General features: G+C 38.8%; 4 protein-coding genes, 1 non-coding gene and 1 pseudogene across 5 annotated transcripts; 5 read left to right on the top strand and 1 right to left on the bottom strand.

Moving 5' to 3' along the window:
• The first annotated feature begins 2,465 nt into the window (after nt 1-2,465).
• On the top strand, nt 2,466-17,196 carry LOC140135646 (NFX1-type zinc finger-containing protein 1-like). The gene is given in 5 exon segments (XM_072157220.1): nt 2,466-2,767; nt 3,936-4,029; nt 5,454-5,597; nt 9,968-15,107; nt 15,941-17,196. Coding segments are annotated over 5 exon segments (5,751 nt in total). The 5' UTR covers nt 2,466-2,760; the 3' UTR covers nt 16,307-17,196.
• Nucleotides 17,197-28,489: 11,293 nt separating this feature from the next.
• On the top strand, nt 28,490-52,860 carry LOC140135647 (uncharacterized). The gene is made up of 2 exons (XM_072157221.1): nt 28,490-28,566; nt 49,963-52,860. Exon 2 carries the CDS (start codon nt 50,396-50,398, stop codon nt 51,332-51,334), a length of 939 nt encoding a protein of 312 aa, XP_072013322.1. The 5' UTR covers nt 28,490-28,566; nt 49,963-50,395; the 3' UTR covers nt 51,335-52,860.
• LOC140172452 (ribonucleoside-diphosphate reductase subunit M2 pseudogene) lies at nt 31,243-32,219 on the top strand (annotated as a pseudogene).
• On the top strand, nt 38,765-40,099 carry LOC140172453 (uncharacterized). Its single transcript, XM_072195600.1, has 3 exons — nt 38,765-39,050; nt 39,188-39,463; nt 39,660-40,099. Exons 1-3 carry the CDS (start codon nt 38,765-38,767, stop codon nt 40,097-40,099), a joined length of 1,002 nt encoding a protein of 333 aa, XP_072051701.1.
• Trnay-gua (transfer RNA tyrosine (anticodon GUA)) lies at nt 39,528-39,599 on the bottom strand. The gene has a single exon. It is a non-coding gene; the product is annotated as a tRNA-Tyr (tRNA).
• Nucleotides 45,354-46,265, top strand: LOC140172455 (uncharacterized protein F54H12.2-like). Its single transcript, XM_072195601.1, has one exon. It carries the CDS (start codon nt 45,354-45,356, stop codon nt 46,263-46,265), a length of 912 nt encoding a protein of 303 aa, XP_072051702.1.
• Nucleotides 52,861-72,089: the final 19,229 nt, after the last annotated feature.

A 72,089-nucleotide genomic window follows, 5' to 3' on the forward strand; every position in this document is an offset into this window, starting at 1 on the left:
TTCGGGTTTTTGTTTTGTTTTGCTTTGTATATTAATTGATTATGATAATGATTTTTTTTTGTATAGTCAATTAACATGTTTTAGAAATATATAACATATTATGTTTTCCTATGTTTGCAACCTTGATGATTGATGAGTAATAATCACGATGGTCAGTCAACTTTGGTTCTCATGACTTACCTGGCATAATTATGACATCGACATTCTTTTAGTTTAGGAATTTTTTAAGTGATTATGAACAACCACAATCTAGGCCATCGCCCTGATGACGTTCAGAGAACAAATGTTACTTTCATCATTTTCCGAGTACAAAATTGTATAGGCCTATTCATAATGTTGTTTTGCATGATTTCTTAAGGGTTCTAGAATGAGCGTTATGGCGTTTCGACAGTATTTTTTGTGGGACATGAGAGCACCTCAGACGTATCGAATTGCATTCTGAATACGCGATACGAAGCATGTCTCTGAAGTCAAATAATTTTCATTTTTTGAAATTCACGATATAATACAAATTTTATAACAAATTATTAAAATTTGATATTTTTCACATTTTTGATATATACGGTAACAGTCCTCGAAGTAAATTTGATAAATCTAATGATATATTCTTAAAGTTTATGTAGCTGGGAGGAAAAGCCGACGATCAATTGAAAATTTTGACCTATCATATTGAAGATATCGGGGTTTTTTTCCCAAAAAGACCTAATTTTTTTTGGTGTTTTGGGAAAAAAAATCCATATCTTCAATACGAAAGGTCAAAATTTTCAATTGATCGTCGGCTTTTTATCCCACCTACATACCGTACACTTTAAGTATAAATCATCAGATTTATAAAGCTAACTTCGAGTAGGCCTACTGTTAAATATCAAAAATATCAATTTTTAATCATTTTCCCTAAACGTTCATACCCACCCCTTAAGATTAATAGTACAAGCAAGGTCTAATGTATCATGGTAAATAAAACAACAGAGATGAGTTCTTCTAGGAAAGTGATGGTTTCCTATAATTATGATGATTGGATGGTTAAGTTGGATGTAAGTGATGTGGGTTAAGAAATGTGTTTTGAGAGGATAGTTAAGTTTTGGAAGTTGAAGAAGAAGGCCACTAAAATAACATACACAAATCAAGTAACATCAACTTTGTATTTTCATCGTAAATTCATCAAGTCTCTGTTAATTCCCCCAGATCATTATCAACACCAGTGGCGTACCGTGGCCGCTCCAACCCCGGGGGCTGAAGAAAATTCAATTTTGCCGCCCCTTCCGCAACAGCCCGAAAAGGTTGACCCAATTATTTTACGCGCTAACGACCTAAAAGCAACCCATTTTAATGTAATTTTTTTAAATTTTTTATACTACCATTTTTTCAACAAATTTTATACTTTTTCAAAAATTTTCAGCCATTTTTTCTTTACTAATTCTTGTGCCGCCCCATCATTTTTGCCGCCCCTGTTTTTTGCCGCCCCTTCGTCTTCCGCCACCCCTTCGTTTTGGCCGCCCCCTGCTTTTACCCCGGGGGGCTGGCGCCCCAAAGCCCCGCCCCCCCCAAAAAAATACGCGCATGAACACATGAACCTCACTTAGCCCGATCATCATGGTTATAAATAGCAATACCAAAATAAACTTTTCCTGGTCACACATTTCCAACCACACATTTGTCCCCTCACACCAAAGACCATTTTTCGGTTCTAATTGACGGAAAACTGATTATGTGGACTATCTCAGTATCTGACTATCTTCAGTAGACAGACAGCATGCAGGTTTTTCACAATAAAGTTGATATAAAGGTAAAATACAAACTTTCTTGATCATCCCCAATGAGAATTTGAAAAGATAGTATGCCTTTTCACTTCATTTTTGCTATATTGAGTAGATAGCAAGCTTCCTTTAGAGGTTTCCAAAACAGTTTGTATGAAAAGTAAGAAAATACCAAAATAAACTCTCTTTGGTCACGCACCATTTTATCAAAAATCGACTATGGCATAGTCTAGACAAAGACATGCAGCGCACAAATTGCTTATTTTATGTCTATAGTCTAACTTCGAGAAATCCTTTTATTATGAACTTATTTATTTGAAATTGAACTTTTCCCTTTTATATAAGGGAATCTTATTCATTTAAGAACAAACTAAAGTTTAAAATATTTTTATTACATACCGTTAAAAAAAGTTAATTTTTAATTCCGCAAAATTAAGGAGAACATTTCAACCACAGATTTAGAAGGTAATAATCTGTGTTTCAACAAATGAAATTACCCCGATGCCGACTTAGTATCCAGAAATAATCGGAGACGAGTCTTGTAACAAGACTAGTAATTGCAGCGTTGCGGTGCGGTGTCGACAGTGGCAGCTGCACTTTGAACCCAGGCAAACAATCCGAGTCTTGTGGCAAGACTAGTGACTAGACATTGAATTTCATGAGTTGGGGATTCCCGGTCTATGTTTATGCAGAATGCTATTTTTAGACATCGATGCCGCAATCGTCCATATTGTTTCACCGTTATCTGGCTAAATCCCAAGAATTTTCTTTTCCGCATTCATTGTTGCAATACCTTTTGAGAAACAAATTATTGAATACAGATCAGATTCAACTCGCTCTGTAAGAGAAACAGACTAGCAACGAGAAACGGTCTGGAGGGATCAGAACGGGTTCAAACTTCATGATATTTTGAGATAAGCTTTCATGAATCGTTCTTCATGTATGATGAGAGTAAATGGTTAGTTTTGTACTGAGCCAACGCATACATTTATAGTTCATCATAATGTCAGGTAAGCATTCATGAATTATATTCCATAATGCAATATATATCAAAACGTACGTTAGGGACCTAAAGCGCCATATTAATCATTTTTTTAAATTTCATTAGTTGTCGATAGAAATGTTTTGAGAACTGAATGTCTGATTTTTGTTGATGTTAAAATGTCAATGTCATGGAAGGTTAAATCATAGGCCATATCATATTGTTTATATCGGAAAAAAAACACACTGATGAAAATGTTCTGCAATTTACAATTGCATCAAAAATAGTGTATGATATAAATTACCGGTACTAGCCGGGGGTACTAGCAAATAATTTATTTCACCTTCACCTAGGCCTAGCTATGTATTAAGATTAGAATACTTTGTTCTGTGACTGAGATCCGCATTTTTCAGCTTTTCTATATTTTGACCATTTGCATACCTACTTCTAGAAATTGAAGCATGGGACAGTGGTCATATTGCGGAGGGGGGGCACTGAGCCATTTTTTGGAAAATTTCCTATGAGATTTTATAAATTTTGCAATCGATTAGGGGGCATGCTGCATGTGCCCCCTCTCCAGTATCGTAATTTTCTCTTGTTGACCACATAATTCATGTTATATTATTTTTCAACTTCAAAAACAAAAACTTAGGATATGATAATTTATTTCAAAACAGTGTGCCAAAAAATGCTTTTCCCCTCTCTTGCCCTGCCAAATATTGCTTGCCCCCCTTTCAGCCTGACAAAAATCTTTGCCCCCCCCCCCCTTTAAGCATGTACTGAAATCTGAAATCCCCTAATCTGTAGAATATACAGGTGGATGTTAAATTTCAAAATTTGACTTAAAGGGACAATTTGTGATCCACAGCAGCCTCATCCCATTTATTCCCCACTTTTCTCCAAAAAAGTTGAGATTTTCATATATATCACTAGAAACCTCTGGCTACATAATGTTTATGTACGTTACCGGTACAAATATTTCTTGCAGATAATTTGTAAAGCAAAGATGTTGTATAGTTTGAACTTTACGTTCTGGTATATCATAATGTAATTTAACACAGTGGCCATTTGGAGCAAGTTTATATACACATAATCATGCATAACTTGCAAACGCAAAATATTGGAATCTACTGAAATTTTGGGAATAAAACATTAGAAAATCAAATTATTTTTTATGAATTTTGTCCTGTACTCAGCAAACCAACCACATGGAGTGAATCGGGGACCAAGAGGAAGAGGACGTGGAGGAACCAGAGGAGGACGAAGACGGCAAAATCAAAACCAGTCAGGGTAAATTTATTTTTGTTTTTCAACTTTGATCAGTGGTGTAGCCAGGACTTTTTTCAGAAGGGGGGGCAAAGGGATGGGGGAGGGCAAGGCAACTTATAAGGGGGGAACGTTTGATGAAAATTGGGTTCTCACATGGGGAGATGGTTAGAGGTGAGGTGAAGTACTTTGGGGGGGGACAAGGGGGCATGGCAACTTTTAAGAGGGAAACATTTGACAAAATTGGGTTTTCACATGGGGGAAGCTGCCTCTTTGTGCAATTAATTTTTAATGGAAATGACTACATGTATGCAGAGAAAAGTTGTGAAAGAGACCCCATCAATTTTCAAGGAAAAGAAAGAAAGAAAAACAAAAAAGAAAGATGACAGTGGTTGCATGAAGTGGGCATTTTTCCCCTCAGTCCAAGGCTTTACCCCAGTTTCCCCCATCAGATATTTTTCCAGTTACCCATCTTCCTGTCAAAAAGGGCAACACAAAGGTGGCATCGGCAGAGATGGCAACCCTCTCTATTTTAGAGGGAGACTCCCTATTTTTGGAAACATTTTTGTCCATTTTTGACACCCAAATTTGGCAACCTCCCTATTTCTGACAAGTTATATGTCACTGAAGTTGCATGTAATTTTGGCAACCTTCCTTTTTTGTTTGAATCCTCCCTATTTTCTGGATGGTAATGTTGGCATCTCTGCATCTTTCCCCATTTCCCTCTTTCAAATAGGGGTGGTGCAAAGGGGGTATATGGGCATTTGCCCCACAGCTGCCCCTACCTTATCAAATAGTGGTGGCACAAAGGGGGCCCCTCAGTCTTGGGCTTTTCCCCAGTTCCCCTCCCCTGTCAAATAGGGGCAGTGCAAAGGGGACATCAGGGCATTCACACCACACTTAGCATTGATGTTTCACCCAGTTGCCCTTCACCCTAACAGCCGGGCAGTGTTGCCATTACATGTCTGTTTTAATTGCTTACGATATTGACTGTTGCTGCATGGAAATGACAACAGCGTCTGGGGCGGGGCACTGACTTTGGAAGTGACGGGATGTGCGGACAGCAGTTCGAAACTAGGGGTCTTTCGGTGAGAGCCTAGACACCGAAAAAGGGGGTCTTTCAGTGAGAAGGTTCTAAAAAAAGGGGTCATTCAGTGAGACTGGGAAAAAAATTTGGGTCAAGATATAAAAGTTGATAGAAAATGTTCAAAAATTTGGGTCAAGATATAAAAGTTGATAAAAAATGTTCAAAAATTTGAAAAAATGAAAACGTTGAGAGATTATCAGAATTTCCCCCAAAATTTTTGAAAAGAAAAGTCGTATCAATATGGGGTTATCAGTTTCTGAAAGCTCCAAATGTCCATTTTAGAAACATGTGTAAAACTCATTTTCGTCCAGGGCCGACATGTGACTCAATTCCCCTTGTTGCCAAATGTTTCTCATTTTAGAAATCCAGCAGATGGTGAAAATAGGAGTGGGAGTCCAAATCGACAGCCAGGAGATGCACATAGAGGAGGAAGAGGAGGAAGACCAGGTGGAAGAGGACGTAGTGGCAGGGGTGGGAGAGGGCAATCAAATCCAAACCAGCAAGGGTAAGTGGTCTGAATATTTACAGTCAGTCTACTCTGAAGTGCAAAGTACCGATCTTGAGACGTGCGCATTGTGCCGACATTGAAGGTACGCATACCTGCTGCAGAGACGCAGCACTACGCACTGTTTACACGCTGTATACGCGCGCGTTGTCACTATGTACTTCAGAGAGGACAAACTGTAGGTGTATATTCTCAGCAGCTTTCAGGCTTTATGCTTAACCAGCAGGTGCAAGCAGGGTGTTATCTATTAACCACCTGTCATTTTGGATGGACAGTTTGCTCCTGGGACAGGCAAAATTAATATCTTTGCAATAATTATGACCCCCAGGTAAAATTTCTGCCAAGAAATCTTTGCCCCCCCCCCCCTTGGGTTCTCAATTTGCAAACTTTAAATGGTCTATGTATTTAATTATGATGCGAGTGTAAGGAAAGAAGGGTTCAGGAAATTGTGCATATTTGAACATATCTGTAGTGTATTTCTAAACCTTTTTAGAGTGTGTTTTATAAGCTACAATCAAGGAATTTAATAGTTGGTACACCTTGACAATATGTTGGAACTCTTCATTGCCGCTCTGAGAGTTAAGTGAAATTAGTATAACTATGTTTGATGAGAAGTACATACCTTCCCTTTCCTCTTCCCTCCCCATTCCCCTCAATCAATGTTGGGGAGACTGGAGAGCCCAATGGAAAAGTGCTTTCATCAACATTGAACTGGGGGAGAGGGGTGGCGATTTACATTTAGTATGCCCGAGTGTACCAACATTAATTTCTTTGATTGTCCGAGGCGAATGTAAAATATTTCATATAAATTTCGCTTTTGTCTCATAACTCAAAACGGAATGTCGCATGCGCTTCATATTTCACACAATTTGGGAGTGGATTATAGGCCTTTGAATTATAATAAATTTGTAAATAAAGAAATTGGTTTATTTAGGGAGTGGTCATTGAAATCCTCCCCTATGCTAAATTAAACACATTTTGTGATGGGTGCAAACTGCATCTAAAATTGGTTTTTGGTCCATATCTTTAAAACAAAAGCACGTATTACTACCAAATTTGACACATTTTCTTATGATGATATGTTTCCACTTCTATCAAATGTACAGTACGATATTCACTCAATTACGAGAAACACAATGCAAATATGTAGCACACCATGTAAAGCTATGTGAAAACCGACGAAGGCCAAATAAGCTGCATAATGGTGAAATTATGCATTTTAGCTCAAAACAAGAGTTTGACAACACAGAAAAAATAACTACTGAACAAAATACTAAGGTTTTGTTAATGGTATTAATCATTGAGAGAATAGCGTTGAACTCTATCAAGAAGAGATAAAAAAAAAATCCCGGGGTTCGAACCCGGTACCTCCAGATCATGGGCCACATACCACACCATTGGACTATTACGCATAACTGTGATAAAGACTTGAATCTAATACGTTAAAGATGTTAAACCATGACGCGTATTGAATACTTTTTTCTGTAACTATTGTGTAAACTGAATAAATTATGCATTAAGTTTGCATGAAGTTTTGCAAATTGACTCGGTAATCCACGATATATATTCATATTGTGTACAGAAACAGCTCAAAATATAATGACGTTGCTCAGTAACTGACGATATGCCTCGATAATCCATCAAAAAAAAAAACTTGTCTATTCTTTTTTCTAATGATATAATGGATTACCGTGCAATTGCTATTGAATTCAATAGCGTTTGTTTTAGTATACCGTTTGCATGAATGACACAGCAACTTTATGATGACAATCATTATGACTTACAATGAAAGACCATTTTCACATCGATCCGTAGCTTAATGGTAGCAGAGGTCGCTTCAGTAATCGAGAGGTCCACGGTTCAAACCTTGGCGCGATTTGTTTTTGTTTCCCACTCAAAATGTTACTTGTTTTGGAATTGTTAATTTTTAATTTGGCCAAACTTATCTGAATGACAATGTTGTTATTTTTTTCTTTGATTTAATATATTTGTCTTTTGATTTATTTATATATTATATTTCGGTGTTTCCTTATTGATAACTTAAATTACCGGTTCATCATGTTTGAAATGAATGGAAACTGTACCTTTTATTCTTTCATCAATACAGTTATAATATATATATTTTTAAAGATAAAATGGTGAATGATATTAACAATCATTTATGGAAATAAATGAAGAAAGAACAAAACAAGATGAGGTCAACGATAATGCACATTTAACAGTTCAAGTTCTTATTACGCTGTTACGTATACGCATTGAATCATGCTGTCTACTGAAGATAACTAATACATAATTATGTAATGAATGATTTATGACCAATTCCTGACTTTGTTATATTATTTGTTATCAACAATAATTAGGCGTTGAATTAGGACAACCAAATATTCGTATACAGCAATTTGTGCTAAAATAATTATGATAATTAAGAAGAAATATGCAACAGCGTGTTAATATACGTGTATTGTTAGAAAACGTGTTTATTTGTCCTATATAAAACTCAGCATTGTGGATGTTTTCAATAACCACTCCCTAAACAAACAAATTTCTTTGCCGTCAAACTTTTTGTAACACATTTCAAAAGGAGAGTATCTACCAAAAACTTGTGAGTGACAACAGTTTGATATGACTTCCTGTTTTTAAGATATAGCACAAAAAACTAACTTTGCGCGCGACAGCTTAGAGAACTAATCATGAAATTCGTGTAGGTTAGGGTATGGGTTGTTTCACTGACCGCTCCCTAAAAATAGCCAATTTCTATATCAACAATTTTATTAAGATTCCAAAGCATATGGTATACTCCCATATCATGTGCAATATGAAGTTCATATGACATTCCGCTGTAGAATTATGAGTTCAAAAGCGAAATTTAGATGCATATTTTGCCGCTTAGAGCCTAATACTTAAATATGACGTAATTTAGCATAGGAGATGCTTTCAGTGACCACTTCCTAAATAAACCAATTTATTTATCAACAATTTTATACTCATTCTAAAGCACATGGTCCACTCCTACATCGTGTGCAATATGAAGTTCATACGATATTCTGTTGTTGAGTTATGAGACAAAAACGAATTTTAGATGTCATATTTTATGCTCGCCTCGGACAATCAAGGAATTTAATAGTTGGTACACCTTGACAATATGTTGGAACTCTTCATTGCCGCTCTGAGAGTTAAGTGAAATTAGTATAACTATGTTTGATGAGAAGTACATACCTTCCCTTTCCTCTTCCCTCCCCATTCCCCTCAATCAATGTTGGGGAGACTGGAGAGCCCAATGGAAAAAGTGCTTTCATCAACATTGAAATGGGAGAGAGGGGTGGCGATTTACATTTAGCCTACAAAAAATTGCACCCCTCTTGGCCTGCCAAAAAATTGTTGCCCCCCCCCCCCCATTTTACCCTCCCTCACGGTTCATCATTATTGCACAGCCCCTAAATAAACTTTATTTCTAGCAACTAGAAGCAACTCATGTCCATCACAAATTGATCAATTGGGAGAAGTTGCTGTGAATCACCACTTATATTTTTCTGCCTGCATTTTAACCTCAAAATGGTATGTCCATTTAACACCATGAATACTTCCTGCTGATTGGTTAAAACTATTGTATTATTATGTATTGAGCCAATCAGCAGCATGGTAAGAATGGTGGTAAAGTTGAAGAGGATTGAGCTTAAATATTTAGTAGCTGTATTTTCATTGGTCACTCGGATAAATATATCGTGCAATAGACATAGGGGTAAAAGTGAATTTTAGGGGGGTCAAAAATCTGCATAAAAATCTGAAAAATTCCGGTGATTGTTATATTTCTTGTTTTTTTATGGGGGGGCAAGATGTCTGGGGATTGTGAATTTCCCCATGCTACCTCCCCAGTGGAGCTGCCAGTTCGCCATGACAAGGTAGTATAGTTCACAGGGGTTAACATTTGGGTTTATACCATGAGGCATGTTATCCCGGGGGGGGGGGGGACTCAGTACAAATGACCATACGGGGACGTGCCGCAAATATGGGTAGCATTTTCAGCCTCTTGGTATATCAATGACCCCTTTTCCAAAGCCTATTTTGGTATATGAATGGGTCCTTTTTTCAAAATTTTCTCAATTTTTGCGGAAATTAGCCCAATTTTTCCTTAATCTAGCCAAAATTGTCAACATTTTGGGAAAATTTGTAAAAACTAAGACAATTTGGGATAAATTCGGCCGAAAATTTTGACTTTTGGTATATAAATGGGTCCAAATTTCTTGAAAAATTGGTATATTTATGGGTCCACTTTCAAATTCTCAGCGGCACGTCCCTACCAAAACCAAACTTGAGTACCCCCCCGGGCATGTTATTCAATATTTGTTGGCTGTTTTGTTCTATTTCTTCAGGAACCCAGACAATGGTGGAGATAGAAATGTTCCAAATCAATCAAGAGAGGCTCGCGGTCCTCCACAGCCTCGCCGCACCCGAAGACTTGGATACAAGAGTTTAGAGGCATTACTTGAAGATGAGGATCCTTCCGAATTAGTTTTTAAGCTTTCGTCAACGCAAAGTGGGTTCATGGAGCTTTTAAATGAGATGGATATCCGACGTGATTTGATGGCTTTAATCATTAACTTGTTAAGTAGGGTGTGTGAAAGCTCAGCATCATCATCTCAGAGTCTGAATACACTTCTTTTTAAGGTATATCAAGATTCGGAGTTCTTCACACGTCATCTGACACAATATGTCACCAAGATGATGAGCGAGACTGATCACAGGTATCTTCCTACTATAGCAACGCAAGTACAAAATATCATCACCATCCTTGTGACGATGCTCCAGCGTCTTCCAAGCTCTGTCAATCATGTGACTGTTGTGGTGATTCTGCTGCAGGCTGCAGTACCAGCTTTGGAAGGGAGAGGTATCCTCTTTGATCTGGAGATAAAGAACACACTACAAAGATTGGTGGAATATCAGGAAGAATTGAAACGTGAAGCTGAAGAGCAAAAGAGCAAGCCACAACAACGTCGGCAGCAACAGATTGGCAGCACTGGACCTCCACCAGATGACTTTCGTCAAATACCGATCTTTCCAACTATCGGTGACTTCAATACTGATGTCAAACCTTACTTGAGAAAGAATGTCGTAGATGGAGGATACACAGATGTGAATCACTACTTAGATGTGCAATTCAGATTGCTTAGAGAAGATTTTGTTGAGCCATTACGATCTGGCATCAGAGAATATCAAGATATGAAGAGGGCGCCTCAAGGTAAACAAAATAAACGTCCAAAAGATATACTGAATCTATGATGGCGCATACAGATAGAATATCCAATGTGTTCGTGGAATGGGATCATGTACCGTGTACACTTTGACCACACCAAATTCCAACGCCTTCGATGGCAATCTTCCAAGAGACTTATTTTTGGTTCACTTGTGTGTTTATCAAGTGATGATTTTCAAACATTCTTGTTTGCAACGGTAGCCAATCGCAAGCCAGAAGATTTGGAGCAAGGATTTGTGGATTTGAGGTTTGAGAACAGAGATATACTGGAAGAGATTAAAGATGAGGTTTTCGTCATGGCCGAGACATCTGCTTACTTTGAAGCTTATCGCCATGTTCTTGAAGGTCTGCAACAAATTACAAGACAGACATTGCCTCTTCAAAAGTACATCATTGAAGTTGCAAAACGTATTGATGCACCTGAATATTTGCGCCAAAATCCAGCAGTAAGATATGATTTGAGTCCTCTTGTGGCTGAAGCGACGCTGTCAGATAACGTTGAAGAAGATGATGAACAAGATGATGGAATGTTTGGAGGCCTTGTAAGAAGTATGAAAAGGTTGGGTGTGGCGAGTAGTCGAAATCGACGAGCAGCAACCCAGGCAAGCTCAGTAAGAATTTTGGGGAGTCACTGGCCATCAGAAGCAGAGCTACATCTGGACAGCTCTCAAATGGAAGCAGTTAAAATGGCCCTCACAAAGGAGCTCTCTGTCATTCAAGGGCCACCTGGAACAGGCAAGACATATATCGGCCTCAAGATCGTTCAAGCTTTGTTACATAATAGTCGAGTGTGGTGCAATGAAGACTATAATGTGGATGAAGAAGATGAAGAGAAAGCTAAAACACGCCCTCTACTTGTGGTGTGTTTTACCAATCATGCCCTGGATCAGTTTCTCGAAGGCATTCTGAAGTTTCAGAACAGAAGGATTGTCCGTATTGGTGGTCGTAGTGCAAGTGAGGCTTTGAAGTCATACAACCTGAATGTCTTAAAACAAGACGTACGAAAGAGGAGACAGGTCCATCGTCATATTCATGAAGGAACTCGTGATATCTTATCATCAATGGCAAAGTGTCGTCAACCTATGGAAGTGGCACAGACACGAATCGCCATGACAACACATGCTGTACTGAATGAAGATAATCTACGCCCATATATGATTGAGTCTCATTATGACAGCCTTATAGACTTCTGCCCGCCACCTAAGAACTTAAGGGAAGTTTCAGCACCCAAGATGTTGACCTGGCTTGGCCTCATAGGGAACTTCCATGTTGCAAAGGATGAGAGTGATCCATTGTTTGATATGGAAGAAGAAGGCAATTCTCCAGATTCATCAGAGGAGATTGAAATAGATGAGGAAGCAGATGTTCTTGAAGAGCAACGAATGCTTGATGATCAAGACTTCGCCGACAGAGATATTCATGTCAAAGGGTATGATGCCAGACAGGAGTTTGCTTTAGATGCAGATGCAATGGAAACAGGTGAAGAGGAAGCTCCTGGTAATGAATATGAATGGCAGCAAGCAACCAAACGAAAGTCACGCATCAAGCAGATCATAAAGCGTAATCTCCAATCAAAGGAAAGACTCACTGAATTCCAGGCGAGAAGAATCACAAATATTTGGACTGTTCCAGATATGATGACACGATGGCGGTTGTACCGATACTGGATGAGTAAATACCGTGAACGACAAGCAGGGATACTGTACGAAAAGCAGGAAACATATGAAAGATTAGCAGGGCAACTGAAAGAGATCAGAACTGAAGAAGATTTAGCCATCTTGAATGGAGCCAAGGTAATCGGTATGACAACAACTGGCGCCGCAAAGTATCGATCTCTGCTGCAGAGGATCAAACCCAGAATCATCGTAGTGGAAGAAGCTGCCGAAGTCCTTGAGTCTCATATTATCACAACACTAAGTAGTGACTGTCAACAGCTGATTCTGATAGGTGACCATCAACAACTGAGGCCCAATCCAACTGTCTACGAACTGGCGAAAGATTTCAAGCTTGATATCTCATTGTTTGAGAGGATGGTTAACAATGGCTTGCCATGTCAGAGGCTGACCCAGCAGCACCGTATGAGACCTGAAATATCTGGCATCATGAAGCTGAAGCATTTCTATCCTAACCTACTAGACCACAGCTCTGTCAGACTCCTTGAGAACATCAAAGGAGTAGGAACCAACGTGTTCTTTCTTGATCATGACAAATCAGAAGCCAGTGCAGATGACACCAAGAGTCACTCCAACAAACATGAAGCAGAGTTTCTGGTCTCTCTCTGTCGTTACTTCATGCAGCAAGGGTACGCACCTGGACAGATAACCATTCTTACAACCTACACTGCTCAGCTGTTCAACTTCAAGCACTTGATGCAGAAAGGTTTGTTCAAAGGTGTCCGTGTGAGTGCTGTTGATAACTACCAAGGAGAAGAGAATGATATCATACTTCTTTCCTTAGTCCGTAGCAATATGGAAGGCAGTATTGGTTTCTTGAAGGTGGCTAACCGAGTGTGTGTAGCACTGTCACGAGCTAAGAAAGGACTATTCTGCATCGGTAATTTCGGTCTTCTAGCAAGCAAAGGTGATTTGTGGAAGGATATTGTTGCTTTGATGAAAAACAATGGCAACTTTGGAACTCGACTAAAACTGGTGTGTCATAATCATCCAGAAACAGCTACAGATGTGAGCCTTCCGAAAGATTTTACAAAAGTTCCAGAAGGGGGATGCAGCAAACCATGCGAGGCAAGACTCCCATGTGGCCATGCCTGTTCTATGCCGTGCCATCCGAGGGATCCACAACATCTAGAGTACAGGTGTCTGAAGCCTTGCACAAAGGTGGTTTCTGGATGTCCATGGAAACATCCCTGTACCAAGTCTTGCTACCAAGATTGCTTAAAAAAGTGTACTAAACCAGTGGACAAACAACGGCCTTGTGGGCACCGAGCAATGGTTCCATGTCACCAAGACACAATGCTAGTCATCTGCCACCATCCATGTGAGAGAAGACTGACTAGATGTGGCCACCCTTGCAAGAATGAGTGTGGGGAAAAGTGTACTACTAAATGTCAAGAAATAGTCTTACGTTCTGACCTACCATGTGGACACAAGACGACAATGATGAAATGTTCAGCTGATGGGGAAGACTGCTCTTATCCATGTGGAGTAGATCTTCTCTGCGGGCACAAATGCATAGGAACCTGTGGGAAATGTCAGCGAGGGCGCTTTCACATGCAATGCAGACAGAAATGTGATCGCACATTGGTTTGTGGCCATGCATGTAAGGAGCCTTGTACAAAATCATGTCCTCCTTGCCAGAAACGATGCCAAAATAGATGCATCCACAGCAAGTGTCAAAATAAGTGTGGCGATCCGTGTCCTCCTTGTATGGAACCGTGTGAATGGCAATGTCTTCATCACCAATGCACTAATCCATGCAGTGAGCCATGTAACCGAAAGCCGTGCACAGAGCCATGTAAGAAGAAGCTGAAGAAATGTGGTCACCCTTGCATAGGGCTCTGTGGAGAAACATGTTCTACAAAATGTCGCAAATGTGACAAAGAGGAGGTTACAGATATACTATTCGGCAACGAAGATGAACCAAACGCTCGATTTGTTCAACTGGAAGACTGTGGCCATGTGATAGAGGCTGAGGCTTTGGACAGCTGGATGGAAATGGCTGACCAGACAGTCACAGGAGAGAAGATTGATATACAGCTCAAAGCGTGTCCCAAGTGCAAGACATTCATCCGAAGAAATCTTCGCTATGGTAACATCATCAAAAAGATGCTGACAGACATTGAAGGTGTGAAGAAACGGATGTTTGGAGATGAGGCTGAAATTAAATCCAGAAGTTCGAGGTTGATTTCAAAACTAAGCCGCGCCGAGTATCTTAATAAGTTAAGCTCAGCAGCAGTGTTCCACCTGAAGAACTTGATATCAGGTCTTCCAACACTGGAACAAGTCACTCTTGCTGAGAACCTACTCAATCTGCTGTCCATGATAGCAATCATCCGTGAGAAAGCTACTGATGGGATCACACATGAAGATCACCTGGCAAGCAGGAACAGCATACATCAGCAGCTGAAAGGCTTTGATGTTTGGCTGATACGACCTCGTATGCGGATGAGTGACCAGGAGTTGGAGGATGTGAGCTGTGAGTTGAAGAGACTGTCCCTGATGATGCAGATGGTGATCATTGAGTGCAGAGCCAAGGAGCAGAAACGGCAGGATGATTTGGAAGTTCGTGCAGATCTTACTAGGGTATGTACAAAAGAAAGTGTTAATAAAATAGTGTTAACAATTCACATAAAGCATGAATGGTTGAAGAAATAATCCACTGTATGATATAAACCTGTGATCTTTTGGATGGAGATTCAATCTCATCTGCTCATGAATACCAATAGACAATGGAAATGTTCCAGGATCAATTATTCAGGAGTTAAAATGTGGTTCTTTTTCTTGTGTGAGTGCAGCCTGTAAATCCTGAACATTTTTTTTTTTTTGAAGTGCATCAGATTTTCACCCCTTCCCCTTAACCAGGATTGGTTACAGGGCGTAGCAAGCGGGGGGACAGGGTGGACGAAGTCCATGGGCCCCAAGGATTCAGGGGCCCAAGCAAAAGAGAAAATGAAATAAGAGCTGATTAAGGAGATGCTAAAAGAGCTTAAAAGGCAGGACCGAATTTACCTGGGCCAGACCAAAATGTGGAGGCCTCAACTCACCGTGAGACATGTGCACCTAAGAGTCCAAGTTTGGTTTACAAATTGGGGGCCTAGTATATGATCGACAGTGGTGGCAGAAGCATTGCAAATCAGTAGAGGGAGATAAGCATATTTTGTTCAGTTCTTACTAGGACTTTGCGCGCGAAATAAATTTTTAATTTCAGACAATTTTAGCTCAAAATGAAGGTGAATTTTGCTATGTAAAGGGCTAGTATGATATGCGTAAAGCGCACAAATTTGGTAATTTTACCATATTTTGGTCCAAAACATGGTGTTGTCGGGCTAAGAGAAACATGCACAGGGCAATTTGGGGGACCCCTCTGGCCCAATGGTAAAACTTTTTATTTGAATTGTTCTTTTTCCCACTCACAGGTCAAACGAATGCTTACAAATGGCCTACCCTTGACTGATGACAAATCACAAGAAGTGCAGACATTACTGAAGCGCCTCGGCAAGCGTGTAGGTGGATTAAGCATTTCAGATGAAGAACGTGTTAACATCGTCAAAGCAATGGGTATGACCCAAGGTCACTGGTTCAAATGCCCTAACGGCCATATCTACGCAATAGGAGACTGCGGTGGCGCCACTGTAGAAAGCACATGTCCGGAATGCAAGGCACGTATCGGTGGGATGGGACATAGGCTTAGGGGTGATAATCAGTTTGCACCAGAAATGGATCAAGCTTCGCATCCTGCGTGGTCTGATCAGGCAAATATGGGAAATTATCAGTTTGATTAGATGGAACATTTTATGATAGTGTGACATATCAAAAAAACATTTAAAAACATATCGTCGGCTGAGTGCAACACTATCGTAAGTGCAGTAGAATGTAATAGCTGCCTTTTGTAAAATACCTATTGTTTGCAGCACAGTCCCCTCATCATGCTCATTGTAAAGTGTTCTGTATACTTTCCTGATAGCCACTATAACCCCAAGATGTCACCTGTACATGTAGTTGGGTGTTCTTTCTAGTGTTATTTGTTAATAAAAGTCAGTACATTTATTGAAATGTTGCAAATGGCAGCTATTACATTCTACAGCACTTACGATAGTGTTGCACTCTGCCAACGATATGTTTGTGATTTCATGTGTATTTCGCCTTGGTTAGCACACTGCAACAATTTATTCCGCTGCCACTAGGATACATCGGAATTATTTCACTTCAACAGGGTGCAACCAAAGCGCAGCTCCTCTCGCATTTAGATTGTAATTATCTACGAACAGCTCCCCATTGCATCTGGGAGGGGTGAGGCAAGTGACGAAAAGTGCCTTTTCCAAGTGCACAACATGTTGGCGCTGCAAGGATTCAAACCCATGCCTCAAGCAATGGGTGGTTATGAGCCAAAGTCTTTACCACTGCCGCTGTGCCACCGTGCCCTCTGGAGGAATGAGTCTAATATCACTAATGTTGGTTTTGAGTTTAATAGATAAAAACAAGTGATACATTCTTATGTTTGACCGTGTTTTAAAAGTTGAAGAATCACTTTATAACTAGGACCATACTCGGTATATTGCAAGTGTGAATAAATAGGGAACACAAATCATAATTGTTGATATTATTGACTCATTCCTCTTGATCGTGTCACATAAAGTGAACCAAAATGACGTCAAACATATCTTGTATATAATGATTATATTATTATGATTTTCAAAATTATTTAAAATCTTGTATTTCCTTCAAATATTGTATTTTCTTCAAAAAGATGAATATTATATCAACTCTTTACAGAAATATTTAATATACTTAGTATAAGATTATTGACTGGTTTATCCTACTGTACCCAGCAAACACAAAACGTTTTCGACATCATTGACAAAAGGTTATAAAAGGTTGTCAGAAAACATTTAAATGTCGGGTTATATAAAAGGTATATTAAGAGTATAAAACGGGTTCATAACCTTAAAAAACATTTTCTGATAATCTACTGCTCAGCAAACAAAAATGTTTTACAGAAAACGTTTAAATGTCGGGTTATATAAAGGGCATAAAAACGTTTTGATAACATTCCAAAAACATTCTTGAAAACTTGATACAAAACATTCTAAACAGAATGTTATTTTGGGGTTGATAAAATATTTTGTGAAAAATGTTTGCCCAAAATATTTGCAATAACGTTTTAAAAACGTTTTCATGACCTTTATATAACCCGACATTTAAATGTTATTAAAATGTTTTGAAAAAAAATTTTAAGAACATTTCTGTGTTTGCTGGGTTCAAATATTTTAACATGATGTTATTTAAGGGCTGGGGTATGAACGTTTGGACAGTATTTATTTTGGGACATTAGAGCACATCAGACATATCGAATTGCATTCTGAATACGAAGAATGTCATTCTGATATCAAATAATTTTGGTTTTTGAAATTAGCAATTTAATACACATTTTATGGCAAATCATTAAAAATTGATATTTTTGATATTTAACAGTACTTGAAGTAAACTTTATAAATCTGATGATTTATACTTAAAGTGTATGTAGGTGGGATAAAAAGTCGACGATCAATTCAAAATTTTGACCTTTCAGTATTGAAGATATGGATTTTTTTTCCCCCAAAACACCAAACAAAAATAAGGTCTTTTGGGAAAAAATCCATATCTTCAATATGAAAGGTCAAAATTTTCAATTGACCGTCGGCTTTTCCTCCTGCTACATACACTTTAAGAATATATCATTAGATTTATATAATTTACTTCGAGGACTGTTATATATCAAAATGTGAAAAATATCAAATTTTTATAATTTGTCATAAAATTTGTATTATATTGTGATTTTGAAAAAATGAAAATTATTTGATATCAGAAAGACATGCTTCGTATTCAGAATGCAATTCGATAGGTCTGAGGTGCTCTCATGTTCCACAAAAATACTGTCGAAAAGCGCAATAAACGCTCATTTTGGATCCTTAAGTATTGACAAAATATTTGGCAAAAATGTTTGCAAAAATAGTTTACAATAACATTTTTTGAAAACATTTAAAAATATTGTTGTAGTGTGTTTTCATACAAAAGCGTTTTAAAAGCGTTATCATGACCTTTATATAACCTGACATTTTAATGTTATTAAAACGTTTTTACCTAAACCAAAAGCCAAAATATAACTTATTTAAAACGTTTTTAAAACGTTTTCGTGTTTGCTGGGTATAACATAACCATGATATAAACTGTGATATGGTATGTCATAAACCATGTGTTCAAAGGTCAATATATTGTTAAAATGGAAAATCAGATTGGTCCTCAATTTCTTCATTTACACTAAGTGAACTTTTGGAGACCTTCATTCAAAAACACAGGTAAAAAGTGTTAGTTCCCAGCAAACACAAAAACGTTTTAAAAACGTTTTAAATAAGTTATATTTTGGCTTTTGGTTTAGGTAAAAACGTTTTAATAACATTAAAATGTCGGGTTGTATAAAGGCCATGATAACATTTTAAAACGTTTTGTATGAAAACACACTACAACAATATTTTTAAATGTTTTCAAAAAATGTTATTGTAAACTATTTTTACATACATTTTTGCCAAATATTGTGTCAATACTTAAATAACATTATGTTAAAATGTTTGAACCCAGCAAACACAGAAATGTTCTTAAAATGTTTTTTTCAAAACCTTTTAATAACATTTAAATGTCGGATTATAAAAAGGTCATGAAAACGTTTTTAAAACGTTATTGAAAATATTTTGGGCAAACATTGTTCGCAAAATATTTTTTCAACCCCAAAATAATATTTTGTTTAGAATGTTTTGTAGTGGTTTTGTATCATGTTTTCAAGAATGTTTTTGGAATGTTATAAAAACGTTTTATACCATTAATGTACCCTTTATATAACCCGACATTTAAACGTTTTCTGACAACCTTTTATAACCTTTTTGCGAATGATGTGGAAAACGTTTTGTGTTTGCTGGGTTACCCCCACCCAGGTATTATTGACCTTTGACTCCATTTTTAGGGGGGATTGTTTTATGGATGGTTACAAAAATATGAAAAATATATACTAATTATGTAGTTGGACCTAACTGGCAATAAAATTTAAATGTAGATATTTGGCCAATTTTTAGGGCTAGAAACCTGTGTTTTTAGGGTTTATTTTGTATAGTGTTACAATCAAGCTTTGAACTAAGTCTAATATCAGGATATGCACTTAACAAATGCATTTTCTATTTTATTTTATAACCAGTTATTGGAATTAATATAATAGTATTCTTAGCCTATACTTTGTATTTTATGTAATAATTATGTTGTAAAAATATAACTTTGTTAAAAGACTTATATTGACCATGTTCATCCTTTGCACACCCATCTCAAAATGAGGTTTTACCCTCAAAGGGTGTGTTTCATACGCTATGTAATTACTGTGTATGCTTTGCCGTTACTTGCAAAGCCTGACAATCACATTTTGCACCTCATTTTGGGAGCAAGATGGCAGATCGATGCAAAGGGTATTAGGGTATTATTTTTAGTGTATTATGTTTTGAATATAATTTGCTACCTATTCACTGTAAAGAAATAATTAGAACCATATGTAAAAAGTTTTTTAAAAAACCAAATCTAATGTTGTAATGAATAGTTAAAGGGTCGGGCCCGCCTAAATTACAACTCTGGCTTCATTAGCATATAACATTGAAAGAAGATGAGAAAATATGAAGAAAATAAAAAGAAATTTGATTTTGTTTTGCCTCATAAAACATTTTAACTGTATCTGATTTCAACAAGTTAGGTGTCATTTTAAAGCTAAAACACAGCAGTTTATCCTAGTGTTTAAATCTCCATTTTCATTTTTGCCATGAAGTGGTCTGTTTCGATGTGATGGGTCAAATATATATTGCAATGAATGCTTAAGGGCACGCCTTCCTGTAACACTGCCACTTCGCTTTTGATTGTGCTTTAAATATAGTGTACTACTTCTACTTTTCAGAGTAAAGAAATACAATTCAGTGTAAAAAAAAAAATTTAACTGATATTGAGTTAATTATTTAGCCAATGCAGCATACTCATTTGAGTAGGTGTAATAACATGAATAACTAAGCGTGTTATTTGTAGAGCACTATAGAAATGTTCTTTAATAACAATAACTATTATGTATATTGATGAAAAAACATTCATTTCTGTAATTATAGAAATATTGCATATTTTAGTGCTGTAGCCAGTAATTATCAGTGTCTGTTAGTCATGAAAATTTAGTCATGAAAGTATTTATTTTTAATAATTAATCTATAGATCTCTAAACTGGATATACTCTTCCAATGCAAAAAAAGTGCTGGTTTCCCAAGAGTTTCCAGGCTTAAATATGTGCAAACAAAAAATACATAGTATTACACATAACAGAATAAGAACCACATTGCAGATAATACACTGATACTCTACAAGTCCAAAAAATACCTTTTGTTCTTGAACTTGTACAAGGTATAGTATTAGTTTATTATATTTTACTTATTACTGTGCTACTTATTCACTAAAGAAATAAGTAGAATCTAGTGTAAATCTGAAAGGAAAGAAAATGTAATAATCGTCACTTATTACTGTGCCACTTATTCACTAAAGAAATAAGTAGAATCTAGTGTAAATCTGAAAGGAAAGAAAATGTTGCAATGGATAGTTAACCTGCCATTATAATGCTGCCACTGGTTATTAACAATTAAAGCCATATTATAACATTTCTGTAAAAATCGATTTGTATTTATTTTCCATAAAATGTTAGCTTTTACTGTCATATGTCCCCTTTTAATTTTTAGCCGAACAAGTGAGGTAAAGCAAAGAAAATTGGAATTTACTACTAGCGCCAATGCATGTTACTCCAGCGGTTGTAATACCGTACGACCTTCTGATATGTGTGTATGTACCCGCACGCCATGTATGTACACTGTTATTGCATACGTGTTCGACTAATATTTCCATCGTAATAATAAAACGACGGTTCTGGCGTTTTATTCAAAATCTCGGTTTTTGACAAAACTACAGCACATAAAGTCTTGATTTTTGCAGAGTATCTTTGTTTACTAAAGTACATCACAATCCTGTAAAAACCAGAATTTAAAATATTTTTGAGGGCGTTCTCCTCAGCAAATGTTATAATATGGCTTTAAGTATGCATGCAATGTATTGTATATTTAAAAAAAAAAAAGGTTTTTGTTTCTTTAAGGGCGTACTACACCCATATATTGGTTTGATTGGTCTAAATAAATATTTTTTCATTTATTTTTAGGCGATATATGCACGGATCATGTGAAATTAATAAAAATATGAAAAAAAGTAGAAAAAAAGTGCTTTTAAACAATTGTAGTAAGTCATTTTAGCCCTATATATATTTTGTTTACTGTATCCTAGTTACTCAGATGCGTGTTTCATAACAAACCATGATTTATTCTATTCAACATGTTCAAGTAGGGTACATGAATAGAATACATTAAATCCTTTGTTATACTCTCTATAGAAAATCTAGTGGTGCATGCAAAATATATAAACACTTACACAATGGATCTATAGTCATTAGTCAATAATACTATAATGTGTTGTTAGGAGAAGAAAAGGCTATTAGGTCACCATATGTCAGGTTATAGGTCAATTGGTTCAGGTCAAATTTAAGCATCAATTTTGAATACACATGTGAGAGTTTGTGATATCATAATGAGGAATAATGTTGATATTCTGTCTTTAACTGGATATATATCGAGAAGTGCAAGGTGGATATACTAATATAACTTGGGATGTAAATGGTGAGTACAATTTAGAATGCCTAGTTGAGATAGATTTCACAAATAAATATAAAATAGTTACCAAAATCACAAACGTTAAGCTTACGGAAAACTACCCAATATGGTGGTACAGGTGACAAGAAATACAATTTTTTCAACATTGCTGTAGTATGGTTGTGGTAACCTGTTACCTGTGGCTTAATTAAGTTTCAGTGAAATAATGTCGCAAGTTAAAAATACAAAATATAGCTCAACATTGAAAATAGAAGCATTTTAACCAGTTCCTTTTTTGATAGTTGTGGAGCACCAAGTTCATGAAGTCATAAAAGAAATCAGGAACCACTTATTCCCATTTTACATATCAACTTTATTTCCCTAACATGTTAGCAACACATATCCAAAATTTTAACGAAATCCGTTGATAGTAAGCTTTCCAAAATGAAGTGAATTTAAATCATCAGTGATGTACCACCTTTTGGCTTCTACTTTTAAAAGCATGTAAGCTACGTTGATACCGATGCCACCAATAAAACGAGAAGATTTGCCCTTCATTTTGCATACCACTTTGTCCAATTTTTTTTTGTAATTTCTTCACAAAATGCAAAAAAAATCAATGGGTGTAGTACCCCTTAACTTGTGTATATTGTTAGGGTATTATGTTTCGAATATGGTGTGCTTCTTTTCAATTTAACTTGTAAAGAAATACATTCTAGTGAACTCTGAAAGAAAAAACAATTTTTTGTTGCAATTATTCATATATTTTACATTTTAATGATGTAATCAGTGTCTGATACTGATAGTCATTAAAATTTGTTAATAACTTTGCAATCAATTACCTATTATTTATTTTTAATCTATCTTTAATCTGAATACTATTTCAATACAAAAGTACAGAGGTTCATGTTTGCACAAACAGAAAATATTACAAAATAAATACAGAGGTATAATAGTATTACATGAAAGAGAATAAGCACATTTCACATAATACTCTACAAGTCCAAGAAATACCTTTTGTTCTTGAACTTGTACAAGGTATAGTATTAGTTTATTATATTTCACTTATAATGTGCTACTTATTCACTAAAGAAATAAGTAGAATCTAGTGTAAATCTGAAAGGAAAGAAAATGTAATAATCGTCACTTATAGTGTACCACTTATTCACTAAAGAAATAAGTAGAATCTAGTGTAAACCTGAAAGGAAAGAAAATGTAATAATCGTCACTTATAGTGTACCACTTATTCACTAAAGAAATAAGTAGAATCTAGTGTAAACCTGAAAGGAAAGAAAATGTAATAATCGTCACTTATAGTGTACCACTTATTCACTAAAGAAATAAGTAGAATCTAGTGTAAACCTGAAAGGAAAGAAAATGTAATAATCGTCACTTATAGTGTACCACTTATTCACTAAAGAAATAAGTAGAATCTAGTGTAAACCTGAAAGGAAAGAAAATGTAATAATCGTCACTTATAGTGTACCACTTATTCACTAAAGAAATAAGTAGAATCTAGTGTAAACCTGAAAGGAAAGAAAATGTAATAATCGTCACTTATAGTGTACCACTTATTCACTAAAGAAATAAGTAGAATCTAGTGTAAACCTGAAAGGAAAGAAAATGTAATAATCGTCACTTATAGTGTACCACTTATTCACTAAAGAAATAAGTAGAATCTAGTGTAAACCTGAAAGGAAAGAAAATGTAATAATCGTCACTTATAGTGTACCACTTATTCACTAAAGAAATAAGTAGAATCTAGTGTAAACCTGAAAGGAAAGAAAATGTAATAATCGTCACTTATAGTGTACCACTTATTCACTAAAGAAATAAGTAGAATCTAGTGTAAACCTGAAAGGAAAGAAAATGTAATAATCGTCACTTATAGTGTACCACTTATTCACTAAAGAAATAAGTAGAATCTAGTGTAAACCTGAAAGGAAAGAAAATGTAATAATCGTCACTTATAGTGTACCACTTATTCACTAAAGAATTAAGTAGAATCTAGTGTAAATCTGAAAGGAAAGAAAATGTTGCAATGGACAGTTAACCTGCCTTTATTATAATGCTGCCACTAGTTATTAACAATTAAAGCCATATTATAACATTTCTGTAAAAATCGATTAGTATTTATTTTCCATAAAATGTTAGCTTTTACTGTCAGATATGTCCCCTTTTAATAAAACCGAACAAGTGAGGTAAAGCAAAGAAAATTGGAATTTACTACTAGCGCCAATGCATGTTAAAAATTTCCATCGTAATAATAAAACGACGGTTCTGGCGTTTTATTAAAAATCTCGGATTTTGACAAAACTACAGCACCTAAAGTCTTGATTTATTTACTAAAGAACATCACAATCCTGTAAAAACCAGAATTAAAAAATGTTTTGAGGGCGTTCTCCTCAGCAAATGTTATAATATGGCTTTAAGTACCGCATGCAATGTATTGTATATTGAAAAAAAAAGTGGTTTTTGTTTCTTTAACTTGTGTATATTGTTAGTGTATTATGTTTCGAATATGGTGTGCTTCTTTTCAATTTAACTTGTAAAGAAATACATTCTAGTGAACTCTGAAAGAAAAAAACTTTTATTTTTGTTGCAATTTGTTGCAATTATTCATATATTTTACATTTTAATGATGTAATCAGTGTCTGATAGTCATTAAAATTTGGTAAGAACTTTACAATCAAGTACCTATTATTTATTTTTAATCAATCTTTAATCTGAATACTATTTCAATACAAAAGTACAGAGGTTCATGTTTGCACAAACAGAAAATATTACAAAATAAATACAGAGGTATAATAGTAATACATGAAAGAGAATAAGCACATTTCACATAATACTCTACAAGTCCAAGAAATACCTTTTGTTCTTGAACTTGTATAAGGTATAGTATTAGTTTATTATTTTTTACTTATAATGTGCTACTTATTCACTAAAGAAATAAGTAGAATCTAGTGTATATCTGAAAGGAAAGGAAAGAAAACGTTGCAATTGGAAACCTGCTTTATTATAATGCTGCCACTAGTTATCAAGTATGCATGCAATGTATTGTATATTGGGAAAAAAAAGACTTGTTTCTTTAACTTGTGTATATTACTAGTATTAGATTATTAGTGAATTTGCTTTGAATATGTGCTTCTTTTCAATGTAAACTTGTAAAGAAGTACAATCGAGTGTAAATCTGATAGAAAAAACAAATTTCATGTTGCAGCTAAATTTAAGAAATAATATGAGTTAATTATTTAGCCAATACAGCCTACTCATCCGAGTAGGTGTAATAACTACATGTACTATATTCAAAAACCATTCATTTCTGTATCAGTGTCTGTTAGTCATGAACATTTGGTAAGAACTTTGCAATCAAGTATGAAGTATTTTTATTTTTAATATTGAATTTGTTTAATATGGATTTTCTTTCAATACAAAGTATTTAAGGTTTAATATGTGCAAACAGAAAATGTATACCGTAAATGTTTGCCTAATGGCGCTATGGGATCCCTTAACTTAAATTTTAGACACAAACTAAAAGTGCCCTCCCATAAAATTCCCACCAGCAACTATTAAGGGCACATACACTTAATTCTTGTTGGAATTTTTAGAGGAGGGAGCTCTCTATTTGTGCATGAAATTTACCCCAATGCAAAGGAGCCCAGGTGCGCCATTAGGCGAACGTTTACGGTATTACCAGATATGTACAAAGGTACATACACATGATGGTGATATTAAAATGACATTGTACATATACATAATATATAAAAGAAAATATGCACTGAAAATATTAATACATAAATTAGATAAATCAAATTTATCATCAGTTAATAATTAGCTTCAGCAATGAGTGCTGGCTCATAGAATAAAATATGAGCACAGAGCTCCTGAGGCAGCTCAGTATTTTAAATGAAATATGTCTTTTTACGACATTATTTAACTTCCAAGATGGTACAATAATCTATTCTATACCATTTTCACCCTGATTTGGCAGTGATGTTAATGCATTAAGGCATCTTTTTCGCTCCCCCATCTATGTGGTGTCTTTAAGCAAGTGCGTGTGTGTATGCCAGTGCTTTGAGTGAATGCTAACTATTTGAAGCTACGCCCAATGAAATGCGCATTGACGTCACTGCCATGGCAATGATGGTATAGTCAGCATTGAATGTTATTTGGACTCATATAGTGTACAGACTCATAGAGTGATTATTTCACATGTAATGTAACTAAATGTATTAAAATCAGTAAGAATAAAGAATTGTATGTAGTGACTATAACAGATTTATCCCAAATGTGACCAATCAAGCAAAATGACAGTGAAAAGTTCGATTTTTGTGTCATTCATAATGAAGAACTTTTAATCCATGGGTGACGGGATTTTTCAATCTCCTCTCACCCCATTTTTTGTTTTACTGTCACCAAAAGACCCCTTTTTTTTTCAGAATTAAAAAAAAATAGGGCATACCACTAATTTTGGTTATAATGAAGTTGAACATCGGTCTTAAATAAATTTGATATTTCAAATGGTTTTGTGCTGAAATGCGCGCGAAATGCGCACAATTTTTTGTAGGGGCGCAGAATCGATGCTGAATTGGTCAATTTGGTGCCTTCAGGCATGCCAGGGCACATGCCCCCTTCCCGCTCCCCCTCTATAAAAAAAAAAAATTATTATTTCATTACAATAAAATGTTACCTTTTACTGTCATATCATGATATATGCCCCCTTTTAATTTTGAGCCGAACAACTGAGATAAAGCAAAGAAAATTGGAATTTAGTACCAGTGCCGATGTTGCCAGTGTTCCTTTTATAATTTGTGATGTCACTCCGTTGGTTGTGCTCGGCACGATCCTTTGATGTGTATCACGCACAATATGTAGGGCTACGTATTGTGACTATGTGTTATGAATATCGTGTATGCGTTCGACCCCCCAAATGGGGATGGAGAAGTGACAAATGGGGACGAGAAAGAAGGGGAAGGAGAGGAAGAAAGAGAAGGGAAACTTAGAAGAGGAGAAGTGAAAAGGATCATTAAAGGGAGAGAAGAAAAAATAGGGAGGATCATCAGGGAGAGAAAGAAGAAAAATAGGGACGATAGGCCTACTGACGTTTGCCTTCCCCCGGACTGACAGTGCTGGCTACGCGCCTGCTAAATTTGTTCAGTACACTTCACTCAGGCATGCCGAAAACACTTTCATACCTTTGTTTTAAGATCTGTCTTCTACAAAGTGTAGGACCGCGAGTCTACCGCGCACTTGGAGTCTGAGCTGCTGAAAGTGCCGATAATCTCGTCCCTTTTCGCAGCTTTTCGCGTTTCATCATCTAATTCGGCGTACAAATTCTAGGGACCCGCCTAGGGACGAGACTGAAAAGGACAGATGGACCAGTCTTTTTCACAGCCGTTTTCTATCGTGATGTACTTTGTTATTTATGGGCGCACACCACCAAACATGTGGATGAGTTCCGTTAAAAACAAAATCTTTTTAGAGGTATATTTTGGGCCTGGAACTTGTAAGCAAAAAGAGAAGCATGTTATAGCTTAAATAATAAAATGACCTGTTTGCGGCTCGAGCAGACTAACATATGAACATTTTGAGAGAGAAAAAATCAGGACTCAGTGGGGATTGAACCCCGGTCGCTGGATTACCGGCCCGGAGTCTAACCACTGTACTACCTGAGTTCACAGTCGGTACTAGTATACTCGGGCAATTTCAACCTAAGTCCCCATGATAACTCTCTCATTGTGTCTCAGCGGCCAATTTAATATTGATTAATGAAAAAGGAGGCAGCTAGGCCTATTATGCTTAAATGATAGTTTGGGACCTATAGGCCCCCTACATAAACTTGGATCGCATAACACAATTTTTGAGTAAAGTATTGAAAAATGGTCAGAAACGGTTTTTCATTGAGGGTAGAGAACGGGTCGAAAATGGTGATGGCACTGTTTAAACGCCCATATCTGGAAATTTAATCGGAAGACTACTTCTACTGCAATACTTGGCATAGTCCATCAGCTTGGATTTCCTGCCAAGGAATAAAGTACATTCCGTACCCGTACATTGAAACATATATTAAATTTTCATCGATTTGCAATCGATTGGTGGTATTTTTATATTCAATTTGTTGCGGCCAAAATGTCTATTAAAATCGCGCAAAGAAAAGACGTGTTTTTACGTGTTTCAATGAGACGCTGCATTGGTGGTGTGCGCCCGTAATTTCCCGAGATCGTTAACGCCACGGAGCTATTGTATCTTGCATTGTGATTTAATTGTGTGTACCACGAGTGGATCATCACATCGAAGAGTGAAAGAGAAAGGTAAGTTTTTCTTGATAGATTTTTCAGCCGTGTAATTGACTTTATAAACTTAATTGGGTTCTATATAGGCTTACCGTAATAGCAGAATGTAGCCCGAAACATCATGGCCCGTATGTTGAATTTGACACCATAGTGCTTTTTTTTTAGTATACCCGATAGTATTGTGGTATAAACTAGTATATAATAGTAGGCCTACTTGCTGGCTAGGGGCTTAAAATCAATGACCTTGTCCTCTTAGCATGCTTTAATACGTGTACCATTTTGTGTGTAAGCTTGTGTACAAGCTCCTGGGTTTGAATAGGCCTACAGTGATGTAAAAAGGATTTGCATATTTTAGTGTAGTGTATGAAGAGAATATTTTTGATGTTATTGTGTAAGTTACTTTTGACAGACACATAAAAAGAGAAATCAGTTGATGTTCACATCATGCAGAATAAGTTTGCATCATGGTAGTTCAAGGTTTAATATTGAAGGAGGATTTCGTGATCCTAGCATCCTCTTTTTATACTTTTCAGTAGATATCCACGAAAAAAGCTTATTCCCAAAATTTCAGTTGATTCCGATTTTGCGTTTGCCACTGTTGTAATTTCGTTCTGGTATTTATACCAGAACGAAATTCAAATTTGACGATATTTTTGTTGATTCAATTAATCTGCAAGAAATGTTTGGTACATAAACATTATGTAGCCAGAGGTTTCCAGTGGTATAAAAATCTCAACTTTTTTTGATAAAAGTGGGGGGATAAGTAGGCCTAAAATATAAATTCCATAATTTTACTGGTTCCCGTAAAAGTACGGGGAAACGGAAACCACTGGCAGCAAATTTTCCGGTTATCCCGTAAAAACCGGGCGTAAAAACAACAAATTACGATCTGATTTACAAACATGTCAACAAACTGAGTCTAAATTTAAGTGTGGGAGACTGACATGACAAAATCCTGGTTTATACGGCGGCAAGAGCTTATCTAAAATCTGTTGAAAACTATTTCAAAAGGGGCCATTTGGGTGACAGCAACACAAAAAAAGAGCGAGTTGAAAAATGGGGGTAACGTAGTAGAGCGGTCCGAGAGTTAAGACAATTAATCTCTACTTATTGGGAATATAAAATCTTTCAAATTATCGACATAATCACATATCATGATATACCCAAAAATTTTACAAGTTAGGCCTATATTTTGGAAAATATGTGTAGAGTTAGAAAATCATCATAACAATTTTATTTAGTGAGCATTGAGCAATCTCTTATGCAGTGGCGTGCGCAAAGGGGGGGGGGGGGCAGGGGCCCCCACTTTTGTTGGTCATTCGGGGGAAAAACGTTAAAAACGTCAAAATGTGCTCCTAATCAGATTCCATTCGGGGGAACTGAACAACCTGGCCCCCCACTTTCAATGTGCTGCGCACGCCACTGCTTTTATGTAACATATTCACCTAATATGAGGAGAGCGTGGCCTAGCGGTTAAGGCATAGGACTGTGAACCCAAGGGTCAAGGGTTCGAATCCCAGGTCCGGCTCTTTGTGTCCTTGAGCAAGACACTTCACTCTACTTGCTTAGTGCTTCGGAGGGCACTTAAGCTGTCGGTCCCGTGTACATGCATATTTTCTCACATTAATGTAGTGTGCACGTTAAAGAACGTCACAGGCTATTCGAAAAGAGCAGGGGATCATCCCGATCATGTTGACTGTACTTCAAAATACACTCATCTACTCTAGGTTCCAGAGTAAAAAATAAGTACAGCTTGTCTGTACGCAGTGCGACAATACTCATACATATGAGGGAGGCACTTATAAGGAAGAAGAAGAAGAATATGAAATTAATTATTAGAATTATTTATTAAACATGCAAAAAGAATCATAAAATGTGTGAAAACATCTAGGAATGTGTACTGAGTCACATGTCAACTTCAGGGATGTGCACCGCAGCACCTCTTCAATTTTTTTTTTTTTTTTTGTGGTGGTAGATATTGATGAGAAAGTAAAATTCTGAAAATTTGAGCTTCACACTCTATTTCGTTTTCCCGTGGCATCAATTTGAAATTTGGGGGGGGAGTAGTAATATGGCCTGTAGGGACGTTTTTTAGGGTCAAAGGTCACCCGGAAGTGCCGCCATTTTGAAAGGTCAACCGGAAGTGCCGCCATTTTGAAAGTTCAACCGGAAGTGTCAAAGGTCAACCGGAAGTGCCGCCATTTTGAAAGGTCAACCGGAAGTGCCGCCATTTTGAAAGGTCAACCGGAAGTGTCAAAGGTCAACCGGAAGTACCGCCATTTTGAAAGGTCAACCGGAAATACCGCCATTTTAAAAGGTCAGCCGGAAGTGGTCAAAGGTCAACCGGAAGTGATCAAAGGTCAACCGGAAATACCGCCATTTTGAATCGCCGTTAATATTTAGGGACGTTAGTATTTAGGGACGTTAATATTTAGAATCGTTGCTGATAAAAAAAAAAAAAAAATAATTAAAAGTTTCCCGACTTACCGAAACAGTACCGCTGTATCGTATATTCCATGATTATAAAATCTTTGATATATTCCAAAAGCGTAATATAGTTCATGAGCGAATATAATTCACGGTTATATATTCCAGAGTACAATCCCAAAGCGTGATAATATTTATATAGTTATCGTGATCGTAAACTCTATATAAAGCACTGCACATAGCGCACTTTCCACATAAGAGCTGAAAATGTCCCGTAACGAGGAAGTATTACTACGAGTCGATCCATCTCGGTTCGTTATTTTCCCGATTCAGTACAGCGACATATGGAAGATGTACAAGCGAGCGGAGGCGTCATTCTGGACGGTGACGGAGGTAGATCTCGCTAAAGATAAACCGCATTGGGAAAGTCTCAACGATGGGGAGAAGTATTTCATTTCTCACATCCTAGCTTTCTTCGCGGGTAGCGATGGAATAGTCGTCGAGAATCTAGCGACTCGATTCTGTAGCGAGGTACAAATTCCCGAAGCGAGGTTCTTCTACGGATTTCAGATCATGATGGAAAACATTCACTCGGAAATGTATAGCTTGCTTATAGATACCTACATCGAAGACAAACGCGAAAAAACGTATTTACTCAACGCCGTGGAAACTATACCGGTCGTGAAAAAGAAAGCCGAATGGGCTCTTCGTTGGATCAAAGACGACGATGCCACTTTCGCCACGAGACTCATTGCGTTCGCCGTCGTCGAAGGGATTTTCTTCTCCGGGTCGTTCGCCGCGATATTCTGGTTGAAAAAAAGAGGTTTGATGCCCGGTCTGACTTTTTCCAACGAGCTCATCAGTCGTGACGAGGCGTTGCACTGCGATTTCGCTTGTTTATTATTCTCGTACATCGACCAAAACCATCGGTCGAAACGACGCTGAAAATCGTACGAGAAGCGGTAGCGATTGAACGTGAATTTATGACGGAGGCTTTAAAATGTTCACTGATAGGGATGAACGAACGTCTAATGGTTCAATACATAGAATTCATCGCCGATCGTTTACTGGTCGAACTGGGTTACGAAAAATTCTATCGCGTGAACAACCCTTTCGATTTTATGGAAAATATTTCTCTCGAAGGTAAGACGAATTTCTTCGAAAAACGCGTCGGTGAATACCAAAAGACAGGCGTTATGGCGACGGAAGAGGAACAACGGTTTACTCTCACGGCTGAATTTTAACGAGTTACGTTCCAATGTAACGCCGATATTATTTGCGAGGCAAGTTTTTAACTACGTTAAAAACGCGATTAATGTATCGGATGAAATATCCATCAAGTTGAGAGCATTCAACAAACATTTACGACCGTTAAAAACATTTGCGAACGTGACGTCATTACAAAACACGACCGGAGGAAAATACACAACAAATCGAGAGTATTTAATAACGTTTTTTAATCAACGAGTCGCGCTCCAATTTACCGGCGTTTAAATTGTAACAGTTTACGAGGCGTGACAATTTGTTGTTGAAGCGATTTTAAGCACCGGTTTCAACGTCGTTCAAAAATACGATTCATTCATCGGAGTAAAATATCCAACAAAGCGAGAGTATTCAACAAACATTTGTGGCTGTGTCGCCGCTAAAAACACGTTAAGAAGCGCTGATTGTAACGTCACGCGGTGGGTAATTTAACGAGTCAAGAAACACCCAACCAAACGAGACAAACCGTTAAAAAACACGACCCATTAATCAATGGCTAATGTTGGTGGATAACGATAGGTGGACAATGTTTGTTTTTTAAACGAGTCTAGCTCCAATTTACCGCTGCTAATATTTGTGACTAGGCGTTACAACGTGCTTTCGTTCGTTAAAAACACGGTCGGTGGTTGATTTGGCGTGTCAGCTAATCAACAAGTTAACAACTAGTCTCGCTCCAATTTACCGCCGCTAATATTTGTGACTAGGCGTTGCAACGTGTTTTCTCTCGTTAAAAACACGATCGGTGGTTGGTTTGGCGTGTCAAGAAGCAGTCATTAACAACGCATCTCGCTCCAATTTAACGCCGATAATATTTGGTACCGTTGACGAGGCGTTACAACGTGATTCCCTCGTTAAAAACACGATCGGTGGATGATTCGACGTATCAATTAGCCACGCGTCTCGCTCAAATTCACCGCCGCTAATATTTACGACTAGGTGTTGCAACGTGTTTTCTCTCGTTAAAAACACGATCGGTGGTTGGTTTGGCGTGTCAATTAGCAACGCGTCTCGCTCTAATTTGTGTTTACGCTCGTTAAAACATGTTCGGTGGATATTTGGGCAAGTAACCAAATAACCAACTAATATCGCGTCGTAACGACGTTCAAATTGACCGTTTTATTCTCATACATCGCGCAAATTTACGGACGCCAACAGGTTTGAATCGTAACGATCGTTTTTTTAACGTGCTTTTCGTTTCAATCGCCGGAAAAAACAAATTGTTGAACATTTACGACGTATCGCTTAAAAAAAAACGGGACACGTTGGACAGAGTGTATAAATAGAGGAGTGAGCAGCATTAACTTCAGTCCTTGACAAGATTTCAATCCGATCAGTATGGAGAGCAATCAACAGCAGAGTGGATCTTTTGCTACGGGAAAAGGGGTATCCAGCAATACTTTTAAGGAAACGAAAGTTTTTGGCGAATGGAACGATGACGATGATCTCTCTTATTATAACGATCAATTAGCGAAGATAGCGGAGGATACCGATTATGAAAATTCGGCCCTTCGTAAGAAAGAACCGTTCCGTCCATCCTCTAACCATGGTCTTGGAAAGGATAAAAGCGCTTGGGCAAAAAGAGCGAGATCAACTCCATACGAGAAGATACACGCCATGGAACAACGGCCCGAAACGAGTTGGAAATTACCGGCTTTTCCATCGGATCGTGAAATGCTTCGCGTTCCTATTAGGGAAGACCGACACGTCGTGATTCAAACGTTTAGAGATCAAATTTATATCAACATCCGAGAATATTACCGGCATAATGTTACCCAGAAATGGATGGCGAGTCAGAAAGGTATCAATTTGAGTCTACAAGATTGGAACGTTTTGAAAGAAGTCTCACCCAAGATAGATAGCGCCGTACAAGCATTGCGTCAGAAAAAACAAATTCGTGCCGGAGAGATGAGATGAACGTCGTAATACAGCGCCCTGCGATATTTTAACGATCATTAAAAAATAATAAATCAATCCAGAATTTGTTCTTACCTGCACGTAGATTATAAATCCAACAAAGTATAGAATACGATAAAGTAAATCCAACAAAGATATGTTCTGGTATTATTCCATTAATATATTTCCAAGATCGTTGTAAGTTTAGTAATAAAGCACAACGCTTAATAAAATCACGTAGCTAAAAAAGGAAATTGTTGTATTGTCTATTTTATCTCTCTTCTTTTCATCCATTATTCCGTTAATATATTTCCGATATCGCTGTAAGTTTGGTAAAAAAGCACAACACTTAATAAAATCACAAAGCTAAAAAAAGCAATCGTTGCTTTGTTTAGTCTTTTTAATCTCTCTCTTCTTTTCGGCCATTATTCCATTAAAATATTTCCAATATCGTTGTAGGTTTGGTAAAGAACACAACATGTAATAAAATAACGAAGATAGCGACGGGTACATGATCGAGTCTAATAACTTAACGCTACGTGATATAACGATGTCATCTCTCCAAAGTCTTACGGTCTAGTGATGACGTCCACGCTGGTTTTTAATGACTATGAAATTTTGGCAGAAATCACGTCCAAAAACAAGTCACAAGATATCAATTTAGCGTGAACGCTGATTTTAGTGTATATGCAGTAATGGAAGAAAACACGCCGAAAAGAAATCAAGTCCCGGCAATAAAAGTCATGAAGTTAGCGATGGGTATATGATCGAGTATAAATAATTTAACACTACGTGATACAACGATGTTACCTCTCTGAAATCTTACGGTCGAGTGATGACGTCAAACACTTCGAGCGATGATATAGTGCAGCACGTCGAACTCCTTCACGTGTACATACAACGTGAGAGCGTGTCACTCGCTACAATAGTCATCGAGCGATGACGTCAAACATTTCGAGCGATTATATAGTACAACACATCGAACCGCTTCACGTGTAGACACCACGTGAGAGCGTTTCATACAAACATATATAAAACGCTGGTGTCTACGAATAAATTTTCATTTCTGGAATGAGCGGCCCAGCATACGGAATAAAATGGACCGTTTAATCAACAATTGCCAGTCTATAGAAGAATTGGATTTTCTCATCGGTCAGGGGTTGGATGACGACTTGTACCAGTTGGCATTAAACAAACTATTTGAGTTGACGACGCAAGTAGAGAGAAACTATAACGGTAATATCGCGCCTGATGAAATTGTGGAAGAAATTAGATCTTCATGCGATATTGAACGGTTGAACGAAATCATTAATTCCGATGGATGGCAGACGGATATTTCAACTCTCGCTTTCCAGAGAATATTGGATCTTACACCTGACGTAACGCATATTGAACTGATCATGGATGATGATGGGGATCCGTTATCTGATATGGTTGGTGGTGAAAATCCTGCAACTACCGATGAAAGCGTAAGTGCAATTTTTTAAACATTCTTTTTTCTAATCTTTGAACGAGATGTGAGTTTAACATCTTAATTTTTCTCGGATTTGCATAAAACGAACTATGTTAACAGAGTAACAACGTTCTTTTTCTAATTAAATATTATAATTAAACACATTCAAAATGACTATATAATTATACATTCTTCTACCAAATTCTATACAGTTTGTGACGGGTGATACTCCTACAAGGCGTAAACGAACGGCCGATACACCAGTGGTAGACTTAATAAATGAAACAGAAGTAGAGGAGGAGGTGCCTGAGGAAACGAATGAAATACGGGCCGAAGCGCCGGAACCCAGCGTGTCGGATAACGTCTCTCAATACTACGTCATCGAGACCCTTAATGCCAAACACGTCAAGAAATTTAAAGCTACGTCAACAGATTACGGGTTGCGATTGAGAAATTTAGACGATCGGTTCGCCGTCGATAGCATCCCGTTACTGTCGAATATTATAGACGATGTATTGGACCGCGTCACCGATGGTGTTCGACCTAGGGACATGATCAGAATTGTCATGCAAGCTCCGAGTTTGGAAAACCGATTAACTTACCCTTTATCAAAAAAGATGACCTAACCATCGACCGATTTATGGCTCGCATAGAACACGTCCTGCAGTCTAAAAAAGACCTCAAGTTGAATAGCGACATGGAAATCAACGTCGTACGTATGGAAATGCCCGAAGGAGGTAAGCCAGATAATAGGAAGATGTTCAAAATGTGGAATGAGAAGAAGAAACATTTGAGATGTATCATCGATATTACCAACCAGAGCGACAACATGTGTCTCGCACGAGCTATAGTGACGGGTATCGCTAAACACGAATTGAATGCTAGAGAGTGGATTTGGAGAAGTATACGAGATGGGGAAAAACATCAGACAGCTCGAGCTAGGGATCTTCATGATAAAGCGGACGTCCCGTTTGACGCCTGCGGATTGGAACAAGTGGAAAAATTCCAGAAAATGATTACCGAGTATCAACTCTGCGTCGTCTCCAAAGACCAGTTTGATAAGATTATATACAAGGGTCCTCCGAAAGATAAAGGCATATATCTCCTGTATAATAACAATCATTTCGATTTAATAACGTCCATGTCCGCCTATCTTAATCGAAGTTATTGGTGCCAACAGTGCAAGAAGGGATATAATGACAGAGGAGTACATCGCTGCGAAAACTCTTGCAAGATCTGCCATTCGGGAAGTTGTAGGACTAGCGACGATGTTACCGCCTGGACCTACTGTTCGGACTGCAAACGGTACTTCAAAACACCCGCGTGTTTCGAGAACCATAAGAAAAACGGTTCCACTATAAAACAGTACAGCACGATATGTAATCAATACTACAAGTGCGAAAAGTGCGATAGAGTTATCAATAGACAGTTCTTGAGAAAAGGAGTGAAACACAACTGTACGGATCTGTGGTGTCACATTTGTCAAGGTAACTTTCCCGCCGGACATAAATGTTACATCAAACCCTGCGAAGTAAAGGAAAACGGTAAAGAAGACGACACGCCGTTCTGCTACATTTTCTTTGATGTTGAAAGCCAGCAAGATACGGGAATCCATAAGCCGAACCTTTGCGTCGCCCATAAAGTGTGTGAATCGTGCGCCGACCAACCCCTCCTAGAACCCTGCGACGTTTGCGGGGAAGATAAAGAGATGATTTTCAAGGGAGAGAGATGTATGGAAGAGTTTTGTTTATGGCTTTTCAAGGGTGAGAGTCACAAACACGCCCGATGTATGGCCCATAATCTGAAAGGGTACGACGGGTATTTTATTCTGCAATTCCTCTACGATAACGCCATAAAGCCGAAAGTGATCATGAACGGCGCGAAGATCATGTCCATCACCGTACCGGGACCCGACATCGTGTTCAAGGACAGTTTAAACTTCTTTCCGATGCCTCTTTCCAAACTTCCCAAGAGTTTCGGCATCAAAGAATTAAGCAAGGGCTACTTTCCGCACTTCTTCAACACGAAGCAGAACGAAAATTACGTGGGAGATATACCCACGGCCGAGTTTTTCGACCCCGAGGGAATGTCCGAAGCCGGTAAAGATCAGTTCTTGGCCTGGCATACGGCCGAAAAAGAGAAGGGATTGACGTGGGATCTGCAAGAGGAACTCTTGAAATATTGCGTCAGCGACGTCGATATCCTTCGTCGGTGTTGCATGAAATTTCGCGACATGTTTATGAGGGTGACGAAAAAGGAAGGAGACGATCCCGGGGTAGACCCGTTAGATAAACCCCTCACTATCGCCGCCGCGTGTAACCTCGTATTACGACGCAACTTTCTTCAACCAAACACCATCGCGATCATTCCACCTCACGCGTACGGTCCGAACCAGAATTTTCCGCCGACTCCATACGATGGTTGACCTACGTGTCTCTCGAGGAAGACATTGAAATACAACACGCCATGAACGGGGAGAAGTCCGGACACAAGGAAGAGTGACGGTCGATGGCTTTTGTTCGGAAAAGCAAAAAATCTACTCTTATCACGGGTGTCTATACCACGGATGTCCCGACTGCTACGATGGGGATACCCTCAACCCGATTTCCAAGAAACCCATGGCCGAACTTTACAGGATAACTCTGTTCCGAAAGCAGCAGTTGGAGATCAATTACCCCGGGTACGAGATTATAGAAATGTGGGAACACGAATGGAAGGGGATTTGGAAAAAATTTACCCGCCGACGTGAAACGGAAGATCGAGGTTCCCGCTCATTTCGAACCCTTGAAACCGAGGGAGAGCCTGTACGGAGGCCGCACCGAAGCCACCAAACTCTTCCACCAGGTCAAAGACGGAGAGGTCATCCGATACCTGGATTATTGCAGTCTCTATCCCTGGTGTAATAAATACCGCCCCTATATCGTAGGCGACATCCGAGATCTACACGAATAACTTCATGGATATCTCTTCTTATTTTGGATTGATACGGTGTACGGTCTTACCCCCTAGATGGCTCTATCACCCCGTCTTACCTGCGAGATGTCACGGCAAGTTGATGTTCGCCCTGTGTGGAACCTGCATGGAAGAAAAACGGCAAGCCTACTGTCCTCATTCGGATAAAGCCCGAACGATCAGGGGTAAATTTCGTGGGTGACGCTCGAAGTAGAGAAAGCCGTGGAGATGGGATATGTCATCGAGAATATCGAAGTAGTGTGGGATTGGGAGCAACGCGCGGAGTACAATAAAGAGACAAAGACGGGCGGATTATTCACCGAGTATATAGATCGTTTTCTGCAATTGAAACAGGAAGCTAGCGACTACCCCGACTGGTGCGAGACCCCCGAAGATCAACGACGGTACATAGACGAATACTTTGAAAACGAAGGGATACGTCTGGACCCCGAGAGCATCGAGAAGAATCCGGGCATGAGGTCGCTCGCCAAGCTGTGCCTGAACAGCATGTGGGGTAAGTTTTATTACGTTTTTACGCCGTATAACCTAGTATTAAATAGCAGTAAATACTGAAATAAGTAAACTAATACGCAACAGCTTCTAATTCACATTCCGTTACTAATGATAATTAATTTACTATTATTTTTACAGGTAAATTTGCGCAAAGATCCAACATGAGTCAAACGGTGATACTGGATGACCCCTCCGAAGTATACAAGTTATTGACGAGCGATAGCGTCACAGTCGACAATATTCGGCTCATCAACGACGAAGTCATCGAAGTAACTTACCGGGAAGAAGGGGACTTTGCCCGCATTAATCCGAACACCAACGTCGTCATCGCGGCGTTCACGACTTGCCACGCCAGACTCAAACTGTACGAAGTCCTGGAAAAGTTGGGAGATCGCGCCATGTACCAAGATACGGGTAAGACACTTCTTCCAATAATAAAATTATTGTTTTAAGTAAATGAATCAAATAAAATATAAAATCCCCCGCCCGGGTTCGAACCGGGGACGTTTCGAACTACGGTCGAACGCTCTACCAACTGAGCTACGCGGGGCAGCCAGTTACTCGTACGACTAATTTATACTTATACCTCCTTTTTTGTTTTTATTTACAGATAGCGTCATTTTCCTTAGTCGTAAGAAAGATTGGGAACCCCCTACCGGGGATTATCTGGGCCTTTTGTCGTACGTGGTCGACCCCAAAGACGGTAATCACATTTCTACTTTCGTCACGGGAGGCTGCAAGACTTATGTTTACAAATTGTATACTGGAAAGACGGTGATGAAAGTGCGCGGGATCACCTTGAACGTCCGTAATTCCGAACTGGTGAATTACTCCACCCTGGAACGCATGGTACGAGGATTGAAGTCGGGCGAACAAGAAGAAAGGGTAACGGTAACCGATCCTCATCGAATCGTGCGTAACGTTAAAACCAAAAATATCGAGAGCCGGGTATCGAAGAAAGATTACCGAGTGGTCTTCGATAAGAGATGGATCGTGAATGGTTTCGAAACGCTACCTTACGGGTACGGCGTCTATAAAGGGGTCGTTTAACGCGATCTCGATTCATTACCTATCGAGATGGAACAGTTGGAACACGTACGCGAAGATCCTCCTACCCCGTGTCTCTGTAAAGACAATTTGAAAAAATATTCGACTTTTCCTATATTAGGGCTGGCTCTTCTTCTCTCCTCACTAACACGGCTTTGACCATCACGCGACATCAAGGTGAGACGAGCGTCAATCTTTGTCACAATTTCACTTTGCCCTCCGACCTTCCTTCCCTGCATCTAGCTCGGACGAACGTCACCAACGTCATGTTTAGGGAAGACTCGACGCACTGTCTCCCTCAAAACACTCTTCACTTGGGAAAGGATATATACCTGAGCGTCTGCGACTATCGCGACAGTATTCGCGTGGACATCAGACGGTTCACGGGTGACGTAACGAGCGAAGGAATTCTACCTACGATACGCGGTATTTACCTCTCTAGGGAACAGTGGCGAGTGCTAAAAGTTAACGTCAATTTCGTGGATTTTGTTATCGGAAAACTCGACGAAGGTTAAATCATGGATGCTAGACTCATTCATCCTTACACGGCCATTGTTTCGGGACCTACGGGTTCGGGGAAAACGCAGTTCGTCAAACGAATGATATCGACCGGCGAAACGGTCGTAGACGGTCCTCCCGACAAGATCATTTGGTTGTACGGAGAATACCAGTCGGCGTACGACGAGATGCGTGAATCCATGGATAATATACGTTTTATAGAAGGATTTCCTCAGGATATGGAATCTCTGATCGATCCTTCGAAACGAAACCTCGTCGTCATCGACGATCTCATGGCGGAATTATCCGGAGATACCAGGGTGATGAACATGTTTACGAAAGGATCTCACCATCGTAACATGTCCGTCATTTTCATCGTGCAGAATCTCTTTTTGGCGTCCAAACAATTTCGCACCATCTCGTTGAACGCTCACTACATGGTTCTCTTCAAAAACCCGAGAGATAATTCGCAGATTGTGCATCTAGCCAAACAGATCTTTCCCGGAGGCGTCAAGTTCGTGCAAGAGAGCTTCGTGGACGCTACACAACACCGATACGGATACTTATTGGTGGATCTGAAACCAACGACCCCCGAAGATTTACGATTACGTACCGATATCTTCGACGGGTTGCGACAAACCGTCTACGTGCCGAGAGTATAAATGTCGTCGCGCGCGTCGCTCACGTTCATTCTTCCACAAACATGTCAAAGAGACTGAAGCAGAACGCCGACGCTCTCCGCTACTTGGTTAAATGTAATCCTCGTCAGAGGAAAGCCATCATACATCACGCCGACAATGGTCTGGTAGATTCGTTGTGCGAATGCGCGCTCAACGTACTCAAGGGACACGTTCCGCTAAACGTTAAACAGAAGAAGAAACTTTCGATTCACAAACAACGTTTACGATCCTTAAGTAATAAAAAGGTGGCGCGCAAACGAAAGAGAGCCATTCTTAACCAGAAGGGTGGATTAGTCGGAGCTCTTCTAGCCCCCGTCCTAGGCACCATCGTTAGTCTATTGCTCAAGAAAAGAAAATGAAACACGCTAAAAAAATGATCCTCATTGACCCTCGTGAATTGGACCGGATAAACACCATGGTCGCCGATCGGGCTAGAACGAACGATGCGTCGGGTGGAACCGAAAACGATACGAAACGCGTTCTGGACCGTACTGATCTTTCGTTGCACGACATGATGCAACTGTACCATCAAACTCTCCAACGATATCTGAAGAAAGATAAACGTAACAGAAAGGAACCGTTGAACATTTTGTTGAAACGCGAGGATCGCAAACTAGATAATTCCGAAACGCCAGTGGAAAGTATCGACGACGATGAAACGGAGGCTGCTAAAATCGAACCAGTCGCCTCCCCGCAACAAGTTGACGACACCGTAGAATCGGAATTATTGGAAACTTTACCCGCCTCTTTCGAAGCCAAAGCCAAGGCGTTCTTGAAGAATCTAAAACGTAATAGATCGAAAGGCATCCTAGATTGGTCCCCCGAAGGAGAAATCATCGTGTCGGGTACGAGAGTACAAGGGTCCAATCTGGTAGACCTTGTACACGACGCGTTGAGAAACCGAAAAGGATACAAGAAACCGTTTGCCTGGGAATTGTTTAACGAAGCGCTAGCTCGCAACAACACTCCGGAATCTCTCATCACCAATACGGCTAGACGTAACGCTTTACGAGATCGTAAAAATAAAGAACCGGGAGGAAAATCTGACGATTCCGAAGGGATATCGAGCGTTACCCTAAACGAAGACGTAGCGCGAGAACCCGGAAGCGTCGTAAATCCTCCCTGAATAGAAACATGTGGGAGATTTATTAACCTTTCCCAAAATAGGGCAAATAAAATAAAATAAAAAATGAATAAAATGTCGTTGTTTCCTCTTTATTCGTCATAGCGCCGCTAGACTAACCATGGATAGGGACGTGGACGATTACTTGAAGAGTTTATATTACGACGTATCGGGACCGGGTAGTTTCGGAGGTATAGAAAGATTGTACAGAAAGGTTAAACGAGAAGACGAGTTTCGTCTGACTAGACGCGATATCGAGAATTGGCTCCTTACCCAAGACGCGTACACTCTGCATAAACCGAGTAGGAGGCGATTTCCCAGGAATATTTATTTCTCGGACGGTATCGACCAAACGTGGCAGATCGATCTCGTAGAATTTCAGAAATTGGCCAGATATAATCGAGGATATAAATTCGTCCTCACCTGCATCGACGTGTTTTCGAAGTTTGCCTGGGCGCGACCCTTGAAGGACAAGAAAGGACCTACCGTCGCAGCGGCGTTGAAAAATATTTTCGGGGAAGGAAGACAGCCTACCCAGTTACAGAGCGATAAAGGGAAAGAGTTTCTAAATAAAGACGTGCAAAAACTCTTGAAAGATAAAAATATCCATTTCTTTACCACTCAGAACCCCGATACCAAAGCGGCTATCGTGGAAAGGTTTAATAGAACTTTAAAAGATCGCATTTTCAGATACTTTACGAGAACGAATAGTTCCGAGTACCATCGCATCTTGCGAGACGCCGTCCACGGTTACAACGCCAGCTACCATCGCTCCATCAAACGAAGTCCCGCCAGCGTGACTAAAGACAACGAAAGCGCCGTATGGAAGACTTTGTACGGAAAATATAAACGTTCGAGAAAACCGAAAAAGCAGAATCTCTTCGAGGCCGGCGACCTGGTCCGCATATCCGTCGAAAAACTTCCTTTCAGAAAAGGGTATTTACCCCAATGGTCCGAGGAACTGTTCGTGGTGGCGAAAAGGATCGACAGACGAGTACCGGTGTACGTGTTGAAAGATTTCAACGACGAAGAAATCGAAGGCACTTTCTACGGCCGGGAGATTCAAAAAGTCACCAAGGACAAAGACGATCTGTTTAAAGTGGAGAAAGTCATCAGAAAGAGAAAACGTCAAGGCGTTACCGAATATTTCGTCAAATGGTTAGGTTGGCCCGACAAGTTTAACAGTTGGGTCGTGGATCTAGAAGATTCCGTATAATACACGCGCGTAACTGCCTCCGATCATCACTCTTAGTTCGACATCCGATCATGGCGGTCGACGCGGGAGAATTTTACGTTACGTTACCTAGTAATAGTTCCTTCGATTATTACCCCGACAATACTCTGAACGATTTCACCACCAAGTTATTCAAGCCTATCGACCTCTACGGTGATTGGGAAGTCGCTTTGACCGAAATATCGTTCCCTCACTCGTTCTACAATATCGTCGAACCTTTCAATAACGTAGTCTACAGCGGAGATGGGACGGAAGTAACCTCAAAATGTTTACCATCCCGCAGGGTTATTACCAAAACCTGGAAGAGTTATCCCTGACCATACACGAGCTCATGGACGATCTCGGAAAACAGAACGTGAAAATAACCTTGAATAAAAACACTCAAAAGGTCAAGGTGAGACTTCAAAACAACGCCTTTATCGAATTACATCGCCAGTTCCTGTCCATCCTAGGATTTACGAAAAGGGACACCCTGATCGACGAAACTACCGAGGCGGATTTACCCATGGATCTAAACGGAGGATTGTACTCTCTGTACCTCTACACCGATATCGTCGAAGATCAGATCGTGGGGACGCGTTCGTGCCCTCTTACGTTACGTTCACATCGATAAACGTGACGGCGGGAAGTCGTTACTCGTACTTACCAATCCCCTCATTTCGTCAAGGTAAAGATGAAACGTTTCGATACCATCACCATGAGCGTCAGGCAAGACACGGGCGAGAAGATTCTATTTCAACGCGGCAAGATTATCGTCAAGTTATGTTTCAGAGCCGTCAAAACGGGATTCTTTAAAAGGTAAAACGTTACGATATACGCGTCATTATCATCATGGTTGGCAGACAACAAGGAGGTTACGTCCAGACGGGTCGCGGAGAGTTCCCCGTTTTTAGGGGATCCCGAATGCAAAGGGGTACGGATTAGGAAGTATTCTTTCCGGAATGTTCAGAGCGGCCGTTCCTTTACTCAAACGTGGCGCTCAAAAGTTGGGTAAAGAAGCCCTTAGAACGGGAATCAACGTGGGTCAAGACGTATTGAGCGGTCAAAATCTAAGAACCGCCGCTCGACAACGCGGTCTGGAATCGGTACGCAACGTTCTTTCATCCAAGAAAACGACCGTAAAGAAGAAGAGGAATCAGCGTCGATCGTCTAAACAACCCGCTCGAAAAGGTATAAAGCGAAAGACTACCGGAAAATCGGTCATTTCATCGCGAGCTAAGCGAGCGAAAAGACCTCTGGATATCTTCGACCGTTAAGTCTACGTTACGCCAAAATGTCTCTCGTCAGTAACCACTCCTGCCCCTGTTCTAAAACCGAAACGGATCTATTCAGCGTTCCACCGACTCAGACCGATATACTCAGCAGTCAATTTCTCGAATATAAACCGTTGAACGCCGTGACGTCGGATGGACCGTTGGAATTTACGGTACCGGGATCTCCGGATGGTTACTTGGATCTGTCGCAAACTCAACTGTACATCAGGGCAAAAATCACGTTACCCGATGGAGCCGATATACCGCAAGACGCCCCGGTCGGACCTACGAACCTGTTTTTGCATTCGATGTTCAACCAGGTGGACGTCCACTTGAACGATAGAATGGTCAGCGTCGCTTCCAACACTTACGCCTATCGCGCCATGATAGAAACTCTGCTCACTTACGGATCGGACGCTACAAAATCGCACTTGACATCGTCGCTCTTCTACAAAGATACCCCTACAAAATGGACATCTGCGACCCCGCGCTAATAGACGATGAAGCTAACGTCGGACTGAAGAAACGTTCCCAGTTTACCCATAATAGTCGCGTGGTGGATATGGTCGGAATGATTCATTCGGACATTTTCTGTCAGGAAAAGTTTCTATTGGGAGGCGTAGACCTCAAACTCAAACTTCACCGGAGCAAAAACGAATTCTGTCTACTGAGGGGTATCAGACCTCAAATCCAACAACCCGCGTACAGAGTGCAGATTATGGACGCCACTCTCTTCGTAAGGAGCGCTAAACTGAATCCGACATTGACCATGTCTCACGCCAAAGAGTTGGAACGCGGAGTCACTGCCAAGTACCCTATTCGTCGCGTAGACGTCAAGAGTTTCTCGATCCCGCAAGGCAATCTCTCCTTCGTCCGCGAAAGCTTGTTTACGGGACAGATACCCAGACGTATCATCTTTGGACTCGTGGATAATACTGCCTACAACGGAGCGTACGCCAAGAACCCGTATTTCTTCAAACATTTCAACTTAAACTACCTCGCCCTACACTGTAACGGAGAAACCATTCCGTGGAAACCCCTCAGACCGCGTTTCGAAGAAGCCGACGCTCAGCCTAACCTTCAAGGACATATAATGGCGTATCAGACGTTGTTTCAAGGCACAAGCAACCTGCACAAGGACCGAGGCGTACAGATAGCCAGGGAAGATTACGCTGGCGGATACACTCTGTTCGCCTTTGATCTATCGCCGGATGCGTCTGACGACGCTCATCTCAACCTTTTACGCAACGGATCGGTTCGTCTCGAATTGCAGTTCCAAGTACCCCTTCCTAACACGGTCAATTTGGTCGTTTACGCCGAGTGGGATTCCATGCTGGAAATTACCAAATCTCGCAGCATCGTCATCGATTACGATCATTAAGATGGATACGGTCGATCTGCTTCGATGCGTCAAATCCGATCCTATCGTACGCGACATATTCGGAAATGTTTTACCGCGGGATAAACTTCCTATCAAGATCGAAAACCGTTTCCTCGAGCGTACATCGTTAACACGGATACCAGTAAGGAACCCGGGAAACATTGGGTCGCTTTTTACTTCGAAAACGAACTTTACGCCGATTTTTTCGATTCTTACGGAAACGCTCCCAAAAATTTAGCCGTTGAATTTGAGACTTTTCTAAAACGCAACGTCGAGAATCACGAACATAACGTCAAAAGACTTCAAGGAGATTACAGTACCGTCTGCGGACAGTTTTGCCTATTTTACCTTTATCATCGTTGTCGCGGTTACGATACGCGAGAAATTGCTCGAATGTTTTACAAAGACCCCGAACTCAACGATATACTGGCTAATGAATTTATCAACGAAAAGTACGACGCTGATTTCGAAGTGACGGATTTAGAGTATTTAGTAAACCAGATCGCTCGACCCTTTATGGAGTCGAGTCGTAAAAATAGTTATTAGATTATAATAAAGAATAGCTTAATTATTAGTATTATTTCTTCAATGTTCTTAATAAAGGTGAAAGAATAAGAAACCATTCTCGTGTATCTCGTTTTTTTTCATCGTTTGTCAAACGTCCCTAAATACTAACGTCCCTAAATATTAACGTCCCTAAATATTAACGTCTCTAAATATTAACGGCGATTCAAAATGGCGGTATTTCCGGTTGACCTTTGATCACTTCCGGTTGACCTTTGACCACTTCCGGTTGACCTTTTAAAATGGCGGTATTTCCGGTTGACCTTTCAAAATGGCGGTACTTCCGGTTGACCTTTGACACTTCCGGTTGACCTTTCAAAATGGCGGCACTTCCGGTTGACCTTTCAAAATGGCGGCACTTCCGGTTGACCTTTGATCACTTCCGGTTGACCTTTGACCACTTCCGGCTGACCTTTTAAAATGGCGGTATTTCCGGTTGACCTTTCAAAATGGCGGTACTTCCGGTTGACCTTTGACACTTCCGGTTGAACTTTCAAAATGGCGGCACTTCCGGTTGACCTTTCAAAATGGCGGCACTTCCGGGTGACCTTTGACCCTAAAAAACGTCCCTACAGGCCATATTACTACTGGGGGTCAGCGTAAAAATGTGTCGCAACGCGAAAGACGATATTGGAGGTCCATAAATGTATAAAGGGAAACCACTACAACTTTGAAAATAATGTAACCTGTGGTACTTTTTGTGTAGAATTCAAATCTGACATCAGAAAACTTGTAACTCCTTTACTTTAAAAGATATGCCTTTAAAATGTAACTTCGTCCATCCAGGACCAACTTCGGGGGGTCAGAACTCCAAAAGTAAAAATAATTTTTTGTCCATTTTTTTGCCAGTCAGAGCCCTTTGGTAGGACATTACTCTTATCCCATATTGAGCCTATTAGAATATTTTTAGCTGAGATATTACCCATGCAAAACTCCAATTGTACATTTTTTGTACATTTTGACCCCCCTGAAAACCAATGTCAGACATTTTGCCCCACCGTCAACTTCAGGTATGTTGAAAATGTGTTCTTGGACAACATTTCTGAGAAATATTGGCTTGGGGTCTTGATGACTTTGCTTTAAAAACATTAGTTAGGTTTACCTACTCACATATGAGTCATTCCAGCCACATCAACAAAATGGGTTGGTTGGTCACTGGTCATCCCCTCAAATTTTGCTCAAAATCATTTCTAGCATACTTCTATGAGCATAATGAAGACATGCAAAAAATGAATGCTCAAATCCAAGCGGTTTTGGAGATATGGCTTGTCAAAATTTGGCCCAGATCCCCACTTTTTGCTCTCTCGAGTCGCGTCGTTGAATTAGTAGCGTTTTGGGACATTCATATTTTGACTTTGCCAAAAAAATATTATACTGAAAAGTACTAACTGGGGTGACCTTTACCCAGAAAAACAGAATCTGGCCTCAGAAACATTGTATCTTATCTACTGAAGAAGTTATGGGTCGTATTTGTACGTCATATAGTTACCTGTGATAGACCCATTTATAGTCATGATTAGCAGGTTGTTTATCGAGATAGATGTTGACTACTCTCTCAAATTGCCCGATTGAATATTCAATCAAAAAGGAGTGATTCTCAATCTTTTACAATCTTTAGCGATTAAAGTTAGGGGCAAATCTTTTTCGATTTAATTTTCAGTAGGAAGGATTGATTTTCATTGTTTTTCAAACTTTTGCCATCCCAAATTAGGGACAAGTCCTTTCCTGTTGAGAAAAAGATTGAAAATGTTCACTCTAAAACAGTTTGAAATCTCATTCCTAACATCTGCAACACATGTCATTTGGCAGTAGATTAGGAGTAACACTTGATTAAATAGTGAAATCAGTCTACCAAGAGAGTTAGAGTGAAAACAAAAAACATTTCAATCTGTTTTTCAATCTATTCAGATTGATTCCTATCATCAATCGTTAAAAAATTGACATATTTCAATCTGCCAATTTAGAGTGTATGCTTCTGTGGGGGATACCCCCCTCAGACACCCCCCTGTGTAGTGGATAGGGGCCTAAATAAGTGGCCGTTTTCGCTTCTGCTTTTGACACCCGGCACAATTTAGAGGCCTACAATAATATGGAAATCTTGTCCACGAAAGGCGTCAAGGGCCGTCGTTTCAGAAATTTTCGGCTTTTTCAAACTAAACTGTTTTGTTTTAAACAATAATATTGCCCAAATGGTCCACCAAATGGCTTCAATTAGGTTTTCATTTTGCAAAAGTTTCTCAATTCTGAGGGGGGCACATCCCCCTCACACAACCCGCTGCGTCTCGATGCCCGCTTCGCGGCCATTTTGTATTATAATTATATGAGCCCCCGTCAAAAACAAATCCTGCGTGCGCGACTGGTAATGCAATTGAAAATTTTGGGGAAAATCCATATTTTCAATACGAAAGGTCAAAATTTATCGTCGGCTTTTCATCCCAGCTACATATATATCATCAGATTTATAAAGTTTTACTTCGAGGACTGTTAAATATCAAAAGTATCAATTTTTAATCATTTGCCATAAAATGTGTATTATGTTGCGAATTAAAAAAAAAATCAAAATTATTTGATATCATCAGGACATTTTTCGTATTCAGAATGCAATTCGATCATGTCTGAATGTACTCTCATTTCCCACAAAAATACTGTCCAAACGCTCATACCCCAACCCTTAAATGATTGTTTCCTTGTAATGTATAAACTATGAATTGTTTTGCCTCTGGGCCACCGTTCTCGTCATGTCGTGTTTGTATGTTTGAGGTTTCATTTATATCATTGTCAAGGCCAGGGGCGAATCCAGGAATTTTCAATAGAGGGGCGCCGAGCCACCGCCGCGGCTCGACACCCACACAAAGTCAGGCGCTGCCCTGCAAAAATACACATAGTCAGACGCCGATCTACAAAAAATAGAGGGGGCGCGCCGGGTGCGCCCCTCTAAATCCGCCCCTGAAGGGGGTGAAACGTTTTTACCAGGCTCTTGTTTTTTATTCCTCCTTCTTATCTTGCTTTTGTGATGGAACTATACATATATACTATTCAGTGTTTCAAAAGAGTGATTATTTTCATATAATTTCAACTTATCATTAATGTTTAATTTGTTTTTCTTTATTCGTTTTTTTTTGTTTGCATTCAGATGGCAAGTAACCAGAAAGCAGCTCGTCTGTCTTTGTCTGAAGACTCTAACCCTGATCTTACATGTCAAATGTCGGATCACAATCAACGTACTGGTAAATCATCCAGCTTCGCAATGTTAAGAAACGACGCAGCCCATGCGGCTGATCTTACCCTGGTAGTTGGGTCGAAACCCTACACTACCCACAAGTTGATATTGACCACTGTTAGTCCTGTTTTCCGTCAGATGTTTAGCGGAGATTGGAAAGAAAAAAGCAAAATCGTTGCCACTGAAAGAGTCAACTGAATGTGCAGCAGTGTTTGACATCTTCCTGGATTTTCTTTACAAATGCAATGACGGAATAAAACAGCTGAATAAAGACACTGTGATTCCTTTGGTAACATTGGCTGATAAGTATGAGGTTCTTGAGTTGAAAAATCTGTGCATCAGATTCATGCAGACATTGATTGAGGGAGACATAGATATGGCATTGTCGTGGCTCCCAGTTGCCGAACACCTCCAGCTTGACCCAGTTCTTAAGCGATGTTACGACGTCATTTGCTGGAATTTGACAAAGGTGGCGGAAAGTTCTGGCTGGGAGAAACTTACTTTTGAACAACTACTGGTTGTCTTAAGACGGGAAGATGTGGTTGTTGATTCTGAATACAAGGTTTTTAATGCAGTACTTGCATGGATGAAATCACAGAGTGATTTAGAGTCATGTGTTGAACAGGTTTGGCCTCTCATCGAGTTCATGAACATGAAGTGGGATGAACTTTGTTTTATCTCAAGAGCGGCTGTTGAAGCAAAGCTTTGGGATTCAACAATTCAAGAAAGCATTAATCAGGCTCTGGGGTTTCGCACTTTAGAGGACAACTCTTCATTTGGGTCTGATTCTTCTCTTGCCATAAAACGAAGACGACAGTATTTTCAAAGTGACGGAACGGCTGACCGAGATCTAAAAACCGCCACAGCGTCAAATTTTGAATCCATTACATTGACATGTGATTGGCCAATGTGTGAGAACGATGTTAAGATAGAATGCCAACTCACCTATACCTATAATCATATTGACATGGCAAAGGTTTACAAAATTGTTGTGTTCATTCGAAGTCAGAGTTCGTATGCTCTTAATACTGGGGAAGAAGCCACGACGATCCGACTATCCGGCGTTTTCTTGATGAAGAATAAAGAAACAGGGACCATACACCATCTTTTGCATTGTAACGTTGTAACACCTCAATTGGTTTCTCTCACTGATGGCGATGTGATCGCAGAGTTCCCAGCAATCCCGTGTGTTGACATAGGACAATTTGACAAACATTATCTGGGCCAGTTTGAAATTATTTACAAAGTTGCTGTCATGCCACATAACTATACTGAACTATTATAGGGGTTCACAACAGTAAAGCAAACGTTAATGGTCCACATTATTAGTAGGCCTACTGAATGTCCGGGAGGTCACTTTTATTTCAAATTACAAATGTAATATCACCCACTGCACGTACATGGAATTTCAAAAAGTACCCAAAGTAAGTTTAAAATGGGCAATTCCCACTTGGTCCAATCCCATTTAGTCCAATCCCACTTAGGCCAATCCCATTTGGTCCAAATCCCACTTGATCCAGTCCCAGTTAGGCCATGTCACACTTAGTCCATGTTCCACTTAGGCCATTTCCCACTATGGCCATGTCCCACTTAGCCATGTCCCACTAGGGCCATGTCCCACTAGGGCCATGTCCCGCTAGATCCATGTCCCACTAGGGCCATGTCCCGCTAGGTCCATATCCCACTAGGGCCAAGTCCCACTACAGGGCCATGTCCCACTAGGTCCATGTCCCACTAGGGCCATGTCCCACTAGGGCCATGTCCCACTAGGTCCATGTCCCACTGGGGCCATGTCCCACTTAGGCCATTGCCCACTAGGTCCATGTCCCACTTAGACCATTGCCCACTATGGACATGTCCTCACTTAGGCCATTGCCCACTAGCGCCATGTCCTCACTTAGGCCATTGCCCACTAGGGACATGTCCTCACTTAGGCCATTGTCCACTAGCGCCATGTCCTCACTTAGGCCATTGCCCACTAGGGACATGTCCTCACTTAGGCCATTGTCCACTAGCACCATGTCCTCACTTAGGCCATTGCCCACTAGCGCCATGTCCTCACTTAGGCCATTGCCCACTAGGGACATGTCCTCACTTAGGTCATTGCCCACTAGGGACATGTCCTCACTTAGGCCATTGCCCACTAGCGCCATGTCCTCACTTAGGCCATTGCCCACTAGGGACATGTCCTCACTTAGGTCGTGTTTTCTCTCACTCTATACTTCTTTGTGCCATACAAATTGAATTTCAAGTAATTTTGTATGTCTTCATTTTATATTATTATAAATTTTTCTTCTTAAATGTGATAATTGATTCTATTTGGTCATTTTTGGAAATTAATTCTTTGTTTGGCTAAATATCACAACAGTTTATCTACATGTAGTGTGCATGAAGGTCATTTGAATTATCCAAGAAAAGACCCCAATAAAAATTGCATGTAAAATGTGGACCCTCTCCATACCCACTAGCATGCAACAAAATTGTTTACTTCACCTCTCTAAAAATATGCTTTTGTGGGTTATTTTGAACAGTTTAACATGAAAAAGTGGTCTCTTTGTAATTATTCTATGGAGGGGGATATCTTAAAAGTGACAGGTATGTGCCTACCGGAGTCGGGAAGTAGGGCCTTATTATGTTGTTATAAAAATGGGACCTTACATGGTAAGGGTTGCCGTTGTAATTTACGTTGTAAGTAATTGGATATTATAGGCTTGTGCTGATTACCTGATTGTTGGGTGACTTAATTTGTTGCTTTGTGCAACAACTTAAAAATGCCTGAGTTCCCTGTACTTAAAATTGTAAATCGTTTGAGTGTGCCTTTAGCAACTTAATGATATGCATTGCCTTCGTAATTTAAGTTGTCTTCAGTAGATAGCAACATAATCATGATAATGATATGCGTTATATTTGTAATTTAAACTTTGCTGCATCATGCTGTACTGAAGATAGCTTAAATTACAAATGTTACTCTTATTATTAATTATGCTGATATATATTCAGTAGATAGAAGCATAATGATAAGCGTTACCATTGTAATTTAAACTGTCTTTGGTAGATAGCAGCATAATAATTATAGGTATTATCTTTATACTTAAGGGTAGACGAGGTTTTGTTGGTCGAAGCAACCAAAAAATCAATTTTCATTATCTAGATCCATATATTATCAAAAACTAACACCTTGATGTTTTGCAAAAGTTCATTCTACAAATCCTATACCTTGAAAACTTGCTTAATTTTTTGTTGTTAATGAGTTATGTACGTTTTACAAAAGTGTTGTTGTTTCAGCCCTCTTTACAACATAACTCAAGAACCACGGACCTACCAAATATATCTGTGATATTTGAATTCTTCTACACGTTCGCTATGAATTGAGCAATGCAGTTTTTGCCAAAGCTCACTACCATTCGCAAGATGCTGTGAACGACCAAATCGCAACAGTTTAAAATAGTTAATAACCTTAAGGGATGGGGTATGAACGTTTGGACAGTATTTATTGTGGGACATTAGAGCACGTCAGACATATCGAATTGCATTCTGAATACAAAGAATGTCCTTCTGATATCAAATAATTTTGATTTTTTGAAATTCACAATGTAATACACATTTTATGGCAAATGAATAAAAATTGATATTTTTGATATTTAACAGTACTCGAAGTAAACTTTATAAATCTGATGATTTATACTTCAAGTGTATGTAGGTGGGATGAAAAGCCGACGATCAATTGAAAATTTTGACCTTTCGTATTGAAGACCTTTCATATTGGGAAAAAAAATCCATATCTTCAATATGAAAGGTCAAAATTTTCAATTGATCGTCGGCTTTTCCTCCCAGCTACATACACTTTAAGAATATATCATTAGATTTATAAAATTTACTTCGAGGACTGTTATATATCAAAAATGTGAAAAATATCAACTTTTAATAATTTGTCATAAATTTTGAATTATATCGTGAATTTCAAAAATGAAAATTATTTGATATCAGAAAGACATTCTTCGTATTCAGAATGCAATTCGATATGTCTGATGTGCTCTCATGTTCCACAAAAAATACTGTCAAAACGCTCATTCCAGATCCCTTAAGCAGCAGATATTCAGCACATAACAGCATTATACATACAGGTGTTACTTTTGTAATTCAGAAATCATCTGCAGATATTTGAATTTCATTGGACAGTTTAAGAATCATCTTGTGATTATGCTCAAACGCTAGCTATTTCAGTGCATATCAGCATAATCAGTTACCATAGGGTATTAAATAAAAGGCACTAAATTTAATGCCCACGTGACCCATGGGCGCCGCCATACCAAGACCACCAAGTGATCAGTAGATGTGCTACAGTGCTAAGAGATATAGAAAAATACCATCAAAATTGCAAAATAATTATACATGGGGGGATTCTGTTTTTATAGTATGTTTTCAAGAACTAAATTTTGAAAGTTTTGGTCGACGGAAAAAAAGTTATCGCCGGAAACTCTTACAATAATACTACAAAGATGCAAAAAAATGACAAATTTGCTAGAAAATGTGGACATGCATCCCGCGTTTCCAATTGAAATATACAGGAAGACAACCCTCTGTGCCAAAGGGCACTTTTCCAGACATCCTGTCTAGACGCAATAATGTCAGCGCCCATCTGGTCACGTGGGCATTAAATTAAGTGCCTTTATTTAAATGCCCTATTAAAGACGACTGATAATAATAGTGTTACCTTAGTTTGTAATTAAGCTATCTCCACTAGATAGCAGCGTAGTAATATAATGTTACCTTTGTAATTTAAGATATAGCATTACAGCAGTATGGACCAAAATTATTATTGTATTGGTATCTATTGTAAGCAGCTGAAATTACAACTGGCAATGTGTGTCGTTATTTTGCTATCTACAGAAGATCTAACTTACAAAGAGCTACAAATGTTATAACAACTCATTACACTGCTATCTACTGAAGATGTAGATGCACAAATCCATTAGAGTGCGAAATTGGTTATTTGCACATGAATACTCAGATTACCTCATACCAAAAATAAGGCGTTTAAACTGCGTGGCATGGACAGGTAATGAGTGCAACCAGCTTGTAGCGCAGGGCGATATATTCCAAATTGTTTTCACCTATTGCTAAGGTAGTTAATCCGATTTATTACGTATTATCGCCCTCCTATTATATCAAGTTAAAATATTGTTGCTTGCCTGCTGTTATTAAAAGTACAACGAAAGGTATTCCAACAAACACATGTTTTAAAACGTTATAAGCATGTTATATACTCGCTTTGGCTTTGGTGAAAACGTTTTAATAAGAAATAAATGTTGGGTTATGTAAAAGTCATAAAAACATTCTTAAAACGTTTTACATGAAAAAACACTACAGCAACATTTGTTGTCAAAATGTTGTCGCAAAATAATTTTGATAATGTTACGTTTTCTGTAAAACGTTTTGTGTTTGCTGGGCATAGTCAATATTTTAATATTAAAATATGCAACAGCAATAATGTTTCATACCAGCTGTTATTCACAGTACAATGAAAGATATACAGTCCATAGATATACAACGGCAATAAAATATGATGCAAGCAGAGCATCAACTTGATATACTCATTATGTTCTCTGTTGGATATATAAAAAAAAAACCAATTGCATAATTTTGAATAGGGAATTGTAAAAAAGTACAACAAAATGAGCTACATAACAGCAATAAATAATATTGTATTATGAAGCAAGCAACAGAGCATTAATTTTCTTTGCCTATTTCTTCCCTGTTGGATTTTTTTTAATCGCCACAATTTTGAATAGGGAATTTATATAAGCAGCTGCTTTCCAAAAACGGTAATTTCAAATTCTTATACATAGCCAAGTCAAATTATTGGAAAACCTGGTTTAGTCCACCACAAAGTGCAACATAATCCATTCACATGCATATAGGCCTATCTCCCAAATGCTGAGACAAAAACTTATCAAAAGTCTAGAAAAGCCTAAGTAGAAGAACAGTTGAAGAACAAATCTGGTCAAAATCCATGCCAATGTATTCCTCTTATCACAAGGATTCAGAAAAAGTATAGTTTGATCTGTCTCCGACGTACAGTTCTTGGGTTATAGGCAAAATGTCAAATTTGGGATTAGATCCCGGAATTAGATTAGACTTCGAATCTCTCTTGTGAATAGGGATGGCAGTCTTCCATTGGTTTGGGGAAACTCCCTTGGAGTAGCAAAGCTCAAACAGCAGGCTGAGTGGTCTTGCAAGTTCTGCGCTGCTTTCCTTCAGGACTTTTGCAGGGTTTTCATCAGGACCAGTGGGCTTTATTTGGTTATAGATTCCTGTGAAGCTTCCTAACAGCTTTGACCTTGAAGGCTATCTTTTCCAATGAGCACATTGAATGTTGAACTTCAGGAGCATATTCTTCCGCGCTGGCAAGCTGACATTTAGCGGCAAAAGTCTGGCAGAATTTTTCAGCTTTGTCTTTCGATGTAGTGTAGACTTGACGCCGTCCTTCAGCACTGGTATATCAACTCTGGTGGACTTACCAGACAGGGTGTTAACAGTGTTCCACCATTTCTTGCTGCTGTGGCTGCCATCTGAGAGTTCTTTCCTCAACGTGTTATTATCGCTCCTTCTGGCTACCTTCTCTGCACGATTATATTCCTTTCTAGCATTTGTAAACTCCTTGTTTTCTTTGGTGTTTTTTCTTTTTTAGCTTCCTGAATAAGCGGTGCTTCTTGGTTGCTGCGCGCTCGTTTGTAGTGGTCATCAAACCATACCTTGTCTCCAGTCTTCTTGAAAACGAGCTTTACTGGTATGAAAATTACCATTGCATCACTGATGACAGTGGTGATGTTGCTGCAAGATTCTTCTGGGTCATCATATTGGAGTGCAAGAAACCAGTCTGCGGATGCCAGAAAACCTCTTATCCCCCATATCAGCCTCGTCGAACTGCCGCCACACTTTGCGCTTGTAGGGTTTTCCTCTGTACAGCGGCACGTTCAGTTTAAAATGAACTGGACCATTGTCTGAAGTACCTACAATCCACGAAAAAAGGTTGGCACACTTTGCCTGTCTTTTGGTATATATCTGCCCCCGCTCCCCCAATTCAATGTTGGACCAAGCCATGTTGTCAACAGGTCCGTGAGACCCTCCAACATTCAAAGATGGGGAGTGGGGAAGGGTGAGATATAGGGGGAGTCTGTACTTCACATATATTGCATGCATGTTTCTCTCGCCTCCCCAATTTTAATAGGGCACGCATTTCCATTGTTTAGTGCAAGTGTGCCAACTATTAATTTCGCGGATTGTAGTCTTGCATGTACTGTGCAGGTGGTATCTGGTCTTCACAAATTGTGTTATTCCAAGAGCACTACACATCTCAAGTGTGCGGCTGCCAAGCCATTCCTTGTGGTGGACATTGAAGTCGCCAAGAAGAACTAACTGTTTGTGCATTGAATTCAGAAAGCTTTGACAAGGTGATGGAGTTCAGATAGCTGATGATATCACTGTTTAGTGCTAGGTGGTCTTAGACAGCAACAAAGAGTATTTTCTTCATTGTTACTGAGAATCACATCAGCTCCGTGTCCTCTGGATCAAGAGCACTGTCATGATATATGGCGATACCCTCCAGGCAATAGATGGAGATCCCTGCTTTATACCACAGCTGAGAGAGTATCCTGGTATAACAATGCAGTCAGCACCATCATTCACAGTAGCATCCAAGAAGGTTTCCACGATGAAAATAATGGATGGCTTTAGTTCGTAGCACAGATTGGACAACTCACCTATGTTTAAACGTAGTCCTCTGATGTTCACTTCTAGTAAAGTCAGGTCCGTTTGACGTTGTCGTTGGGCAGGCATGAGTCGCTTCCGTTTTGATCCGTCCATTCGAGGCTTCTTTAATTTACTTGCAGCGAGAGAAGTTGAAGAGTGGGGATTGCTGGCCAGAGATTCAGAACAGTTCGGTTTTCCAGATGGCAGACGATGAGGTGGTCAGTTTACACCCCACACTACCCGTTCATCCATGTATAAACAAAAACAAAACACATGAGATATGGCAAACTTTTCTTTATTTGACAAAATCGGAGAATGTTTCATTTGCGGACTCAAATTGTGATCTTTTTGTCTAATTTTTCCCTCTATTGTCTTTCCTTAGGAATGATTTAAAATCGCTATTTCACTCTTTCTTACTTTAAACAAGAAATGTCTTTAAAAAGGACAACGCAGTGATTAAAGGAAACATGCTGGATTTGCCTCGGTTCCGGAGCCACTACGGATTTAAAGGACCATTCGGTGATTTGCTCAAAAAGTCACACGGACTTACACATTTGGATCATTCTCAATAAAATATTGTTGCCTCCCATTGTTTAGTCTCAGGTACAGAATGCTGTTGATATTTCCGATCCCGCCAGTAATGTCGCAGAGACTGCAATCATTGCGCCCATTGTAAAGAATGCCGCCGAGAAGCTATCTGTCGCATCAAAAATGTAGCCTGTAAAGACGGACAAGTTAGAAAAGAAACTGTGAAGAAAATATAAGTGTGCACTTCATTTTTCATGACCTGTGTAATAATAACCTTTACCTTTAACGCACTTCTATTCATTATTATGTTTTGATGAATCCAAGTGTGAGAAAATATTGGATCCAACACATAATAATGATAAAATTGGATGCTTTCCAATGTGCGCCCAATATTTATTGGTCTCGCTATGAATATTTATTGGTTTCGCTATAAGTTTTGGACTCGAGTACGTATCGTCCAATATTTTAAAACTCATAGCTCGACCAATAAATATGGGCTCAATTGATGCAATTTTATATAAAAATCGGATTGTTATAACACTTGTTGCACGTGTAGGCTAAACTGAAATATCATATAATTGAAGACCGAATTAACAAGACTAGTTTGCGTCTGACGTCAGTGCAAAGGCGCGGCGTGATTGGTTGCTGACCTGCGCAGTACGGCAATTTTGGTCTGGTTGACAGGACGTCATACGCAAACTAGTCTTTTTTTTAATTCGGACTTCAATTATATGATATTTCAGTTTAGCCTACACAGGGTGAATCAAAACTCGACCGGCGGTTGACCGCCGTTTCCATCCGGTTCCGTCCGGTTTCTATTGTTCTAAACAATGAAAACTTCACATTCTGCTGTAACAGTATACATAACAGTCTATAGATTAGATGAATTTGGATTACTTAAAACATGCGACTTATTTGATTTGTTGAGGTTGATCTTCTGCTTTAAATTGGTTAATGGAATTTTGCCAATTTTTCAAGCCTTCTAAGGTTAAGGAGTTTAGGTGTCTCCATCACTGTAATTATCATACCAATGCCTTTTTCAACTCTGTTTTTGTTTCCTTTCCACGTTTGTGGAATGAACCTCCCACTGATGTCCGCTCTCGCCCTCCCTTACATTGTTTAAGGGGGTACTACACCCCTGTGGTAAATTCGTGACTATTTTTGCATTTTCTCAAAAATAATAACACACTGGTAACAAAAGTTATGTATATTATTGGGGCAAGGAATCCAATTACTACACTGAAATTTCAGTGACTCAAGACAAGCGGTTCAGTATATATGATAGGAAACGAGGTACATTCTAGCGGTACCTCTTTTCGTATCATAAATAATGAACCGCTTGTCTTGGGTCACTGAAATTCCAGTGTAGTAATTGGATTCCTTGCCCCAATAATATACATAACTTTTGTTACCACTGTGTTATTAGTTTTGATAAAAATGCAAAAATAGTCACGAATTTATCGAGGGGTGTAGTACCCCCTTAAGGCCATGTGTGAAGAACATTTTATGATGTAATTATGTTTTTCATATTGTGATGTGCCCTGAGTTATTTAATTTGATGATTTATCTTTGTTTACAAAGTTACATGAGTGATGACATTTTAGGGGAATTCCCCTCTCAAATTGAGCAAAACAAGTTGAATCATATCTAATTTGGAATATTTGGAAACCCCTTTAGATTGTAAAGAGATGACATCATATATGGGATTCCCCTCAGGAAGTGATGTAATGGGATTTCCCCTCAGGAAGTGATGTCATGTGAAAGGTTTATGTTATAATTAAGACTTTGGAATTTCCCAGATTAAGCATAATGTGAAGGTAGTAAATGGCCCATAATAGAATGGGGTTTTTCCCATGCTTGATATATAAGAAATGTAAACACAATTATTGACACAGTTGATAGTGTTGATCTGGGCTATGCTTACAGTCCAATTCCTTGAAAGAAAGGAAATTACAAACCAGAAATATTTTATGTAGTCAAAGTGCTATTATTTACCAGTGTTGTCGGAGAAGATCTAGAATACGTCAAAGAACGTTATTCTTCCAAGAAAGGAAATATATTCTTCTGTCGACTTGCTGAAGTCTGGTATTTTGATTCAACGCAACTGTCAAAATAAGTGGGGACAACTGCATCGCAGTCCTGCTTCCTGAAAGGTGGAAATAGCACCAAGTTTGGAGAAAGCAGCGCAAGGAGTTAAATTTGGAGAACTGCGCAAGGAGTTTAGCATAGGAGAACGGCGCAAGGAGTTTAGCATAGGAGGACGGCGCAAGGAGTTTAGTATAGGGAATTGCGCAAGGAGTTGTAAACGTGTTTGGAGAACACCATTTTCGTGTAAGGATTTTATACGCAAGGAGTTATCAATGCAAGTGTACAAAGGACTTCGCTGATTGTCGCAGGACAAGTGAATAGGGATATATTACATCAGTCGTCCAGAACATTACAAGAACTTTATGATCACCAAGAAGAAGAATGCTGGCTAAGTACAAAATAGATAAAGAGTGATTATATTTGATTAATGTATAATGCATTTGTAGTCATTATATTGTACCAAACGAAACTTGCTTTCAATTAAAGACTTAGATTTTGTTAGCTTAAACGAACAGTGTATTTGTGTTGTGCATTCGTGTGAGTTCGGGTAAAAGGTGATTTTGGCCTTGAGTCAAGTACGACTCGTAACAAAATTGGGGGCTCGTCCGGGAAATACACTGTAAAAAAGTTAACATTAATATACTGAGTCTTGAAAGTGAAAGTACAGTATGGCAGAGTTCAAAGCAGAAGAGTTTCTTGAAACTATAGATTGGGAGAAGTTTGATAAGTTGAAGAAACCTGATTTATTAGCATTTGCAAAATACTATGAATTGGATGTAAAGCAAGCCAACAGAAAACAAATAATCAAAAATGCCTTGATTGAAGTTTTGGTTGATGAAGAGTATTTTGAGGAATCCATTTTGGACAAGAGAAAAGAGGTCAAAACTGAAATCGGGGATGCAGTTAAGTTGAAAGAACTAGAAGTTCAGGTGGAAATGGAAAAAATGAAAATGCAATTGCAGTTGGACATGCAAAAGCTAGATATGCAAAATAAAGAAAAGCAAGAAAGATTAGATATGGAGAAACAGAAAATGGCAATGGAAGACAAAGCGCGCCATGAAAAGATGGCGCTGGAAGCACATTTGAAAGAAAAAGAAATTGAGTTTGAACAAGAGAAGTTGGCTAAGCTAGGTGACAAATACTCATCAAGTTTCTCCTCAAAGTCAGGCTTTGATGTTACAAAGTATGTAAAGCTTGTGCCTAAATTCAAAGAGAAAGAAGTTGATGAGTATTTTCAACATTTTGAAAAGGTAGCTACAAATTTGAAATGGCCTCCAGAGCATTGGACCCTACTGTTACAAAGTAGTTTTGTGGGGAAGGCCAGGGAGACTTACTCAGCTCTACCAATAGAGAAATGTAATAATTATGAAGAAGTCAAACAAGCAGTCCTTAAGGCCTATGAACTGGTGCCTGAAGCATACAGACAAAAGTTCAGATATTCAAGAAAGCAAGCAGATCAAACGCATGTAGAATTTGCTAGAGTAAAAGAACAAATGTTTGACAGGTGGCTTGGGTCAAAAGAAGTCAAAGATGATTTCGGCCAACTTAAGCAATTAGTTCTTATAGAAGAGTTCAAGAAATGTGTCCACGTTGACATTAAAACCCATTTGGATGAAAGCGCTAGCAAAATTAAGACGCTAAATGAGGCGGCGACAATGGCGGACGACTATGGCTTAACTCACAAATTGAATGCGAGTAGATTTAGTCATAACAGAAGTTATTCAAACAGGTTCAGCCATAACCAACCTAGAGCAAATCAGGGTGGTACACAAGAAGGGAGATCTCAGTCTAATCACAGATCCTGGTCTAATTCACAGCATAGTGCTGGTGGTAGAGGGACCCCATGGAGTTCAGGTACCAGACCAACAGGTGGGACTGAATTTAAATCCCAATTAGTTTGCAATTTCTGTAAGAAACCAGGACATACAGTGACCACGTGTCGGAGCTTAAAAGCCAAACAAGATGCACAAAAACAGCAGCAAACTGCTAGTAATACTGTAGGATGTGCAGTGTCACTTGAGTCAAAGAAACAAGTCAGTCAAATCAAAAACAAGAATTCCCACAAAAGGGAGGTGAGACAGACAAGGTGTGTGAAGAATTTGAACCATTTGTGTTAGAGGGAGTAGTATCACTTGGTGATAATGGTAGTCCAAAGCCCATTAAGATTGTGCGAGATACGTGGTGTGCACGGTCTATGATTCTGGAAGGAACTTTGCCCTTTAATGAGGATAGTTCAGCTGGTAATGCTTTGATCCAGGGTATTGGGATGGAAATACTTAATGTACCTCTCCACAAAATTAACTTGACATCTGACTTGGTTTCTGGTCCTGTGCCCATAGGAGTTAGACACGAATTGCCAGTCAAAGGAGTGTCCATGTTGCTAGGAAATGATTTGGCAGGGGGGAAGGATTTTCCTGACCCAATAGTTACAGATAAGCCCTGTTTGCAGGATGATAGTAGTGAGGAAAAGGAGATATTTCCTGCATGTGCAGTTACACGGGCAATGAGTAAGAGGGCCTCTGTAGAAACAATTGAGGACAACCAAATTGATGACTTAGGCTACAATTTGGAAGACACATTTGTGTCACAGTTGAATGAGAAAGAAGATAAACTTCCTTCTTCTGGGGATAAAAATACCCCTCAAAATGACACAGCCTCTGAGCATGAACAAATTGGGGAAACATTGAGAGACCCATTAAGTCATGACAAGCTAATTCTGGAGCAACAAAATGACCCAGAACTCAAAGAGATCAATCAAAGGGCATTGACCCTAGAAGAAGCAGAACAAAATTCTGTCTGTTTTTACAAACAAGATGATGTGCTAATGAGAAAATGGCGGCCCCCTGATGCACCTGCCGATGAAGAGTGGAAGGTAGTGCACCAAATTGTGGTACCAAAAGTCTATCACACTGAAGTTATTAACATAGCACATAATAGTCCCATGGCAGGGCATTTGGGTGTTAAGAAAACTCATGAAAGAATTCTGAGACATTTCTGGTGGCCCACTCTCAGAAAAGATGTTTCTGAATATTGCAAAACATGTCACATATGCCAAGTAGTAGGGAAGCCAAATCAGAAAATACCTCCTGCTCCATTAAAGCCAATTCCAGCCTTTGATGAACCATTTAGTAGGGTTATTATTGATTGTGTAGGCCCCTTACCAAAGACTAAGTCAGGTAATCAGTACCTTCTGACAATTATGTGTGTCAACACGCTTTCCTGAAGCCATACCATTGAGAAATATTAAAGCAGTGACCATAGTGAAAGCTTTAACCAAGTTCTTCACATTTGTGGGGCTCCCCAAGTCCATACAGTCAGACCAGGGATCAAACTTTACTTCTGGAGTATTTCAGCAGGTCATGTATCAATTAGGTATAGAACAGTATACCTCAAGTGCTTACCATCCAGAATCACAAGGTGCACTAGAAAGGTTCCACCAAACACTGAAAAACATGATCAGGACATACTGTTTGGAATTTCAGAGGGACTGGGATGAGGGAGTACACTTGTTGTTGTTTGCTGCCAGGAAGCTGTTCAGGAAACTTTAGGATTTAGTCCTTTTGAGTTAGTGTTTGGACACACAGTACGCGGACCCTTAAAGTTGTTGAAAGAAAAGTGGCTCAATGAGAAATCAGATATCAATTTATTGGATTATGTCTCCAATTTTAAGCATAGGCTTAACAGAGCAACTGATATCGCCAAAGAAAACTTGAAACAGGGTCAGGCCAATCTTTTGAAAGGGTACTGGCAGGTTCCACTCACAGACCGTGCCAAAGAGATTTCTGCCTTTTGTACACCATTTGGTCTTTACCAATACAAAGTTATGCCATTTGGGTTGAAAAACGCACCTGCAACATTTCAGAGAATGGTAAATCAAATTGTGGCAGACATAGAGGGATGTGAAGCGTATGTAGATGATTTGATTGTTTACAGTCAAACTTGGGAACAACACATGGAACAACTCCATCAATTGTTTAAGAAGCTGTCTGAAGTACAGTTAACAGTCAATCTGGTAAAAGTGAGTTTTGCCATGCCACAGTCACATACTTGGGATATGTTGTAGGTCAAGGTCAGGTGAAACCTATCAAAGCCAAAGTTGAAGCAATTGAGCAATACCCCACACCTGTAAACAAGAAGGCACTCATGAGATTTCTAGGAATGGTTGGCTATTATAGAAAGTTCTGTCCAAACTTTTCAGAGATAGCAAGTCCTTTGACTGATTTGTTGAAGAAAGATGCAAAATTCATTTGGTCAGAACAGTGTGAAAATGCTCTTCACAAAGTCAAATCTATACTCATGAGTTCACCAGTACTTACTGCACCTGATTTTCAGAAGCAGTTTAAGTTGACTGTTGATGCCAGTGACATAGGCTGTGGAGGTGTTGTGATGCAAGAGGGTGAAGATCAAATAGATCACCTCATTTGTTACTTTTCAAGGAAATTCAACAAGCACCAGAGAAATTACTCCACAATTGAGAAGGAGTGTCTAGCATTGCTATTAGCACTGCTACATTTTGATGTGTATTTGGGTACCACAGTATACCCTGTGCTTGTTTTCACAGATCACAATCCCCTCACCTTCATCAACAGGATGAAGAACACAAACCAAAGACTGGTGAGGTGGAGTTTGACCTTGCAAGAGTACAATCTGGACATCAAACATATTAAGGGAAAAGACAATGTAATGGCTGATGCCTTGTCCAGAATTGCATAAAAACTGACAAACAAAAATTCCTTTAAGAAGGAACTTGTGTGACAAGTAGTCACTGTGTATGTTGAGTTAAGCACTCGAAGTTAATATTATGTTGAAGTTGATGTAACAGAAGAAAACAGTTAAGAAAGTTTTCATTACATTCAAACTTTCTTCTTTTAAGGGGGAGGGTGTGATGTGCCCTGAGTTATTTAATTTGATGACTTATCTTTGTTTACAAAGTTACATGAGTGATGACATTTTGGGGGAATCCCCCTCTCAAATTGAGCAAAACAAGTTGAATCATATCTAATTTGGAATATTTGGAAACCCCCTTTAGATTGTAAAGAGATGACATCATATATGGGATTCCCCTCAGGAAGTGATGTAATGGGATTTCCCCTCAGGAAGTGATGTCATGTGAAAGGTTTATGTTATAATTAAGACTTTGGAATTTCCCAGATTAAGCATAATGTGAAGGTAGTAAATGGCCCATAATAGAATGGGGTTTTCCTATGCTTGATATATAAGAAATGTAAACACAATTATTGACACAGTTGATAGTGTTGATCTGGGCTATGCTTACAGTCCAATTCCTTGAAAGAAAGGAAATTACAAACCAGAAATATTTTATGTAGTCAAAGTGCTACTATTTACCAGTGTTGTCGGAGAAGATCTAGAATACGTCAAAGAACGTTATTCTTCCAAGAAAGGAAATATATTCTTCTGTCGACTTGCTGAAGTCTGGTATTTTGATTCAACGCAACTGTCAAAATAAGTGGGGACAACTGCATCGCAGTCCTGCTTCCTGAAGATATTGTGTGAAAGGTGGAAATAGCACCAAGTTTGGAGAAAGCAGCGCAAGGAGTTAAATTTGGAGAACTGCGCAAGGAGTTTAGCATAGGAGAACGGCGCAAGGAGTTTAGCATAGGAGGACGGCGCAAGGAGTTTAGTATAGGGGAATTGCGCAAGGAGTTGTAAACGTGTTTGGAGAACACCATTTTCGTGTAAGGATTTTATACGCAAGGAGTTATCAATGCAAGTGTACAAAGGACTTCGCTGATTGTCGCAGGACAAGTGAATAGGGATATATTACATCAGTCGTCCAGAACATTACAAGAACTTTATGATCACCAAGAAGAAGAATGCTGGCTAAGTACAAAATAGATAAAGAGTGATTATATTTGATTAATGTATAATGCATTTGTAGTCATTATATTGTACCAAACGAAACTTGCTTTCAATTAAAGACTTAGATTTTGTTAGCTTAAACGAACAGTGTATTTGTGTTGTGCATTCGTGTGAGTTCGGGTAAAAGGTGATTTTGGCCTTGAGTCAAGTACGACTCGTAACAATATGCATGTTTACTTTATTTTATATTAATTTATTTTATATATTTTTTATTTTCCTGCATTGCAATTTCTGGGTTTAAAACAAAATCTTTTGTCAGTTATCATTTTGTCTAAATTGAGCTGTATAATTTGAGTTTCATGTAGGCCCACTCTAAGGCAATAACTTTGTTCACATGTGTTTTAATCTTGTGCACTGTGGCTACATCCTGTGCGCGTAAGTTATGTCATAGAGTGTTTCACTCATTTTTTTTTCTACAAATGTTTTTGCTTTAATTAATGTGTATATTGTATCTATATTATTATTATTATTATTATTATTATTATTATTATTATTATTATTATTATTATTATATGTACTTTAATATAATCAGGAAAGAAGAACACATTGTGCTTGGACTGTTTAGTCTATTTCTTCTTTCCTGGATTGTCATTTAAATTGCTTTTAATGTTTGTTCATGTTTGTTTATTTATGAAAATTGAAATAAATATTATTATTATTATTATTATTATTATTATAACAGTATGGTATCGAAGATGATTTGGAGAACAAGATCAAGATGTTACATAATCAATTTTGCTACACTCACCGGAGCGCTTTCACCGGCTCAACTCAACCAGCGTCTTCAGCGAATGTTTAATATTGCTCTGAAGATGTGTTGTTGCTAGTGAGGTTGAGACACATCCGAGGTGTAGATGACGTCAGACAGGAAGAAAGAAGTTCCGGCGCCCCTTGATTGTCCCAGACAGTGTCAATATTTCGCGGTTCATATTCAGTCTGGGTCTTTAAGTTCCAAGATAATACGAGGGAAGACTCCCTCTCTAACACCTTTGCGTTTTCCCAGTCAATTTGGTGTCCTTTTGCTCCTGTCAATATGTTCCTAAATTGCTGACTTGATGGGCGCTTTGGGTGTGTGTTCTGATAGCCTCTTAAGGACACAGCGTCATCATCCCTATATCTTCGTGTCAAAAATGGCCGTGATAGTAGGACGAATCCACTAGTTCTTCATCAGCTACGCATGGCGATTTTGTTCGAGATAGGCAGAGGCCGAGCGACTCAGGCTAAGCACATCGCTTGAACGATATGAAATACCACAGCGTTTCCATTCATTAGCTGAACGTTTTTACGGTCTGCGCATGCTCATTACCCTCTTTGACGTTACCAACACAAGAAAATTCGATTTGTTGTCAATTTTTTGTTTTCAGTACACTCACTGGAAGTTCAATCCATTAAGATACGGTTATCATATTCTTTCAACACATATATTTAACTGCAATTCCACCGAAAGGTTTTTAAATTGACCGAAAATACTGTGATGTATTCAACAGTTTGAGAATATAATCATATTAATCCCATACGCTTGTTACATGAAATTTTTCCCGTTTCATGTCACTGAGGACAAGAAATATGTTATTCATCCATATTTGATGTCGTAAAAGATCTCGGTCTTTTCCAATGCTATTTATCGGTTGAGTTTATACTGGTTACCAGCATTATGCTATGGTAGATTATTATTGAAGACTGAGTTCCGCAGACTAATGGCAAACCACTTTAATGGCTTTAATGATGTCATAATTGGACATTGTTACTTTCCCCGATAAGCGAATTGATTTTCACGTGACATAGCGTATTGTTTTGCAAGAAGAATACAGCCTAAAAAAGAAAAACAAAATATCACCTACTTCTGATGGTTACAGATTCAGTAGAAATTGGCCAGATTTGTATTTCCGACGATAAATTATTGGCTGAGGCGAATTTTTATTCTCAGATTATTATTGTGAACCTGGCCGTGCCAAGATGGATTAAAACTTACCATTGATCGCATGCTTGAACCATGGAGGTATATAAATAAATGGAGAATGATCGCCAGAATTCTAATCTCCTAAGTGGAGATTATCCCGTTACCTCTATTCAATGAGTCACCAAACTTGAATGAACCAGCCACTTCAGCCAAGCTATTGATCTCCACGATGGTTATGAGACTCCCAAAATTTCCTCATAGGAATTGACCCTACATTGACCTGTACCGGAAGGCTTGTAAAAGAGACTGTATAATGACGTCAGCTAGTCAATTAGCTGTTCGAAGTTCAAAGTTTTGATAGCTTATAGTTTCAATGTATGATTGTGCGAAAACCCGATGAAATTCGGATGTTCTGTTCTCAAGTTACGAAAGTGTTTTCTACACTAGTTGTGCCGTAACTTGACAAATATACTTAGTTTTCATGTTCATATATTAAGCTTTTAAGGGGGTCTGAGGGAGTTCAAATATAGTGCAAATAAAAGCAAAACGTTTTTACCTTCCGATTGTGAAAAAATTATGTTGGGCCAATTTGGGCCATTTGAGTTACGAGCGAGCAAAATTTACCGGAAGTACTTCGGAATTCAGGTAAAAGTGACAATGATTAGACAATCTTTTCATCATCATTAAACTTCTCATTTTATAATAAATAATTATCAGTATTTAGGCCTAAATGATTATTAATATTATTACGGGCCATCATTTTCTTTGGAGAGGGGGTTCCAAATAGGCCTATACGGGGGGAGGGGGGGAGGGGGTCATCACTTTTTGGAAAGAAAAATAGGGGGTCATAGCCTAATTTAATTTTTCACAAATCATGACCAAAATGTAGGGAGTCACAATATGACCACAGATATAGGCCTACAGATAGGGTGTACTATTTTATTCAAAAAGACTGATTTCAATGCAATTTTTTGACGAAAATGACAATTTGATATCAAATTTTCTGAAACATGAGCACTTTCCAATAAACATTATAAGTAACTGCATTTAGCACCCCATTGAAATAAATGACCAGTGAAACAGACTTAACAATGTAATCAGCTTAGCATATAAATCAATATTCCCTGAAATTGCCTATTCAACAATAATTGGTCATAACCAACGTAGTACAAAAGATGCTTGGCTAGATCATTCTCCATTTATTTATATACCTCCATGCTTGAACGATATGATGTGTCATTACAGTCATGCACTAGGTTGAACAGAAAATAGTTAGATCATCATGATCATGGACCATACGTTTGAAATGGCCGTGGTGGTATGTCATCGTTTTCCGCTCCAACTCTGAGTGACTGCGTTCCTGACACTGGCCCTATGCATTCTTTGCATTGTCACTCTCCAAGTTCGTTGCAATAATATGCACAACTGCGCCAGACATACCGAGTAAATCGACACGGACCGCCGAGTGTCTCTTTTGATGTTCACTGATGTATGCATATACTAGTATATTACATATAATTATGCACATTATATTAATATGTGACGTGTCATGTCATGTCAAAAGGAGACACTTTTGGGCAGGATCGTAAATTGAGAAATAGCCAAAAATCTGCTGGTGGGTGATTTTTTTACAATTTCGGTTTGTTGCGAATTTGTGATGTTATTAATGTTAAAAATATTTTCTGATAGTTTCAGTCTTGTATTTTTGGAGACATTTTTAAAGTTAATTCCTACTTTCAACATTGTTAATAATATTTTATAATACCATAACTTCCGAACTCAATATCTTCGCTTAGGAATGTCCGATTTCATTGGGGAAAACGGCATTGTGGAGTAAAATATCTCTATATTTAAGATATGTAAAAACCTCAAAATTCACAACCTGTCCAGAGGTGTCTCCTTTTGACATGACACGTCACATATATACTGCTCCAAGAAAGTATCCTTACACTTGGAAAAATAATCACAATTTCAAAACTGAACCATATAGGGTAACTTTGTTTTTTCTAATCCGGCACATTTTGACACCCCATTGAATCAATGTGACTTCAAGAAGCAAAGTTACAAGCATTTGATTGGACGAAGGTCCAGTTTTAAAAGTGACACACTGGCCTATTCAAAACTCCACGGACTAGACATCTGGTTTGAGAGTGGTAAATGGCTAATTTGTGTGTGCCTTTAATTTTAAAAAAACAAAAAAGGAACAAAAAGAAAACTGAAACAAAAGAGCTAAAAAGTTGTGAAAAGTACAGAGAAATAAAAACTGAAATAAATACTGCTTTAAATAAGGCTTCATTGAAGAAACTGTGTAGTCTCTTGTTGTGCTTGTTGGGATCTTTTTGCGCTTTGTATTGTCCAATTTGCCACTTTTAAAACTGGACCTTCGTCTATTCAATTGCTTGTAACTTTGCTTCTTGAGGTCATTGTTGGATTCAGTGTGGTGTCATAATGTGCAGGATTAGATAGTGCACCTATTACAAAAATTTTCCCCAATATGGTTCAGTATTGGAATTGTGATTATTTTTCCCAAGTGTAAGGATACTTTCTTGGCGCAGTATATATGTTACCGCTGAAGGAGATGGTGAAGCGCGTAACGGGCAGGTTCTTAGAGGAGCAAATACCGATGAAAGCACACACACAGAATACCTATTGTGAGGTTAATATATATTTATTTGGCTGGTGTTGATTCTCTTTTCTGAAGTTCTTGACGATAAATAAAACAGCAAGTCTAGTCCTGATCACTTTCGACCAATCACGATAGGGTAAAGATCACAGGGCCTAATTGCGGCCACCAACCTTAATTTCATAATCCCAATTAAGATGATTTTGGGATTATACATTTTGATCCCTTCACAATAAGGAGGAGAGAGAAAATCTCAAAATTGGTGATATTATTGGATTACCTTTTATGGTTTGATCAAAATGATACCTGAATAATAATAGAGGAGGGGATGAAGGTGCCGATAAACGGTGGACAAACACTTGAGAAAATGGCTTGATTATGATAATATATTTTTTGGGGTAAACAGAATGATTATCTCCCAGGTCTCTCTTTTCCAGATATTTCTTTATTAATTGTTGGTTAATATTAATTATCCTAAAGACAATGTTTTCTCTACCCGTTCATTCTGATCTCCTACATATATGTGTGTGTGTATGTGTATAAATGATACGGGTGTTTTTTTTGTAAACCTCTAAAAATAATCGGAATACACGAAATGTCTCACTCAATTCTCGTATTGTGGCCATAGATAAAGATATTATAAAATCAAACAATTAGGTATTAAATTATGTAAGACAAAATGAATGTATATGGTGCGCAAAGACAAAATGACAAATGGTCCACATAGTACGGCTGCAAACTATTGTTTTATCAGGTTAGATGGTTTTGACAGTTTATTGTTTTTCTTCGCTGCAGAGTTAGTAATTTAAGCTAGGGCTTATTATATAATATTCATTAGCATATCAATAGTATAGATACCAATACAATAACAGTGTAAAACCTACAGCCTGTCTCAGAAAAATTATGCAAGTGAAAAACGCCCTCTTTGGCAATTAGAAAATACTGTTGTGACATGATGCTTACATCAACGTCAAGGGGCAGTCTTAGCTTTCAAATGCTGTTTGTTATGTTCAATTTGCTTGTTTTAACCTGAAGATATGTTTAATTAACAATGAAAGGATAAAATCACAATAGTGCCACTTTTAATATGGAAGAGGGCTGTACATGTAAATTAAAATCAATGATAGCATCAATCAAGTTTATCAACAGCTCCTTCGTGAAATCAAAAGAATGTATCGATTACACAACAATACAAAATTGTTTTTACTGTTTACTGATACAGGTGTAATGATTCTCTTTTTCCGCTTGAAACAGATTAAAAGATAAATA

Source organism: Amphiura filiformis, chromosome 16 (genome assembly GCF_039555335.1).
Source record: "Amphiura filiformis chromosome 16, Afil_fr2py, whole genome shotgun sequence".
NCBI lineage: Eukaryota > Metazoa > Echinodermata > Ophiuroidea > Amphilepidida > Amphiuridae > Amphiura > Amphiura filiformis.

Coding starts and splice junctions, on each gene's coding strand:
- LOC140172453 (XM_072195600.1), top strand. CDS start 38,765: ATGGGATATGTCATCGAGAATATCGAAGTAGTGTGGGATTGGGAGCAA. Junction 39,051..39,187: donor GTGCCTGAACAGCATGTGGG/GTAAGTTTTATT, acceptor TTATTTTTACAG/GTAAATTTGCGCAAAGATCC. Junction 39,464..39,659: donor CGCCATGTACCAAGATACGG/GTAAGACACTTC, acceptor TTTTATTTACAG/ATAGCGTCATTTTCCTTAGT.
- LOC140172455 (XM_072195601.1), top strand. CDS start 45,354: ATGGACATCTGCGACCCCGCGCTAATAGACGATGAAGCTAACGTCGGA.
- LOC140135647 (XM_072157221.1), top strand. CDS start 50,396: ATGCAGACATTGATTGAGGGAGACATAGATATGGCATTGTCGTGGCTC.